The 56,189-nt window shown below is 34.9% G+C and overlaps 4 protein-coding genes and 1 long non-coding RNA gene across 9 annotated transcripts; 2 read left to right on the top strand and 3 right to left on the bottom strand.

Annotated features, from left to right (window-relative positions):
• The first annotated feature begins 13,863 nt into the window (after nucleotides 1–13,863).
• Nucleotides 13,864–18,638, top strand: LOC140879236 (beta-amylase 8). Of its 2 annotated transcripts, XM_073282914.1 has the most exons (9): nucleotides 13,864–14,381; nucleotides 14,878–15,099; nucleotides 15,762–15,842; nucleotides 15,963–16,166; nucleotides 16,441–16,629; nucleotides 16,935–17,099; nucleotides 17,449–17,709; nucleotides 17,813–18,025; nucleotides 18,153–18,638. In XM_073282914.1, the coding sequence occupies exons 1-9, from the start codon at nucleotides 13,911–13,913 to the stop codon at nucleotides 18,384–18,386; spliced, it is 2,040 nt and encodes a 679-aa protein (XP_073139015.1). In that variant the 5' UTR covers nucleotides 13,864–13,910; the 3' UTR covers nucleotides 18,387–18,638. The 2 variants fall into 2 exon arrangements, with proteins under 2 accessions (XP_073139015.1, XP_073139020.1); XM_073282919.1 differs by lacking the exon at nucleotides 14,878–15,099 and having other exon boundaries at nucleotides 18,153–18,637.
• Nucleotides 18,639–22,468: 3,830 nt separating this feature from the next.
• LOC140875221 (uncharacterized) lies at nucleotides 22,469–26,730 on the top strand. 2 transcript variants are annotated; one of them, XM_073278845.1, is made up of 9 exons: nucleotides 22,469–22,868; nucleotides 22,970–23,173; nucleotides 23,447–23,504; nucleotides 23,607–23,669; nucleotides 24,452–24,527; nucleotides 25,482–25,597; nucleotides 25,816–25,905; nucleotides 25,986–26,128; nucleotides 26,351–26,730. In XM_073278845.1, exons 1-9 carry the CDS (start codon nucleotides 22,549–22,551, stop codon nucleotides 26,367–26,369), a joined length of 1,089 nt encoding a protein of 362 aa, XP_073134946.1. In that variant the 5' UTR covers nucleotides 22,469–22,548; the 3' UTR covers nucleotides 26,370–26,730. The 2 variants fall into 2 exon arrangements, with proteins under 2 accessions (XP_073134946.1, XP_073134945.1); XM_073278844.1 differs by having other exon boundaries at nucleotides 25,986–26,117; nucleotides 26,351–26,727.
• Nucleotides 26,731–27,923: 1,193 nt separating this feature from the next.
• On the bottom strand, nucleotides 27,924–33,516 carry LOC140874745 (rop guanine nucleotide exchange factor 14-like). Its single transcript, XM_073278116.1, has 8 exons — nucleotides 33,199–33,516; nucleotides 31,638–31,767; nucleotides 29,782–30,177; nucleotides 29,519–29,673; nucleotides 29,212–29,286; nucleotides 28,860–29,129; nucleotides 28,419–28,766; nucleotides 27,924–28,332 (listed from the first exon to the last, which is right to left on the bottom strand). The coding sequence occupies exons 2-8, from the start codon at nucleotides 31,711–31,713 to the stop codon at nucleotides 28,054–28,056; spliced, it is 1,599 nt and encodes a 532-aa protein (XP_073134217.1). The 5' UTR covers nucleotides 31,714–31,767; nucleotides 33,199–33,516; the 3' UTR covers nucleotides 27,924–28,053.
• Nucleotides 33,517–35,407: 1,891 nt separating this feature from the next.
• On the bottom strand, nucleotides 35,408–37,136 carry LOC140876157 (uncharacterized). Its single transcript, XR_012148688.1, has 2 exons — nucleotides 36,845–37,136; nucleotides 35,408–36,088 (listed from the first exon to the last, which is right to left on the bottom strand). It is a non-coding gene; the product is annotated as an uncharacterized lncRNA (long non-coding RNA).
• Nucleotides 37,137–39,382: 2,246 nt separating this feature from the next.
• On the bottom strand, nucleotides 39,383–45,162 carry LOC140880875 (uncharacterized). Of its 3 annotated transcripts, none has more exons than XR_012149730.1 (3): nucleotides 44,554–45,162; nucleotides 40,092–43,857; nucleotides 39,383–40,014 (listed from the first exon to the last, which is right to left on the bottom strand). XR_012149730.1 is itself a non-coding variant. In XM_073285728.1 (2 exons), exons 1-2 carry the CDS (start codon nucleotides 45,006–45,008, stop codon nucleotides 42,888–42,890), a joined length of 1,425 nt encoding a protein of 474 aa, XP_073141829.1. In that variant the 5' UTR covers nucleotides 45,009–45,162; the 3' UTR covers nucleotides 39,383–42,887. The 3 variants fall into 3 exon arrangements, 1 of the variants encoding a protein (XP_073141829.1); XR_012149731.1 differs by having other exon boundaries at nucleotides 39,383–40,173; nucleotides 41,594–43,857; XM_073285728.1 differs by having other exon boundaries at nucleotides 39,383–43,857.
• Between the last annotated feature and the right edge of the window lie 11,027 nt (nucleotides 45,163–56,189).

The following is a 56,189-nucleotide window of genomic DNA, read 5'->3' as shown; positions in this document are numbered from 1 at the left end:
GCAGCTGGGCCGCATCCGGCGGCCCAGCGAGGGGGCTAGGCCCCCGGCCCGAATGTCGGGGACTGCCCGGGATCGTCCCGGGCAGCCCAGAAAAAAAAATTAAAATTAAAATTTTATTTTTTGAAATTTTGAATTTCAGCCCGTTAATTGTTATCGGGCCCAGTTTTTGGCCCGATTGAAAATTGTTTCAGTTGGTCCACGAGGCAATGGGTCAAAATTGTTTGAGCCCAAAATTTTTAAGAAAATTAATTTTTGGATAAATTTTGAATTTTGGAAATTTATAAATTTAATCCAATAAATTAAAATTTTAAATTAATAATTTTGGTACAATTGATAATAAAATATGATTTTATGTATAAAATTGGATTTTATATGTAAAATATGATTTTATGGATAAACTAGATAAAATATGATTTTATATATAAAATAAGATTTTGTGTATGAAATATGATTTTATCTATTTAAATTTATTGTCATTGCATGTTATCCAATGAATTAATTTTGAATTAAATATTGGATAAGGATGATCGATTGCCATGACCAATGTTATAGGTGCATGTTAGGTTATTTACATTTGGCTTTATTATTTATTGTTGGGTTTTTATTAATGGGTCTGGTTTATGGCCCAATTTGATTTTATCATTTGTAATAAAAGTGTGTCTGGTTTATGGCCCGTTCCCACCCCTATAATGTATCCCTTTATTTGTCATAGTAATTTATTGTAAATTCACTAGAAATAGTGGGAGATTTTGAAGATGGAGGTGGGCCCAGCAAGCAATTATAAAGACTGAAGAAATGTAAATTGGAAGCACAATGTAATAGGATTGCATTGCATACTTGAATATCACCTAGGATTGGACTTAGACTCGTGATTGGCAACCACGGGTCGATTAGTAATGGAATCGATCATCCTAAAATATAATATATGATATTATTGTTGTATGCATGTTTAGACTAAATTGTATGAATCCCGCAAGCATACAAAATTTTGAATGATGAGACAAACCTTTTCAAAATTAAAATCCCTCATTTTAAATTTTATTTAAAATTGATATCAAGATTAACAAAAGGGAATTTAAATATTGTTTAAATGTTCCTACCTTTCATCAACGATCAATGTATGAGATGCTACCCGCGGGCATGGTCCGGCTCATATTATTGGGAGGCTTGTTCGTCGAAAAGCTGTACATTGGATCGACACATGTTATAAGTTGGGTGAAACTCCCATGGGATTGGCTCATATTATTGGGGATCCACATGGCGACCGTCCATCACAACTTAATATTGATGGGTTATCTTGACATGTCACAATAAACAGCGTCATATTATTGGGCCCTTACTGGACATGAGGTAAATAACATGGGGATTGTTTTGGAAACAATTGGGCTCTACCTTTTGAAGAGCATGGTTGGCTGATATTATTCAGGACCATATTTTGTCAATTGGGCTGCATGTTCCCACTAAAGAAAATAATTCTCTCGTTTTCACTAGAGGGTGGTGGAATCGTTAAAATAGTGGGAGTGTAATTCATAAAATTAAACTCGCCTTATTTTATGTCTTAGTAAATTAATTAAACAATCACTGATTATTGTCTGTTTCTTTTCAGTATTTCATTAAGATGAATTCGCGCAATCCACTATTCTCTATTCTCGAACAAAACAAACTGACTGGCGCAAAATATATGGAATGATTCCGTAAGTTGAAGATTGTCTTGACCTCGGAGAAGATGTTCTACGTGTTAGAAAAATCTCCTCCGAAGGAAGCACCAGCTGATATAAGTCCGGAAGAGTTGGCCAAACTTGATAAATGGTGGGACCATGATATCAAGGCCAAATGCTATATGCAAGCTTCGATGTCTGATGAACTCCAGAGGCGATTTGAGGATACCGTGAATGCTGCTGACATTCACGCACAACTCAAGGAACTTTTTGGGGCTCAATCGAGAGCTGAAAGGTTCTCTACTGTAAAAGAGTTAATGAAGTGTCGCATGCGTGAAGGGACTTCGGTCTGTGATCATGGGGTACGCGTGATTTGGCTCATTCAAAAGTTGGTAATGCTTGAATTGGTATTGGAGCATGAACTCAATGTGGACTTATTACTTCTCTCTCTTCCTTCATCGTTTGACGGTTTTGTGGTGAATTTCAATATGAACAAGATAGAGGCCTCCCTTGAAGAGATGGTCAATATGCTTGTAACTTATGAAGCCACTTTAAAGAAGGATAAACCGGTTCTCTTGGTGGGCTCCTCTTCTTCTGCTAAGAAGGGGCCAAGTACAAAGGGTAAGAAACGTTTTGTCCCATCCAAGAAAACCGGACCCGAGAAGAAAAACAAGACAAAGGCTTCAAACGTGGAAAAATCCAAGGATGTTTGCCATCACTGCAAGAAACCCGGTCATTGGAAACGTAACTGCAAGGAATATCTCGAGCAGTTGCGAACTGCGAAGGGTATGTTTTATATTGAAATAAATGTTTAACTTAATACTACTTCTTGGGTATTGGATACCGGATGTGGATCTCACATTTGCAATGATTTACAGGTGATGACAAGAAGCCGCAAGCATAGGATGGGTGAGACCCAGCTGAGGCTCGAAAATGGTTCTCGAGTTGAAGCCAAAGCTGTGGGAGACATTTGTTTAATTTTGCAGAATGATTTTAAGTTATTTTTGAGAGATGTTTTATATGTGCCAGATTTGGTTAAAAACATTATTTCTATTTTTATGCTTGATAGAGATGGTTTTTCTTGCAATTTTGTGAATGGGATTTGCAATATTTACAAGAATGAATGTTTAATTGGATGTGGACAACTTGAAAACGATCTATATAACTTAAAATTAAAAGACATTCCAATTAATTATGTTGATAAACCGGTAACAACAAATAAAAGGAAAATTGATAATCAAAACCCGGCAAACCTTTGGCATGCTAGGCTAGGTCATGTTTCCTCAAGGAGGATGAACAAGCTAGTGGGAGAGGGCATGTTTAATATGTCTGATATTAACTCTCTACCTACTTGTGAGTCCTGCCTGAAAGGAAAAATGACTAAATCTCCTTTCAAAGGAAAACCTGAGCGTAGTCAAAATCTATTGGATTTGATCCATACAGATGTTTGCGGACCATTTAGTATTGGTACAAAATTTGGTCACACCTACTTCATTACCTTTACTGATGATTATTCTAGGTATGGGTACTTATATTTGATGAAATATAACTCTGAATCATTTGAAAAGTTCAAAGAATTCAAGGCTAAAGTAGAAAACAAACTAGGTAAGAGTATTAAAGCACTTCGATCAGATCGAGGTGGAGAATACTTAAGTACCGAGTTCTTGGATTATCTAAAAGAGAATGGGATTCTCTCTCAGTGGACTCCTCCTATGACACCTCAGCTGAATGGTGTTTCGGAGCGTCGCAATCGAACCTTGTTGGACATGGTTCGATCTATGATGAGCTTCACTGAGCTCCCACCTTCGTTTTGGGGCTATGCTCTTGAAACGGCGGTATTGTTGTTGAACAACGTCCACACTAAAGCAGTGGACAAAATACCATACGAGTTATGGAATGGCAAAGCTCCTAAGTATTCATACTTGAGGATTTGGGGATGTCTTGCTTACGTGAAGCAGACAGTGGAAGATAAGTTGGATAGTCGATCCACCTTATGTTATTTTGTAGGGTATTCGAAGAATTCAATCGGATATTATTTCTATCATCCTACTGAAACAAAAGTGTTTGTTTCAAGGAATGCCACCTTCTTGGAGAAGGAGTTCTTATTGGATAAGAAAGGCAAGATGATGGAACTCGAAGAAATTCGAGAAGAACCCGAGATACAAAATAACGATCCTATACCTCAAGAATCATCATAAGACACACCTATTACTAGAAGATCCGAGAGGACTTCTAGGCCTCCTATTAGATATGGTCTTCTTCTTGAAGGGGATCAAAGTGAACCCGACATTGGATGTGATCCGAGAAACTTCAAGGAAGCAATTTCTGATGCTGATTCGAACTTATGGCTTGAAGCTATGCAGTCGGAAATAGACTCGATGCATGCAATCCAAGTTTGGTCTTTAGTAGATCCTCCCGATGGAATAGTTCCAATAGGGTGTAAATGGATCTACAAGAGAAAGCTTGGGCCTGATGGTAAGGTACTGACCTACAAGGCACGATTGGTTGCAAAAGGTTACACTCAAAGACAAGGTGTTGACTATGATGAAACTTTTTCACCAGTCGCAATGTTCAAGTCCATAAGAATCCTTATTGTCATTGCTGCATGGTATGACTATGAGATATGGCAAATGGATGTGAAGACTGCATTTCTTAATGGAAACATTAAGGAAGAGATCTATATGATGCAGCCCGAGGGATTCACATCCATGGGAAGCGAGCATAAGGTATGTAAGCTTCAGAGATCGATCTATGGTCTCAAAAAGACATCAAAAAGTTGGAACCAGAAATTTGATGAAACAATAAAGGACTTTGATTTCATCAAGAACCCGGAGGAACCATGCGTGTACAAGAAAGTAGTTAAGGATGCTGTGACATTATTAGTACTTTATGTTGATAACATCTTACTCATTCGGAATGATTTAGGGATATTGCAGTCAACAAAGATATGGTTGTCAGGTAGATTCTCGATGAAGGATTTGGGTGAGGCATCCTATATTCTAGGGATACAGATCTATAGAGATAGATCTAAGAGAATGATAGGACTTACTCAAGCTACCTACATCGACACTATATTGAAAAGGTTTTCAATGGATGAATCCAAGAGAGGACATCTACCTATGTTTCATGGAGTCTCTCTATCCAAGTCTATGTGTCCCAAGACTGACGAAGAGAAAGAGAAAATGACACACATACCATATGCGTCAGCCATAGGGAGTATCATGTATGGGATGATATCTACCAGACCGGATATGGCATTTGCTCTGAGTGTCACGAGCAGATATCAAGCCAATCCCGGTCAAATGCATTGGAAAGCCGTGAAGGATATTCTTAAGTACTTGAGAAGAACTAAGAATGTATTCATGGTTTATGGAGAAAGAGATCTGAAATTGGAAGGCTATACCGACTCTAGCTTCCAAAGTGACGTGGATGACTCGAAGTCAACCTCTGGATTTGTGTTCATGCTCAATGGCGGTGCTGTCTCTTGGAAGAGTTCCAAGCAGGAAACCACAGCGGATTCTACCACTGAGGCAGAATACATTGCGGCATCAGCTGCTGCTAAAGAGGCTGTTTGGATGAGGAATTTCGTCCAAGAGTTGGGCGTTATTCCTGAAGCTGTTGGTCCAGTCTCGGTGTACTGTGACAACACGAGTGTCGTTGCTCAGGCAAAGGAACCAAGGTCTCATCAAAGATCCAAACACGTACTGAGAAAATACCACGTCATCCGGGAGATCGTGAAAAGAGGAGACATCACTGTCGAGAGAGTGGCCTCTACAGACAATATCGCTGATCCACTTACTAATCCCTTGCCAGGACCATTATTTGACAAACATCGCGAAGCAATGGGACTACGTAGTATGACTAGTTGGCTTTAAGGTAAGTGGGAGATTGAAAGAGTTGATGCCCCGTTAGCCAACTTGTGGCTAAGGGCTTTGAGAGTCTCTTATTGTAAACAATCTTTGTTTAATATAATATACGTTCTTTAAATGACGTTCACTTTATCTTATTATTATATAATGATATACTATTGCTATTTTGATAAAGACCTTGAATATACTAAAGTAAGATGAGATAGTGAATATAGAGAGATCACTGTCATGAAATACATCTTATGTTCATTGTATATTCTAAACAGTTCCTAGTCAATTGAGCCGTCCACAAATAAGGATAAGGATCGCTCGAGATTGAGACTATCATTTGCGATGCCGAGTACCATGTTTCATTGGTATGGAACATTGAGATGTTCGAAGCATGCAAATAGATATTCATATGATGAATGATCGAACTACCCTATCCGAACTTTCCAAGTGGTTATCACTTATCGAGTGGATATAGTCCGCGATTTTGGTTGTACACCATTAGTCCTTATTACTTGAAACATCATTGAGACTTTATATGCTAGTACTGTGCTTTGACTCGTTTACCGACTCTATTAGGGTCATCAGGTGTCGGGATTGGGTACAGTTACGACACATATAGGAGTCGATGCTTTGTTGTCAAGGATTCACCGCACACTTGCGAGTGTGGATATCCTATGCAATCTGAGGAGATATTAGTGTGAGGAATCTCTGGCCAGAGTACATGATGTGTTTTAGGTTACTTGGTTTCCTATTAGCACATGCGATGTCACTATTTGATCTTCAAGATGCATTGCATAGTTATCGAATCTCGAACGATTCTCGATGTACCAATGGTTGTTGATTCGATCGGGATTATATGGATGAAGGGACCGTACTGTATGCTAACCAAAATCTACTGGTTCTTGCAGGCACTATCAGTGATACCTAGGGAATCATGGGGCGATGTTTCTAGACGCTCTTACCATGATTCGATGGGCAAGTCGGAAATTGTTGTTCCGAGTCACAAGGAGTTGTGAGCCCACGGCTAGCTGTATCCCTGAACCATTGAGGATCACACAAGTAATGGATTTCTAATCCCCGTTGAGATAATTAAATTTAAAGAGTTAAATTTAGTGGATAAAGAAGTAGGACTTCTTATTTAAAAGTAGAGGGAGTAAGATTTTCTAAAAATGACATATTGATGGATATTTTTGGAAACCACTGAATTCGGATTCAGAAAATTTGTCTAGACTTTAAAAGATGCAGAAATGGTTTCTGTGCACATTGGTGAAATTGGTTTATCAATCTGAGTCACGATGAATTTTATATTAATTTCTGAACATGCGGGCTTTGCTTGTCAGGCATGAACTTATGACTAATGGGCCCTAAGCTGTTAGCAGCCCACATTATAAATAAGTTATTGTAGTACAGAAATTGACACAACACAGGTCAAAAATTTCAAAACCCTAGAGAGCATTCTCTCAAGGGATTCGGCCGACCCCTCCCCCTCTCTCACAGTGTTTGAAAATTCAGTCTATGAATTTTTGAATTTGCAGACTGATTTAACAGATCATATCTGTTCTATCTCATCGTAGAAACTTCTGATAGACTTTCTAGTGCAGTCTGTCAGAGGGATTAAATTTTTGTTTGTGGACCTGATTGAAGAATTGTTCTTTCATCAGTTTCTGGGATATACAACAAGAGCAGATTAATCTGTTGGTGTCCATAATCTCGATTCGAGATTTTAAGGTAAAATTTACATTGTTTAAATTTTATGTTATCAATTTTAATCGTAGGAATTTGATACCCATAATATGGAATTGTTCCATATAAAATTTTAAAACTTTCGCTGCAACGGGTATCACTTTTTTTTTCGATCCGAAGAACGACCATGTTCCATCAAATATAACAAGCACTAGTAGCTCTTCGACATGAAGCTGCAGGATGCTTCCCTCCACAGTGACTACAAAACTTCTCATTCTTCTTCTTCTTCCCAAAACGGAACATACCTCGTGAACCACGAGATCCAGATGAAGTAGTAGGAGTAGAAGAAGACGTAGGTCCAGATTGCACAACAGATTGAGCTCTAGGCTCAAATGATCCACTAAGCTATGCTGGCATCAACAACTGTGCACGCCTGTTGCTAGTCTCCACAAGATGGCAACGGTTCACCAAAGTCTCATAAGATACTGGGTCATCACAGACAACAACCTGTGAGTATATATCTTGGTTCAAACCTTGTAGAAAGAGATCATACTTCGATGCATCACTCTCATTAATATGAGGACTGAAATGTAGCAGATCAAGAAATCGTTGCTGATATTGATCAATAGTCATTGATCCTTGCCTCAGAGTAAGCAACTCCATCGATCATGCTTGGCGAACAGCTGGAGGAAAATACAGTTTCTGGAACTGCTGACAGAAATCTCCCCAAGTCACCTGTCCTCTCTCAGTACGTGCCTGAGCAGCTTTGGCATCCCACCAAAAACGTGCTCGATCCTCTAGAACAAATTCTAGAACTTCCAATTTCTGATCCTCAGTACAATCGAAAGCACGAAAAGTACTCTCGAATTTAGACATCCAACTTCTTGCTTGTTCAGGATTCTCGCCTCCCACCAAAGGTTTCGGTCTTACTTGCATGAATTTATTGATAGATTAGCACGTCTACCCTCATGATGACGATGTTGATCATCATGATGGCAGTGATGACGATGATGATGACCACCTCCCTGGCCAACACTACCGTGACTCTCGTCAGCCATATCCTGAAAATAATTGCACATTAAAATCCCAAATGCGCAAGAATTACTAATTCTAAATCCCAAGTACTGATCCCAAAATCTAAGCATGCTCTGATACCAAAAATGTAGTGACCCTGCATGGTATCACCTACTAACTGGCAACTAATAGCATGCATTAAACTTAATACAGCAAAATAACTTAAAAGATTAAAACGTGCGGAAACATAACCATAAATTACATATCAGCTTAGTATAAAAGTGTCAAGCTTATTCATCAGTAGTGATACAACCATATCGAAATACTTAAAAGTAAACATTATACAGCTATAACGAATCATGCTGTATAATTAACTCCTCAAGGCCTGCTCCCTAATCCCGCCTTGAACCACTAGCTCCGTCCATCCTGCGACCTGCCCCATGGAATAGGGTGTCTAAGATAACAACTAGGACGTGAGCGTTAACGCCCAGTACATAAACATGAGTAAACATATGTATATAATGCATGCAACATGATGACTGGTAAAGGGTCATCTGAAAAGTCATGCTCAGAACCGGTGCCACATGAGTGCTGCCACCGCACGGATCAACCTCTGGGTGCAACCACACTCGTCTAGTACATCAGAGTATACAGACATAAATGCCCCCGCCGTCGCAGTACTCTTAGTGACAGATTATCGAGTATAGAGCTGAGCGGCTCTATAGTCAGGTATAACAAGGTATAGGCTCAACATGTATATGCACATGACATATGAATATAGAAAGCGGTAAATCATATATCATGCCATATAATAATGCCAAATAAATGCAACATATAAACATGTATACTCGCTGGCAATCTCAGTCAATGTGTACGTACCTCTAGGCTAGTTCAAGTATAGTAGGATCCTAGGTTCCAAGCCTATATTCAAAAGTTCACCGTATCACTACATAAATTCTATAAGTCTTAACTAAGCTAATAAGTACTCCCAAAACTTAAATAGATTCCCGGACCATACCTTCATCCGTAGATAGCCCTTTGGAGTCGCTAGTCCCGGATGACTATAACCACTCATTGGTTATTCCAGAACCTCTATTATAACCGATAGGGCCCTCAAGTGCATAACTCATAATATATAACTGAACACTCGGAATACTTGATTTATATCTAATTTCTCGTCCGAATGGCCCTATTTATAGGCAAAATATGCCGGAGTTCGGAGCCTCCGAACCTGCATGCCCGACACTTGTCGAAAATCGCGGATTAGTCATCTAGCATTGTTGTCTGGGGGAGTTCGGAGCCTCCTAAGTGCTGGGTTCGGATCCTCCGAACCCAGGTTCGGATGGTCCGAACTTGGTCTTTGAGTTCGGATGGTCCGAACTCATTTCGGTGCCTCCGAACTGTCCGAGACCCCCAGGACCCTTCCTACCATTTTCGGACGTTTCGGATCTGATTTTCCAATTATTTTTATCAAATAAGGACTCCTTAATCATGTTTTGCCACATTTAAAATTATATGCCATATCATAACATGGAAAGTGGAACTTGGCTATCACCCTTATATGAAGCGATCCCTCTGGTAATTCTGAAATCCAATTATGCCCTGGAATTGGTTAATTATTAACACTTAATCATGTTTAACATATCATTATCTTAAAATAGAATCTGGGTTACTACAGATCATCTCATAGAGACCGAATATGATTACCAAAATATAGTAATTTTACTTAACATATGCTAAATAATTAAAAGAGATAGATTTTAATCAACTAAAATCGAATTAATAGTTAAACTGGCAGCAAATAGATGGAAAAACAACTTGTAACTAGAACTCAGAGAATGAATTCAATTTAAATAAAACGACCAAGGCACACGAAGATACCGAGATAACTCATGCATACACGTGTCGTAATCTAAAACTCAAGAGTATTCCAAATCACGGTGAATTTTTATATTCTATTCAACAAGCTATTTCTAGACTTTTCCAAATCTATTCAAGATGAACGGATTAATTATTTCTAATAAATTCAGATGCATTAAACAATCATGAAAATATAGCTTTTCACCTAGAACTGCACTATGAAATCGAATACTATTTCTAGTCAATTTAACCTTGTGTTAATTGTTGGAGTGAAACAAAAATCAATTTCTAATCTTTCAACTTAAAATCAATTAACAAATCAAGTAAACAATTGACCAAATTATTCACAAGAACAACATGAAAAATCCAACAACTAATAATTGAAATAAATCAAAAATCCTAAACAATAATCCACTTGTCTAACATTAATCAGTCTCGACCCAATCTCGCAGCTTTAATAGAAAATAAAACTACTCTATAACCAAAAACATAATTCAAAAAGTAGTTCTAATCATCAATAAGAAAAGAATTGAGAAGAAAAAGATGGAGCGTTCTTCAATATCCTTCAATCTTCCAAGCCCTAATCGTCGCCTTCAAGTCTAGATCTGAATCCCCCCTCGGAATCTGATAAATCTCATATATACAGGCCCCTAGATCCATGGATCCTCTGTTTCCTTTTCAAAATCCACCAATTATATCTTTTCCTTATCTCGATCGTGCTCGAGCGGATAAAAGTGCCCGCTCGAGCGCATAACTCTCTGCCTGCTGCTCCACTTTTCATCGGCCGCGCTCGAGCAGATAAAAACACCCCGCTCGAGCGCATAAGTTTCTGCCTCAATCTTAAATTGTCGCCTTCACGCGCTCGAGCGAATAAAAAACACGCGCTCGAGCGCACAAATTTCTGCCCAAAATTCTCGATTTCTTCATTGTACCTACAATTCAACCAGGAGAAACGAGAAGTAGACCGCATGCATAAATACTAAATAAATAAAACATAAATGACCCTAAAGACGTAACAAATGCATGCAAAATAGACTCAAAATTAACAAAAAATAATAAATAAATACAAAAATTATCAATTTCTCATACTTAACTCTTGCTCGCCCTCGAGCAAAAAAAGTGACATAAACACAAGACAGAAAATGATGCAACATCAAGTTACAGACGATTCCATGGATAGTAATCGAGCCTCAGTCAAACCCAACTCAACCGCTAGAAACATCCTTAATCTTTTCACAATATACCTCTAATAATGACCGTGAACGTGTGTGTGTGTATGTGATGTGATGTTATTCAAGTGTTATGTACTTCAAGTAGAATCAATTACCACGACTGCCAACTAACCCAAATAACACATTGATACAAACATCTCTCGCATGTATACATTCATTTAGTCACACCTAGTATCCACACATCCTTCATATTTAACATTAGAAGTACAACTTATTATGTATAAAAATAAAAAATGGCATGAACAAAAAGTAAGGATGATCCATATTTTTAACGCACCACCGGATTTTTTCACCCGGTTTACTTCAACTCCATACATTCTCCCCATACTTAGCTCATGGATTTGGTTGGATTCGGATTTCAATCCTCATTTCTAAGGCCTCTCCTCACCTTACAATCTTTTTTTTTCAGGAATTTTTTTTTGTTGCAATAAATCACTTTTCACTGGTGCGCATATGTATCACTTTTTATTCTTGGGTTTCAAAGGAATACGAATCATGCATAGACAAAAAAGTGACCTCAAAATTTATCTCAATGAGATGAAACAAGTATAAAATAAACAAAGGTGACGCCGAGATCATACATGCATTACTAGAGCGTAGCCAAAATTTACAAGATTGCATTTTAAGTTCTCTAAATACCTAGTATCGTGCAATGGTCAAACAATCATAACTTCATCACTCTCGATACACTTCACCAATTTAACAGTTGTGCATATAAGTTGTTTATAGTACAATCAGAGGTATATATTTTTTTAAATTCAACGCAAGGGCAAACTTATGCGACAAAAATCAAATTTCATTCTTCATATCATCATTGGCTCCCCATTTCATCAATCCGAACTTGACACAAGACCCACATTGACGCAAGACTAAAGACAAAAATGATACCTATTCAAAAACATGCAAAACTAAATGCGAAATAAACTAGCCAACCATCCATACTTATATAAACAATTGCCACCAATGCTTTAAACACTAAACATATGACAAGAATGCAAAGAAAAACTAAACAAAAGACAACAAAAAGACACGTGAATGTTAAAGTAGCAAAGAAGGAAAATAACTAAAACAATAAAAATAAAAATACACATAGAAGAAAAGAAAAGAAAAACTTACACGACCTAACGCAAACATCACCAAGTTACACTACACACAAACATCTTACACATACTACATATATCCATATAAAACAAACACATCATCATAAATTAACTAAGTGTTAGCGTTTCCAAAGAAAATGCATCTGAATGACTTATTCACGTCATCTCTTTTTTAAAAAAACAAACAAACATTTTATTTTTTAAGTACTTATTTTTATCAACAAAGTACCTCATTTGAGTTTTTAAATACTTGTTTTGATATTTTAGATACTCAAAATATGTAATAAAATATTGAATTTTCGAGTGAGCACCATGAATTTATCAAGTATTGGCGTTTCCAAAGAGTATGCATTTGGATGACTTATTCACCTCATCTTTTTTTTTTAAACAAACATGTTTGTTTTTTAAGTACTTATTTTTACCAACAAAGTATCTCGTTTGAGTTTTTAAATTCTTGTTTTGGTATTTTAGATACTCAAAATATATAATAAAATACTGAATCTTCCAGTGACCACCATAAATTTATCAAATATTGGTGATTTCAAAGAAGATGCATTTGGATGACTTATTCACGCCAGTGTTTTCATAATCGGACCGGTGATTGAACCGATTTATTTTAAAAAATGGTCGAACCGATCGGACCGTTTTAACCATACGGTCGAACCGAAAAACCGTTTATATAATTTAATATAATAAATAATATATTTTAGAATTTTAAAAACTCAAAAATTATATAAATAGACATAAATATATATTTAACATAATTGATAGCTAAATAAATATGTAAATATATTTAAAATATCAATTATAGTTATAAATTATTTAAATAATAAATTATTTTTTTAAAAAAAACCAATAATTATTAAAATATTTTTTTAAATGAAGTAGAAATTTCAAATAATAATGTATTTATATATATAAATATTAAATCTAAGGTTTAAAAATAAAAAAATTTAAATTTTCAAAAAAAAAATAAAAAAATTCGGAAAACCGGTCGGTTTTTCGGTTCTTGGCCGGTCCAACCGGTTCTGACCGGTTGGACCGGTTTTTCGATTTTTGGGGCCGAACCGGTCCGGTGATAGGTTTCCGATCGAACCGATCGGTCCGGTCCAGTTCCAAAAACACTGATTCACACCATCTTTTTTTTTATTTTTATTTTTAAAGTACCTATTTTTACCAACAACATACCTCATTTGAGTTTCTAAATATCTGTTTTGATCTTTTAGATATTCAAAATATGCAATAAAATACATGATTTTCGTGTGAGCATTATAAATTTATTAAGTGTTGGCGTTTTCAAAGAAGATGCATTTGTATGACTTATCCATGTCATTGAAAAAATATATCTAAAACTTTTGAATAATATATAATTTTGGGGAAATAGAAAAAAAAAAAATAGGAGGAGCCGGGTCAGGAAGCCCCGGTTTTTTTTAAAAAAAATAAAAAAAAAACCAAATAAATTAGTGAGATGAGCCCGGAGTGGGTGAAAAAAATGCGGCAAAAATGAACTCCAACTCCAACCCTGTGAATCACCGCTTTGCCGCGGCGGCGACGGCGGATCTAGATCCCCAACAGCCATCGCCTACAGCAACAACCACACATCCCCAAGCTCAACGTCGTCCACGTGGCTTCGCAGCCACGTTCTCCAATGATTCTACTACAAACAATATTCAAGCGAAGAGCAGAAAGGAGAGAGAGAAAGAAAAAGAGCGCACCAAACTCCGAGAACGCCACCGTAGAGCTATCACCAGCCGTATGCTAGCCGGCCTCCGCCAGTATGGAAACTTCCCCTTGCCTGCAAGGGCGGATATGAATGACGTCATCGCCGCGCTCGCTAGGGAAGCTGGCTGGGCGGTTGAGGCGGATGGCACAACTTACAAACAATCATCCCCGGCGCCTCCTCCTCCAACTCCTCACTCTTTTTCTCATCTCGATTCCGTTCAACAAAATGATCATAATAATGCGGCGACTTTGGTAATTATATACCTGCTATTGAGTGGAGAACAAACATTTATTTAAACTATTGTTATCTATTTTTTGGTTTATGTAGTGTTTGTATTTGGCGTTGATTGATTTTGAAGTGAAAATTGCTTTATGTCGAAGTAATTGTGCCTTCCGGTTAGTTCATGCTTCCTGTTTTGGGTAATGTAAGCCTCTGGCGAGGGTTTTAAATCGCATTGCATACTGCATCTCGATGTGCTGTTTCTATTTGACTAGAAAAGAAAAAAAAGTTGTTTTTTCGAGTTGTGGTTGGCCTTAACAAAGTTGCATAAATATATGGGAATGCTGAGCAAAACGTCTGAATCTGAATATTTATGATATAAACCTTCTGCCTATGATGATGTGATAGAGCAACGAAACTCTTAGAATATATTCGATATGTCCGTGTTTGTGAATAGCTTATTTCAGAGGCGTGAATTCTTAACAACAGCATGCATCGATCTTCATAAATTGCTCTTAATTTGAACAGGAGGCGTATCCACTTCGGTCAGTTGAAAGCCCATTATCTTCTAGCTCTTTCAAAAATTGCTCCATGATATCGTCAGTGGAGTGTCAGCCTTCTGGTCTGAGAATTGACGAGAGTTTATCATCTGCATCTCTTGATTCTGCTGTTGCAGAGAGGGATGTGAACCTTGGTAATTGTGCATTTGCAAGTGCCATACCTTCTTCTGAATCTTTGGAGTCCAGAAAGGTTAATTATAAGTTATTTTCCTCCTGCGTGGATATAGTGAATGTTCGTGGCACTTGAGCTCTGTACATAGGAAACATGTTGACTTGTTATGCCTCCTTATACTTCTAAGGAATAATTGATGATTGAATCACTTGGTTGTTGATGCAAGTACTGGTAATATTGAATGTCCTGAATGAGGACATCATACCCGTGGGTCGTGGATCGATTTCAACTCAATATGACACATCGCTGAGTACTGAATAGCAAATAAATTATCATGTATTCTGCACGGGTGACAACTCACAACTGCTACCGTGCCTCTTAATTGCGTCAATCATTTTAAGGACTGAGGGTTGAATTTTATAACTCTTCTTCCGTCCAATGTTATTTTGGTATTGTTTGGTGCGAATTGCATCTTCTTGGATAGAGAGATGCAAATAAATTCTGATTCCCTGGCACTCTGTAGAATTTATTTATCAACTCAGATTAACTGCCCTACTGTTTACACTTCTAGATTCTAATGCTCCAAACACATGATGACGGGTCACATATATATTATTTTGTATGGATGCCTAAAACACTTGATGTTTGAACTTCATTCTCAATGCATTTCTTGGAGGAGAAATATACATCACTTCTATACATAATATATAATCCACTGCATCACGGTGTTATTCATGCAGCTTGTGCAAGAGATAGTCTATAAGGAGCATGGGAATGGTCTTTCTGGAAACTCCTTTATCCCTGTGTATGTGAAGCTTTCTGTAAGTGCTTGGTTTACTCCATTTTTTGCAGCATTTATGTAACTGCCTTGTATTGCTGTGATCCCTTCCCTTTGTCCACCCAATGAAAAACCATCTATCCAGTGTTGTTTATTCTGGCAGACCGGGTTGATCAATAATTATTGCCAGCTGATGGATCCTGAAGGTATTAAGGAGGAGATACATTATTTGAAGTCTTTGTGTGTTGATGGTGTTGTTGTAGATTGCTGGTGGGGTATCGTGGAAGGTTGGACACCGCAAAAATATGAATGGGCAGGATACAGGGAACTTTTTAACATTATCCAGGAATTTGGGATGAAATTGCAGGTGATAAGAATCTGAGTCTTGATAGTTATCATAATTCTAAGTTGTATATTTGTTACAAACTAAGAGTCTCAGAATCCTTGAAGCTGTCGTGGACTTGAGTAACTTAATTCTTCCTGATGAATCAAAACATTTTTTAACGTGCCAGACAATCATGATTGACTTTTTGACCTGTGGATCTGACAATGGTTTTCCAAGGAGTTTCTGAAAAAACTTTTCCCCAACTTTTATCTTGATTCTTGCTAGAACTTTTTGTTGAGTCTACTTTTTTCTGAAGGTGGTAATGGCATTTCATGAACATGGGGGATATGGTTCTGGCTTCATATCCCTGCCCCAATGGATTTTGGAGATTGGAAAAATCAATCAAGATATATTCTTCACAGATCGTGAAGGCAGGAGAAATACGGAGTGCCTTTCATGGGGAATTGACAAGAAACGAGTATTGAGGGGAAGAACTGGCATAGAGGTATTCAGATATTAAAATTCTCATGTTTCACCTAGTCAAATTGGTCTCATTCTGTGTACATCTGAAGTCATTCCTTAGAAAGCTTTGTGCATTTGTAATTTATCATTCACATTGCCCCTTTGTCTTTGTTGGGTACAATCTGGCAGTTTTGCATTCAAATTGTTCTGGGTATGTAGTGCATAATTTTGTCTGGATAATAGTGCAGTTGTCCACCAGCTCTATTGTTTTATGTGGCTTGAGGTTTAACACAGTTATTTTTTTGTGGCTGCCTGATACCGAAGGTTTTAGTATTGCTATGATTGCAGGTGTATTATGATTTCATGAGAAGCTTTCGAACAGAATTTGATGATTTATTCATTAAAGGCCTCATATCTGCCGTTGAAATTGGGCTAGGACCCTCGGGGGAGCTGAAGTACCCTTCGTTTTCGGAGAGGATGGGTTGGAGATATCCTGGTATTGGTGAGTTTCAGGTATCTCGTATATCTCAGTGTCTTATTTTTATTTCCATATATTGTTTTGTTGGATACATTGACAAGATCAGGGACAATTTGGGCAAAATTGTTCTGTATGAGTACCACGAAAATATACATTCTTTTTAGTTTTGGGAAAAAAACCGAGATGCGTTCAGAATGTTTTAAAATTCAGTTACATCTCACGGTTGATGAAAATTTAAATGTTTTCAATTTGATTGGCTGGATAATTTGTTTGTATCAATATGATCAACATGGATTCATGGGTTGCTCTCTGTATGTACCGCAAGCATTACATGTGTTATTGTGAAATTGACCAGATTTTTACAGTTGTATTTTTACATTTCAGTGTTATGATAAATATTCTCTGCAAGACCTTGGAAAAGCTGCAAAACTCCGGGGACACGCAGTTTGGGCAAGGGGGCCAGAAGATGCTGGTTATTATAATTCTAAGCCACAGGAAACAGGGTTCTTTGGTGAAAATGGTGATTATGATAGCTACTATGGACGCTTCTTCCTCCAATGGTATTCTCTGGTTTTATTAGATCATGCTGATAATGTTCTATCCCTTGCGCGCCTTGCATTTGAAGAAATACAAATTGTTGTCAAGGTGACTATCCTGCCGCTGGCTCTTTTTTTCTTTTTTTTTTTCCGTCTCGTCTCTGTGTATTTTTTTTTTTGGTTGTAGTAAATAAACCATTTTTATCATCTAGATTCCAGCTGTTTTCTGGTGGTACAAGACAACAAGCCATGCTGCAGAGCTCACTGCTGGGTACTATAACTGTGCTAACCGGGATGGGTATTCTCGGGTGTTTGACATGCTGAAAAAGCATGCGGTGACAATGAATTTTGTAGTCTCAGGAGCACTGGCTTCCTGTAATGAAATAGACGAGGCATCGTCAGATCATGAAGGTTTGAGTTGGCAGGTTGGTCGCATTCATGGTACCAATATATTAATTCTGAGGAAAATTCCCAATTTATGGAATTGGGCCGTAGCACCATTGCTCAAACTTTTTATCTGTAACGTATTTTTATGCCTATCGTAATCTACAGATTCTTAACTCAGCTTGGGACCAAGGGCTCAGTGTCGCTGGTCAGAATGCGCAACCATGTTACGATAAAGAAGGATTCACGAGACTGCTTGAGACTGCGAAACCAAGAAACCATCCTGACGGCCGACACTTTTCATTCTTTGCATTTCAGCAACATTCGCCTCTGTTTCAAAGAACTACGTGCTTCACACAAATTGAAAGCTTCATTGAAGGGATGCACGGTGAGCTTTCCTGAACTATATGCGATGAGAGTATACTTAAGTATTGGTATTTTTTTTTTGAGATAAAAGTATTGGTATTTAATGCGTCCCCCGTTGCTGAAATCTGATTTGTAATTTACCTGATTCATAATTTGAAGCCTATGTTTTCTACCAAAATGGTTGCAAGAAATACTAACGCTTGTATGCTTATTAAAGAATTCTTTTCAAGGGGACAAGGGGTTGTATAAATTAGCATATCAAGGGGAATATTTGGTTTCTTTGTTGTAATTTTTTCCCAGAACGAATATACACATCGTGGCTCGAATCCAAAACCTTAGGTCTCGCCGCTTGACAAACTTAATGCTCCAACTACCTATCTGTAGACTGTAGTTGGTTCGATCGTCGCTCGACTATTAAGTCTTGAATTTTGTCGCTGGTAGTGTAGCACTTGAAACTGGTCGTGAAAAAGGTTCAACACTGGTATTTGTGCACCCAATGTGAAAATAGGGAAACCCAGCCCATATTAAAAGTTAAAACCGCCTCGTTCGGATGAGTTATTCCCGGTTAAGCAGAGGTCGACTAGCGGGCCTGAAACGAGTCTTGAAATTTAGTGAATCTGCCATGCAATAACACACACGTATATATTCTTAATTTATTTATAATGAATATTGATTTATAATTTTAATTAATAAAGCTTCGTTTGAACAATAACTTAAAATGTTTTAAAATTTGTTTTAAAATAAATGTGTTTGGAGCTATCCTTATGTAAAAAAATAATAAAATAAAATTGAATCTTATAAAAACAATATATATATATATATATATATATATATATATATATATATATATATATATATATAATTTAGGGTGAGTTAATATACAATGGTTTTAGCTTAAATATATTTAAATAAGTCCAATTTTTAAGTATTTTTATTTTATACAAAAGAAACGATTTTGATATTTAGATAAATATTGAAAAATAATTTTGTTTTATTTATAAATAAAAATAGAAGCAGAAACATAAAAATAAGAAATTTTAGTTTTCATTTAGAAAATAAGCATTTTTTAATTTTTTTTTAAAACTAGTTTTTTTAAAAGAAAAACTAGTATTTGAGACAAACCATTGTACTTAATAAAAAAAATTAAAAAAATGTAGTCCACGAACTTCTCTAACCAAACAGATTTGTAATAATTACAATTATTTTGTTCATGATCATCTAACTAAGGTAGTGTTTGCAACCTCTAAAAATAAGCGATTATGGAGATTCTCTTCACAAATTTGTGAAAAAAATCTTCATAATCACTTATTTTTAGAGGTTACAAACAGTACCTTAAGTTCCACTGCGGTTCGATTAATTAGAAATCAAAAATGAAATTGTCTTCATAAATTGAAACTAGAGATTGGTTTTAAAAGTGAAGCCAGAATCAAAGAACTATGGTTTGATTTCTGTTGAACGAATAGAAAATTAGAACTAGAAACATGTGCAACTGAGACCAAAATCATTCAATTAATTTAATTTATATAAATTAAACCTATTCAATTTCATAAATTTAATCTATATTCTAATTTTATTTTTATTAATCCACCGCAAAAGCTACCCACATAAAATTTAAAGTCATGATATTAGATAATACTTCAAGTTTTTAAAGCTAACTTCATATAGATTATTAAATACTTTACAACTAAAAATATATTGCAGATTTATATAAAATAATATATATTATGAGCTCCAATCAAGGGGTTTTTTTATATTTAATTTATAAAAAAATTTAAATTGCAAAAATAATTTGAAACAGGGGGTTTTGCACAAGTAGTGCAAAACGCCCCTGCTAATAGCGGACCCTGCAATTTTTATTGCAGGGTCCGCTCTTATGTAAAGCGGACGCTGCACTTGCAACTTGCAAGTCCCCATGTGATACCTTTGTTTTTTTATTTATTTATTTTTTAATTAATTAATTATATAATTAATAATGTTTAAAAAAATTATATTTAGTAGTATGATCTTTTTTTTTTAAATTCTAAATTTCGAATTTGATAATCGGACTGAAAAATTATTAAAAAAACAAAACATAAAATTTACGGTTAAAAAAATTATATTGATTAAATAAATTTACGATTTAACTTTAATTTTGATCAGTGGAGTTATATATTTATTTTAATCGTTTGTATTTGTGGAGATCCCTCGGTTACGTGGATAAATCTGGAGTAGTTAATTCAAATCTATTTAAACTGAACTGATGCAAAAATGCTATTACAAAATTTCTCAATCTGAATTCAAGTCGAAACAAAATCATCTCGAAAATTAGAATTAAAATTTATGGTTAAAAAATTGAATTGATTAAATAAATTTTTTGTGATCAGTTATCAACATATTTTGATAAATTTATTTTAATATAAATTTTTTTTTGATAAATTTATTTTATATCATATTTTTTAATATAAATTTTATTTTTTTATTAAAAATTGGTTAGAGGAGTTATTGGCTTATTTTAATTCGTTTGGATCTCTGCAAGTTCTTATGAATAGACATAGAGAATTAATTCGGATATATTCCGATCGGTTTGAGTTCACAATTTTCGAGATGATTTGTTTCGGCTTGAATTCGGATTGAGAAATTTTGTAATAGCATTTTTGCATCAGTTCAGTTTGAATAGATTTGAATTAATTACTCTAGATTTATCCACGTAACCGAGGGATCTCCACAAATTCAAACGATTAAAATAAATATATAACTCCACTGACCAAAATTAAAGTTAAATCGTAAATTTATTTAATTAATATAATTTTTTTAACCGTAAATTTTATGTTTTGTTTTTTTAATAATTTTTTAGTTCGATTATCAAATTCAAAATTTAGAATTTTAAAAAAAATAATCATACTACTAAATATAATTTTATTAAACATTATTAATTATATAATTAATTAATTAATAACACAAATAAAAAAAACAAAGGTATCACATGGGGACTTGCAAGTTGCAAGTCCCCATGAGACATGCTGGCAGCGGACGCTGCCAGCATGAGCGGACGCTGCAAAATGCAGCGTCCGCTCTGAACAATAGCGGACCCTGCAATAAAAATTGCAGGGTCCGCTGTTAGCAGGGGCGTTTTGCAGTACTTGTGCAAAACTCCCTGTTTCAAATTATTTTTGCAATTTAAATTTTTTTATAAATTAAATATAAAAAAAACCCCAATCAAGTCACTCATGCACAATTCAAAACGCATTTCGTTAAAAGCTCGTTAAAATAAATGAACCAAGTTCAACATTTACATTGTTCAGCTCATTAGGTTCATTAGTATACTAAGTCAAACTCTTAGATAAAATAATAATAATATTTTTTATATTTGATTTATAAATTTTACATTTTAATTATTAAAAATATATAAAATCTATTAAATTTATTTACTAGAACAAAATTACAAATTTAATAAAAATATTATATTTTTTCTTTAAATATAAAATTTAGTTTTTCATAAATATTTAAATTTATAATTATTAAACTCTCGATAAAAACTCGTGAATCATGAATATATTCTCGCTAAATAAAATTGAAGCTCGATTCGACTTAACTCGGTTACATTCCTGTACTTAGATCACTAAGGCACCGTTTGGTTCGAGGATAGGATAAATAATACTTGGATAAGTAATATAATGTAATATAAAATAAATAAAAAATGATAGTGAATATAATATTTTATTTGATTGATAGATTATAGTTTATTTGATTTGATTGATTGAATTTTATATTAAAAATATAAATTACCATTTTGCCCTTTTAAGAATAAATAAAATATGAATAATATTATTTATAAGAATAATATAGTAATTTAAATTTAATGATTTGAATGATGTAAGATAAATGATTAATGATTTGATTGATGTAAAATAAATAATTAATAGATAAATAAATAATATGACAAAAAGAACATGAGATTGGATAAGATAAGTTATACAAGTACTAATTGTATTCGTATCAAATGGTACCTAAGAGTATGATTAACGAGTATTGTTATCTTTTGAATATTAAATTAGAAATCGGACACCAGCTCGCAAATCACCATATATTACTTACTTAATCAAAGAAGCGCATTTATCTTCCACGTTTCCTCAGTTTTCTCCACGTTTTTGTGGACTGCTAAATACAAAACTGACCCTTCCTCTTGTTCTTCGCAGACAGCGACTGAAGCAAAGCTTCCATGGCCACAGCTGCCGTAGTATCTTGGAACACTCCCCCGAAGTTCCAATTCAACCTCAGATTACCATGTTTCAGCTCTCAATCACAGATTTTCACTTGTACTACTATCAAAAACCACGTGAAATCCTCGCGCTCAACCATTAATGCGCAATTTGGTGGAACATCCGAGAATCCCAGGATTAATTCCTTCAGCAATCGCATGACGTATCGAAGGCTTGACTCTTGTCTCGTAATACCTCCATCTAGAGGGAAAAAGCCCAAGGCATTAATCAAATTCTTGGGCGGCGCTTTTATTGGAGCCGTGCCTGAAGTTACGTACAGGTAGTGCGTCAGTTTCTATTTATACGATTTTTCTTGTTTTGTTGTGTGTTTGGTGAAGTTGAGTTACGTTGTTCATTGATTCTATTGTTCGTTTTCTACAGTTATTTTCTCGAAAATTTGGCGAAGGCAGGGTACTTGATTATATCTGTGCCATACAATGTGACTTTCGATCATGAACGTGTTACACGGGAGATTTATGAGCGATTTCATTCGTGCTTGGATTCTATCTTGTTGTCTGGATTACCAGAGTATGGGATTTCTGGAGCTGAGATAGCTGGACTTCCATTTTATTCAGTTGGACACAGGTGGTTATAATTTTTACATCAATGGAATCTGTGTTTGAACAATAGTTGATTAGTGTTAACGGAGTTATGCTTCTTCCTGTGTGTTTTCTGCCTTTCTAGGCCTTGTTCAAGAGTAGTGTTCAGTAGGATTAGTTTGATCGGTACATGTGCTACTAAAAATCAATCATTGTGAACTTCTGTATGAATTTTGGTGTGTGTCTCTGATTGACCATAGCACTGCATATATCGCGTGTGTTTATTTTTGTGACTCTCACTTGTGAATTTAATTTTCAGCAATGGGGCACTTCTTCAAGTGCTCACGGGCAGTTATTTCTGTGAAAAGATACCAAAGGTTCAATGTGCATCTTTGTTGTTCCGGATGGCCATGTGTATGTAGTTACATGAAATGAGAAATGCCGTATTTGACCAAGAATAAATCTATTTGTTGTTGAAGGCTAATGCAATTATATCATACAACAACAGGCCAGCATCTGAAGCAGTACCATACTTTGAACAGGTGTTATTCCTTGTACTTAGTTTGCTTGTGTTGGAATGATCATCTTGAACACTATATTCGTCAATGCAAAACTAAAGGGAAAAAATTGGAATCTGACCTGAAAAATTGCGGTTCCTAATAAAATACAGCATGAAAATTATTCCTGTCCTTTCATAAGGATTCTTCTCTGTTGGACACTTCTGTTATGGTCAATTTTTCGCCATAATATTTTTATTTTTTTTGTATTATTGATGATGCGTAATTAAAGAGCTTAGAATTGTGTTTCTACTTTCTACTATTAGTTTGGTAGCTTAGAAATGAAAGCAACAAACATTAGACACAAAAGTTACGAAGGTTGATAAATAACAACACTGATTGACAAAGTTGAACAAGACGAAGATTTTTTCAGAATCAAGTTTGCTGCTTTGTAATTCCCAGATTTATACTCACGTAGTCACGTGTTTAATTTCTGACTCAAGTTGTGGTATCTGAACAACTGATAGATATGTGAAACATGAAACTCTGATTCAGTTGGTCTTGGGTGGGATATTACCTGGTATATGATTATGTTAATACAAAATACATGAGGTCTTGTGCTTTCCATTTGTTGAACACAGTAAATTCAAATCTATTATAAGTGGTTAACCAATGTTCCGCTTTTTTTTTTTTTGGGTGAAATCCTTTAAACTAATTAAAGGCTTTTAGGATAAATATATGATATAAAAACTAGGCAAAAAAATATTATTGCTTTAATATTCTCCACTGTGAATACATGAATAAGTGTCCGCTATCCTGTACTGCAGTTAGGTCCTCTAGTCAAGCAAATGATGCCTATGATGGAAGCATCCCCTATTTATTCAATGTCCCCGAGTTTCTCAGGTACAATAATCCAAATGTTGACTCTTATTTGATTTATTATGAAACTTTCTACTATAAATTTCTCTGGCATTTTTTTGGTCGCGAGTTGCTATGGACGAAAACACTTGTCATACATTTTGACTATTATGTATAATGTACAAAGTATTTCCACTTAAAATTATGTGAAGTGATGACTTATCATGGAGGTACTGGGGACCTTTAAAGATCAAGAAGCTTTTGGCTTGTGAAAAATTTCTTTATGGCCAGTAACATTTTATTTTACTCCACAAATTACCACACGACTGCTGCAGCTTGCAAAGTTATATGAGCTCGAAATGGTTCAATTTGCTTGCTAGAAGCTCAGTGTGCACTGTGCACTGTGCAGGGAAAGTACTGATGATTATTATTTAATATTTTCTGGTTGAATGGAATGATAACTTTCATGTACGAGTTGATCTTTATTTTCTCTATATTAAAAGTAACTTTGTGGTTACTCACTGGAAGTATGATTTGCATTGCAAGAAATGAATTGATTTCATGTAAACCTTTAACGAGTTAATACTGTACCTTGCAACTCCGCTTATTTGGGCTCGATCTTTTCTTTCTAGTGTTTCGGTCATGGCCTTCTGTGCTAATGTAGCCTGTAGGCTGGGGGGCAAGGATTTCTGGGAAGGGGCCAAGATGCAGAAAGAGGAGATAAAACCCTCCTGCCATCTCCTTGTAGGGACTGCCCCTGGTGTTTGTAGAAAAGCTAGTTGCACCAAAAAAGGATAAATTTAGCTGATATATTATTTGGGATCGTATATAGTTGAATTAAATCTTATTAGTAAGAACACTCGTGCTGTTTGAAGCAATTGTCATAACTTTGAAATACTAATGTTTAGGCAGTCATGTATCTTGTACAAATGAGGCGATTGTAGTCTCGTTTTGTTATTTGATATTATTCTTCAATAATTGAAGATGTACAAAATATAGGAGATGGATTGAAGGCATTAATTGATGTGGCCGAAAGATTTGTACCAGATTATGACCCAGAAGCTGCTGTATCTTTAACAAAATTTGTTGATCAATTGCCCTCAGTATTTGATCAGGTATATGCCGCCCATTTATTTTATTAATCTTAATCATTGACCCATAGGTATAAGCATTGCTTTTCCTTTGGGTATATTCAAACTTTCCATTTTACTTTGTGTTTTTCCTTTAGGTTTGAAATGAACTGCTCATACTTCTAACCAAATGCGACTAATTTTTTCTATCGTCACTTTCTGGACATATTTTGATCAAGTATCCGATTTGGTGTTCTATTTAGGTTGCACAAGGAATTTCCGAGTTCAAGCCGACACCTGCAGAGAATCTCGACTGTTTTAAGAAGCTGTATAGTGTTCAACACACATTATTGGTACTCGTTTACTTAGTATCACCAAGAAGTAAATTTGTTTGCTCAAAGAAAAATATTTTACCATGCGAGTGTCATTTCAGGTTAAATTTGGTTTTGATGCAATTGATGAGACTGATCTCCTCGAAGAGACGCTAAAGCCTCGCATTGAATCTTATGGTGGAAAACTTGAGAAAGTCGTCTTGAGTGGTAATCACATCACACCTTGTGTGCAGGTACAATTCATGTAAGAAGATTTTGAATTCTTAAGTTTTGAAGTTGTATCACCTCTACCACATGTTAAGGATATATATATCTATGGTCGGTTAATTTTTTTTTTTTTTTTCACTGCTGAAAGAATGTCTAGATTAGATTATGGCTCTGTCGATAAATTTATTTTTCTGCATCCAAAATTCTAGTAAAATGGATTAGGAAATGAAAATGTGTGAAGTTTTGTTTGCATAATCAGGAACCAAGGTGGCGAGTAGGACCAATATACACCCCAGCAGATGCCATTGCTCAAGGGATTAAGTCCATTTCATTAAATGATACCACAGTTCTGTCTACAACTATCACCAATTGGTTTAGCACCATTCAACCATAAATGATTGTGGTTTCGGGTTCGAGATCGAATTGTAGCAATCACACTTCTTGAATCATAAAGACTAAAGATTGTGATCTCGGTTTCATGACTCAATTGTAAGTTGTAACAATCCCATTCCCAAGTAAAAAAAATATCATTGTGGTACTTGTCAACTTTTTTACCTTTTCTTTCTAATCAAGTCAAATTCATTGAAAATAGAATATTGTTTCATTTTCATGTAGTAGTGAAAAAAATAGATAAAAAGATTTGGAATTTCATCCTCTATTTTTTAATCTCATGCGAATGGATAAATTGCGTCGTGCGATTGAGTGGGTTTCATGTAGTCTTTTTTTTAATCACGTATTATTTTTTTTAACCTTTTCATGTTCTCTTCCTAGAATTTTATGACGCATCAACGTTTACCAATGAGTCCATTGTACAGTGCTGAATACAGGTATGGTGCATACACGTGTCTATTGTTAAAGTGACGTAACATACAAATGATAAATACCCAAATATCCCTTGTATCACGATTACTCATTACAATGAAAAAATATTGCAGTTTGTAAATCGGATAATTTTATCCCATTATTACAGATACTACCACAATGTTGTTTAAGGGTCGGGATTTATCAATATTTATAAGATTTATTGAAAAAAGAGTAGGAATCACATATATTAATAAATCTTAATTTTTAAATCTGCATTGAGGTAGTACATGTAAATCACACCTAATGATTTTATGCATATATGGCCTGCGTTTTGGTGATTGTGGTCGGTTGTAATCAAATTTTATTTTTAGTTTGCAAAAAAACAATTTTAACGTTTTTCTAACCTAACAATAATATAGTGTTGACTGTTGACCAAAAACAACTAGCGATATAATTTTGAATCTTTGATCAAATATCTTTTTTAAAAAATGACATGCGACATGTGCATTTAAATACGCTCAAGCTTTGTAAAGGAAAAAGAATTACACTCAAATACACTTATTTTTCAAAAATGAAGTTTTAGCAAGGTTATTTCTTGTTATTTTCCAGTGCTGACGAGGAAATATAGAAAAATAAACTTGGTCAACCTTCATCTTAAAAAAATAACACTCAAATGTATTTGAGTCTATTTAAATGCACATGAGAGGATCATTTTCTAAAAAAAAAAAAATACTTGGCCAAGATTATTTTGATAGTTGCCCCAATGACGACGGGATAAATATAAATACTAGCATGTACAATGTCACACCAATAATACCATAGAAATAAGGATTTTGTCTATGCTATCTCATTCGGGCAGTGCCCGAATGGCGATCCAATGACTCAATATTTTTTGTATTTGAGATGTTTACGCGAACATCTCAAATGCAAAAAATTTGGACCGTTGGATGCAACACATGGACAGTGCCTATGTGCTAGCATAGACAGACGGGGAAAGAAGACCAAATATTAGGGAGCTAGCCAGCAACGAGAGGTTGAAATTGAGATGAGTCATCCAAAAGAGGATACTACTCTTCAAAAAAGTGTGCAAGATATGTAGTAATTTATACAAATATAACCCACTATGGATAAACTATGAGCAGCAACACTAACTCTGCTTCAGCTTGGTGATGCATTCACTGCACCAACTATGGCAATATCCGCACAATGACCAGAAGAATGATCAATTTTATTCAACAGACAATCCCTCACACGATCAAGCATCGGGCTATCTAATACTCCCGGGATTCTATCTCCGACAAGACGCGACATTGCAATAGGTGAGTCTGGATTGCTTGTCACATCTTCTTGCAGAACATCGCCTATTCGCGTGACAACGTTGAATGCCAAGTTAGCTAGTACACGAGAGTACGCTTCCAAAATAGCACATCCCACATCCTGGAAAGATTTTAGTTCATAGAGTCTAGAACTTAACCATGAGCCAAGAATCATAATATTTGATTGTTTCATAAATCATTAGTTACCTTGCCGTATTGGATTTTTGTGACATTAAGGAACGAGTGAGGAAGATTGGGATATCTCATCTTTATGTGATGCAGAAGCACCTCCGCCTTGTACAAGAGCGACTCCATTTTATCAAGCTCCGACAATGGATCTTTCACGAAAGACCACGACGTTCGAATGGGAGACTTGGCACTGGATTGTTCAAAGATCTTCTCTTTCCATGCAAAGATGGCTGCTTCCAATCTGTTCACGGCCTCCAGAACAAGATGTTCTGATTTCAGGTTCAGCCGACCGATCGTTTCCTCCATCGAGATTGAGTCCATGCTGAATATTTTATACATTTCATCCCCAAGACTTGCCTTCCCAGACTGCGACAAGAGACACACCAGGGGCAGAAACGTCATCGAAAAATGGGATAAAGTTGGCATCTTAAGAGTTACGATTTGAAGAAAGCAAACTACCTTATGAAGTGCTTCTTTAATGACAGCAGAAATTGGCATTTCCGCCAACACATTCTCATTTATTGATTTTGCAGCTTTGAATACTTGATAGACCAATCTTCCCTGATGTAACAATCTCTTTCTTTCCATATCAGAGAGTCCAGAGTTAGGCACCTTCGGAGAAGAAAGCCACCATCCTTTGCTCTGTTCGGAACTCTTGCTTCTTTCTTCTGCTCGACTACCAAGTTCCGAGTACCAAAACTCAGTGTTAACCATTGAATCAAGTGTTTCCTATCAGTTTGAGAAGCCAAGTTAGGTGAATTTAAACAGTTAAAATACTGCAGTTTGCTTTTTTTGTGAAGAGACCACCTACAATAAGCATGGAATCCAATTTCTGCAATGCTGGAAGATTCATACGCACGTCTCCTCGAGCCTTTGGGGTCATGACCTGCACCAAATATGGGGTTACATTTCGCACTTGGATTATATGTGTCACTCAGAATTTTGATGAGGAACTGGTGACAAACAAAAAGGCTCGACCCCTCCATTGAAGAAAGCCTTATATCTTGAAGAAATGCTAACATCATAGAATCAGTTGACGGTGAAACTGAAACATTGTTAAAACTATTAAACATTAGTATAAAATTTTAAAAGAAAGTCCTTTCAAAGTTAAAAAGTACCTCTAATGTTCCACCATCAATGCCAGTTTGCTTAGCAGGAACCAACTCAACCATGTAATCGATAGGGGACAGCAGCCAATCCATTTCTCTCCGCCACACACTCTTTCTTTCTTCCGCCAACGGCTCTAACTTCCAAAGCTCGCCAAAAACAGAAGCTGAAAATTCCCACAAAAACTTCCAAAAACATTGAGACGATTGAACATTCCACAATGTTCAGAAGAAACAAGAGTTTTCAAATTGTGATGTTAGGAATTTGCCTGTACCTGCGAGACTCGTAATAGCATGTGATAAAGCTAATGCAGTGGAAACACCCTTAGTGCCACCTGTAGCATCTTCCCCGAGCAGTAGTTTAGCAAACTTCTCTTTCATTATTTCGACGTCAGAAAACCGTTTGGTGCAAACTGGTCTTTCTTTTCCAAAACTGTGTCGAGGGCTTGTATAGATGTTCCATGTTTCTTGATACCGATCATTTTTGTCTTTCTTCACGATCGTCGATAGAGAAGAGAATGATCCAGAAGCATTGTTGCTGGATGAGCAGCTGGTATCATCTCCTTCTAAGGAATCTGTGATGCAGTCGTCTCCGTTGCTGGTGCCACTTTCATCGTTGTATGAGTTAGTGTTGAGCATGCAGCTCTCTAAACCATCATATGTCATTACTCCTGAAAGAATTGAGGTCAGATGAATTCCAATGCTGATAACTTCTTATCATTTTCATAGAGCGAAAGCAGAAGTTATCTATGAATTACGAAAATTATACGCCAATTTCAGTCTATGTTGAAATGAAGCCAACATGATAAATGATCATAATTCACTGTCACAGACGAAGAAAGCAATTTTTTCAAAGCTTTAGCTTAACTTGGATCGACTAATGCATACAGTAAGATAGTCATTGGAGAAGGAATTACGCGTACAAACATCTCATTTTGTACAGAATCATCTCAATATCGATGGTACATCGAGGGTCATTATTTAATCTAGCTTAAGACAGAGAAGGTAAATCTTGAAATAAATAAATAAAATAGCCAGGCAAGATGGAGTCTTGTGAAGACACATTCTTACAAGAAATATAGAAGCAAACGCAAAAATATGTTTTCAAAAAATAGTGAGAGAGGAGCAATAACTACATTTGTCGCATGAAATTGGAGTGTGGCAAATATTACTTGGACTAAGGTCCACCATTTTCATCGATAATTTACTAAGCAGGTCCAAACATATTCCAGATGGTCTCCCCTATCATTTACTGCTATTGATAAATCATAATCATTTTGCAATTATGATGCTTATGCATACTAAAAGCAGAGGCCCCATTTGTCTGGATTGGAAACAAATTAAAGAAATTTCTCCTCAAACAAAAATCTTCACTGTCAAACTTTTTTTAAAGCAGTTCAAATAATAAATCGTTTGTTTCAAAAAATTTCTACATCGTTTCGCTTTCAAAATTATATTGAAATTACTAATAAATCGCTCCTAATTTCAAACAACAAAGAAAAAACTAGCATGAAAATATGAAATATTACACATGGATTTTCACTCAAGTTTATGCCATTCAATCTATTCAAAAGTCATGATCCACCCTTAGTTATAACTAATCTTGTGTGATAATCGATGGACATCAAAATGATATGACCATAACCAAATAAATATAGTTACCCCACAGAGGTCAAAATGCAATTTATTCTATCTAGTATGCACATCTTCAACCATAAATGAAGAGCATTTTTCTTCATGCCATTAGAGGACTATGCACATGTCTCTCGATAATGATAGTTAAGGTTGGGGGGGACCTAGACATTCTCATAAATTTCGTACCAAGATATTTCTACAACTTTTCAGCTAGATTCCAAGAATTCAGAGTACAATTTGAGCATGCGACCGACGTTCAAATGCTGTCTTCTCAATGTCACACTTCAATATCCATTTTTTTAAAAAAAAAACATTTTTCGAGTGTTTGTATTAATTTTTTAATGAAAGAAATAATAATGTTAACAAGCACAAATCTCCAAAAATAAAAGATCCAAATGCCATGTATAAAGATTATCAAAAGCTCAAGGTAATGAAGAAAGAAAGAAAGAAAAGAAAGAAAGAAAGAAAGAAAGAAAGAGAGAAAGAAAGGACTTACTGCCTTGTTCATTCACATTACTGCTCATTTCTCTATCTCTTGTCCAGCAGGCTAATCTTTTCCTCAAGATGATCATTTTTAGATTACTTCGGTGAACGATTTCTTGATTCAAAATCTACAACCCAACCAACTGAACAAGAAACCAAGCAGAAGCCAGATTAATCAGTAAAATCATACAGCATTAGAGGGATGCAATCTACATGTCTGATTTGACTACTACTAATTTCATGTGGCACCTCACCAGAGATGTGCAAGGGTTAAAACAGGGAGGGCCCCATGATTATTAGTGAGGAGGAGGGAGACAATTAGAAGGTCTCACCACTAAATTTGACTTTTTAGGTAAGTTTATAAAAAAATTTAAAAAAATTTTAGGTAGTGAGTGGCAAACAACTCCAGCCCATATAGAGTCCTCAACTTGGTTAGAACAGAAGATGTAAACCGAATTGAAAAAGAGACTGAAACTCATCAGATTCAAGAAAATGTACTCATACTAAAAATTTGAATCTTTGCTTCAGGATCAACTCTTCATGGCATGAGATAGCTTATCAAAAATCCGAATCAAATGTTGATAAAAATGCATGTCCCTCTCAGTCCAACCCAGCTAAATTTATTCCAAACGGGATGAGCCCAAAAGGGAACACAAAATCCGTCACATTTATGTCACAAAAGAGGTTATCTAATCATGGATTTAACAATATACTTAAACTGCATATCGAATTTATTAACTTTCCATAGCTTTAACAAAGGGAACACGAATGCAAGAAACTAAATAAATAAGATGGACTGCTCAATCATTTTCAGGGAAACGCGGGAAAAAGTATTATTATATGTGCTTGTTTGTCTCCCTTTGGACCCGGCTTAACGTCTCTCAAGGGGTCCAAGTTTCGAAGCAAATGCTCCACACAAGCATTAAATAGAAAATAACCCAGATTGTGTATTAAAAAATTGAAGTCCCAATCCCGAAGCCACTTTCTAGCAGAACGAAGCGGAGGGAATTTTCGGTGCATTGAGGGGGGAAAAAAAAAAGAAAAAGAAGAAATCCACAGTATGAAAAAAAAGGTCCTTTTTTTCCCCTTTTCTTTTCAGGCAAACGGGTATGGTGTAAGCTAAAAGAAGGCCATAAACGAAGCCTTTAACGGAAACGAGACATCCTTTTTCAAGGCAAGAGTGAGTCAAAATGGGCTTTGTTTTGCGTCAGCTATACAAAGAAACGATCTTTGACTGTTTTTTAGAGAAAATAAGGTAAATAAACTTTTAAAAAAAAAACAAACAAAAAAAATTACACACACAGAGAAGACACTTTGATGCATCTTTGCGCGTAAAAAACGTTGCATGGTGGAAAATTTCGTGGGATCATAAAAGAAACTTATAAAAACAGATACGGAGTAACGGAGAGAGAGCTAATTATACGCGAGCAAATTTCTTGAAAATAGGAAGCAAATATGGAAGCATCGTCAAAAAAATTTGGGCTTTAACAGGAATCCCATAGAAAGAACGATGGCTCCCAAGTAAATGGACAAATGCCAAGAGAAGAAAGGAGAACAAAATCAATGGCTTTTACCTGTGGTCTGATCACAAAACACAGCAACAAAAAATCCTTCATAAAGTGCTCAAGAAAAGTCTGTTTCTGCAGGTAATTAGATCATAAATATTGAGAATCGAGGCAGAGGTAACAAGAATAAAATAGTGAAAAAGGGGTGTGGAGACGTGAAGAAACGAGTGTGGTGAGGTGAAAGGTCAAAGCAGACGGCCATCAATGGTGAAAATATATACGAAATATTAATGGAGATGTCAGAAATGGCAGTACTAGCTAGCTACTGCGTAGCAAAGGGGAGAGAATAGAATCAGAAGGGAGTGTGTGTTTGTGTGTGTGTGTGTGTGTGATCCTATTTAATAATGTTTTAGTGTCAAAGGCACAAAAAATGGATGCAATATAATGTACAACTACCATTAAGTTTTTTTTTTTTTTTTTTTTTTAAAAAGGTTTTATTTGAATAATAAATATCATCATCGTCGGCAAAAGCTATTAATGGAAATGAAGGCGACCGGAGCGAAGGGTTAAAGACTTAAAGCAATAAAATCTTGAAATGTTGGTTGTCAAGTGAGGGGTTTGTCCATTATTTAGTACATCTCTTGCTTAGATTTACTTACACTTCTCCAAAGTTTTGTTTTCCCGAGTTTCTTGATCTACGTCAATAATACCATCTCCGGAATTAACTAAACGTATGCTTGCCCGTTGTTTTATAATCAACGGTTAGAATTTTGAAATCCATAGTTCAACCGTTTGGACATATATCTGATTGAATGCAACGTGGAATCGAAATTCGGCTGTTTATATACACGTATCTGATTTAGGGTAGATAAGATCTTAGCATACCCATATACCCAAATCATGCATTTAACGGTTCGTATTTTTACACATAGGCGTAATTAATTATATATTGTTGACGTGACAAATCATGAGACATTAGATCTATCATTGAGGTATTACCCATATGGTAGGTTGAAATCTACCCTGTCCCTGATTTAGCTATGAATTCAAACTATTTTGAACTAATCCCAACTATCAAAGAGAAGTATCAACATAACTTGTGATAACCGAACCAAAATATTTTCAATTTATTTAAAATTTTATGAATATTTATATTATGAAGATCTTGATCTAGTTCATGAAAAATTATATGAAATATCCAATTGTTATATTTAAAAAAATATGGTTGAATTTAATTTATACAAATCAAGTTGGTTTAATTATATACATTAGGCACCGCTTGACTCATGGATAGTATGATGCATAATATAAAGATGATAACTTTGCATAATTGGATGGAATGATGCATGATATAAAGGTGACAACTTTGCATATTAGATAAGATAATTGTTCATGACATTAATCTTTTAGAACTTGAGTCGAACATTTGACAAAATAACTCGAGTTAAGATTTGATAGAATAAGGATGATTACTTATTCAACGTCTTGACAAAAAAAAATTTGAGCCAATTTTGACAAAATAAAAATGATTAATGTCTTAACGTCATGTTGTCTGCACTAAAAGGTGCTTGATTTTTCTGCATATACTGGTCTTAAAACTCAAGATTTATTTACAATTTAGTCAATAGTCATATTTTAATGCAGTTTTGAATTTAAATTCTTAAAGAACCGGTTTGAAGGAAACACGTTGTGAATCAATCTAACAGTGCTGTTTGCATGCATACTATTTCTCTGAATATGTTATACATCAATCATTTACCCAAGTCTAGTTAAATAAAAAAAAATTTAAAAAAACATTTTTTACCAAAGTTAGTAGCCCTCAAGTTAGTAGTCCTTTTTTAACCTTTTGCGGGCTGATTGCACTTATTCTGCACGTAAAAAAATTTAAAACACATATAACTTATAAGAAATATTTCATTTTTAAAAAACTCTTAACACATTTTCATCTCTAAATTTTTATATTCGAAATTTGAAAACACAAGACCTAACATGCTATGAATTTTAGCTATGCTTTTTTAAGAGAAAAAAAAAATTCACAAAGGATGCTTATCTAATTATCCCTACCTTTTGCTAGACCAATTCAACTACACCTTTAGTTGTAGAGAGAGACATCAAACGCAATGCAACCGACAAAATTAATTAATTCAGTTTCGAACTTTAAATAATCATCATTTAGTCAAATGAAACGAATCTAACTTGGCTGGCTAATAAGATCAAGCTACACAAACTGAATAGATAGTCCATCTGGAAAAACTTAAAAGAAATCAGAAGCGTGGTTAAAGTTGGCGATAAAAAGGCCCAATTAAGATGATTTACTTATTTAAGTGAATGATAATCATCGTTTGACACCCTAAGACACAAATAACAAAGAAAACAATAACACCATGTCATCACAGAGTGAACAAATATCCTTTAGTCATCAATTCCAAGGACATGTCAACAAGGAGGCTTAGAACTCCAAATGTCACCACATGAATATCTCGTGAACCAAACGTAGGAGGCAACCATGAGCGGAGAGTTCGACCCTAACCTCGCTATAGGATCAATAGCCCAGATTGAGCCAAACATGTGGAGTTCATGATTTCCAATTGTGAAACTGGTCAACCGCAAGAACATTTGGAGTTTGGAGGCTAAACTAGAATAATCAGACAACTCTTTCTAGAAGATTTAAATGAGCATCTTCATTTATTTCTTCCCTGTTGCTCATTGATAAGGTCATTCGAAGATCACAAGGAAACTATATGAAGGGGGATGTCTCCGAAGAAAGGAATCAGTGTTCCCATCTCCCAAAATTGGGATGCTTTAGTCTTTCACGAAGTTCTGAGATGTCGCAACTGGAAGAGCATCAATTGCTCATCATCACTGAGAAACTGTCCCAACTTTCCAAGGAGGTGGCAAATGCAATTGGAGGATACTTCGGAAAGCTTCTACCAGATCCTCTGGAAGGTAACAGTCAGTCCTGAATGCCTCAAGAGATGAGACTTTAGTTCAGTTACAGTCTAGTTTGTTTCACCGCAAATTTATAATGTCCATGGTAATCAAATAAAAGGAGATGACATCGTGTTTCCAACATTGCAAGCCATTTTATCATCTTCGGTAACAAACAGAAAATAATAATAATAATTGCTCTGGCACAACTTATATACGGTCCAAATCTTTTTGCAACTTGGTTACATTTCCTATCAACATGTGTTGCAACGAGGGAACAAGGCAAAACATAACCAATGTAGGAAATCAATCACTTGCACCAATTGCCCTAAGAGATTTGCATTTGACAGAACAGAAACCATGGATGCTTCAACTTCCATTACTTGCTGACAGTGACAAATGTGAAAACTTGCACATAACGATAAATGAAATTAGTAAGATATGTAAAAAAACATGAACTCCCTACTCATTTCAATACTAATTTTAGAAAAGACAAAGGAAAAATTGAAGCTTGCCATATATAGATAACAAGTTCTCAATCATCTGGCTAAACTTCAATCACATAAGGTAAATGGACCACGTAATCAATCAAATAGCAGAAAAAGTAACTTTCCCCGGAAATCCAAAAGGCGCGATTCTCCTTCATCCGCAGACTCAATTCTCTGCTCTCAGACGTTTGCACTTGAAACATAAAATTACAGTTGAAAAACAAGATCTACGACCAGAATCAGATCCAACATCATTCCGTCGAATCAGAACAAATAAAAAAAGGCAAAATAATCAAAACCTGAAGCAGATCAACATCGGATCCGTCTGAGAAACAACAGAAAACACCGTCGCACGTCTAATTCACCGCGGTCTCCGATTCAGTTGATGCAAGGCAGGAACCTGATTCTCTCGAAATGCAACAACATGAATTCATAACACTCATAAGGTGGAATCCAATCGCAGCACACGTCGCCGCACGCGAAGAGAGTTCCCGACCTGCACCAAGCGAACCAGAGGCCGCCGCAAGAATCGAAGTTGTTCGCAGATACAGAAACAAGAGTAGTGAATCTGTAGGCATAGATCTGGAGTGAGGCGTGATGACGCTTATATAGCTGAAACGGACGCATGAGATTGAGCCACGTTAACAAAGATGAGTGGTTGGGATTTTTTTTTTTTTAAAAATTTTTTGGTCGCGAACTTGGGTTGAATTACGCAGGCGAGGACTCGATTATATTCTTTCTTTTAGCATCAGCCATGTGGCCAAAATTTACTTCAGTATAATTATACATTTCGAATTTTTGGCTTTCAATTTCTCGTACAAACCTATTACAATACAACATGTTCCGCATAAAATATCCAAAATTTTGATGTTTTATCTTCTTACTGTTTTTTTCAGATACTTTATCTTAAAACATCGCTTTTATATTTTCTCCACTAAAATATTATTGTTTTTTATGATCACAATTTTGTTACAATATATTCGTGTTAATAATAATAATAATAATAATAATAATAATAATAATATCTTTTCTTTTTCTTTTTTGAGGAAATGCTTGTAATTTATTATAAATAAAAGAGTCATAGAATTAAAGGATTCATCTACGAAGAAAAAAATTCTCCATTCACGCAACTAAATGGTATAGGAGAGAAAAATGCAGAAGAAGCAATAATCACCATCATCTTTTCTTCTTCGTATATTATATCTATATTTTTATTTTTAATATTAATTATATAATACTATTTATTTTTCACCTTCTTTAATTAGATTTTCTTGGTTAAGTTTTTGCCAATGACACAGAAACTCAATTAGATCATCTTATATGTCAATTTTGTGAGACGAATATTTAACCTGACCCAGATAATGAAAAAATACAACTTTTTATGTAAAAATTATCACAAAACTTAAACGAGACGATCTCATGGATTAATTATGTAAGATAAATATCTTATTTGATCCGACCATAAAAATACTTGTTATACAAAAGAATATCACTTTTTATTGTATGTATGAATCGAGTTAACTTGTATCACATATATAGATACATGAAACTATCTCACAACAAAACCTACAACTAAAGTTACTTTTCATTTCAGATATGGATGAGATCAATCTATACCTCAAATATAAATTCGCGACACCATTTCACAAAACATGTGCCCTAATAATGAGTATCCTGATTAATATTACTTTTACCTTCGTCAAAAATATATGTTTAAAAAAAATCTAAAAAATAGTTTAGTAAATGTTTTTCACATAATGTTATCTTGGAATTTTAATTAAATTGACATGGTCGACAACCAAAAGTTTGATTAAATCAAATTGATGTCAGATAATGTCATTCAAATTACTGTTATTATTATTGGCTTATTCTATGATGCACCGGGCATCCACCGTCCAAGCAGCCCAGACCCAACATAATTATGTGGGGCCCTGACTCCTTCTCATGGGACCCGAGCCCATGAACGGCCCAAATCCGCCGGATGAAATATAAAACTTCCCATTATTATTGGATTTAAAGTGCGTACAAATGAACACTCGACCATTTCAACTTTTTGATGATTTATATATGTTCACAAACACGGGTTAACATTTGACAGAGACTAGTTGTACGTAATTTCATGCATGAATAGCACAATTCTTATAGGTTGATATAACATACACGTAGGTTCAACTACCTTACAATTTTCATATGTTAAATGTGAACATAAAATTTGTAATAAAAATAAAAATATACTTGAGATTTAATTTTATTTTAAGAATAAAATTTTCATTAAAAATTATATATTATTTACTCCAGTCCAATATTAAATGAAATTAATCGAAAAATAATAGGCACAAGCATAATAAACCAAGAAAATGGTAGCAACTTACCATAATATTTCAAAAATCTGCACAGGCGAGACAATCGAAGGAAATGAAGCTAAAAAATACAAGGTCCTAAAAACGTAAAATCAAGGTTGAAAACAACAAAAGATTAATCAAAGGGCGGGAAAAATACTGAAATTACAATACTGAAACTTCTACGTATATAAAAAAACTTTACGATATGGTAACACTACCAAAATTTATTTTTGGGTAACAAAAATATAAATAAGATAATTATTAAGATCAAAGACCCAAAGCGATCGATTTTTAAACCTAAGTGGCTTTCGAAAAATTAAAATCATTCCAACCATCATTTTCATTGTATAAACTAAAGGGTTTTTTTCTTTCGGTATAACCGGTATGAAATCGATATTGTGATATATCAGCATACGACAAATATTTGGTCTAAAAAGTATACCTCTTGAACCATACTGAGATTTTGATACAACCAAATTTTGATACAATATCATATATTATTTTGATACAATATCATATATTGTCCTATAACGAGATTTTTGATACAATACAGGATATGAGCGAAATTTTTTGATATATCGTACTGAACCACCACTAGACAACAAGGCTAAGATGCTAAATACCATAAAAAAGGGAACGACTAGGTATATAAACGAACCAAACTGCCCGCCAACTATTCGGAGCTCGGCTCGATAAAAGGTTTGTTTAACACCGTTCGACAATACATCGATCCGAGCTTGAGCTCAACAATTTTATTGAGTCAAGTTTGAGCTTATGAATATTCGACTCATGAGCTTGGAGCTCAACTCGTTTATGTAGCTTGCCAGCTCGAACTCGTTTATTTTATCATTAGTTTATAGAGATACATTCTATTGTATGCTCAAGTTAATGAGCTCGAGCTCTATTGTATTGTATGACTAACGAGCCGAACTCGAGTCAATCTCGTTAAACACAATCTATTAACGAACCGAGCTCGAGCTATTCGCGAGTTGTAGTAATTTTAAAACAGGCCGAGCTTGAACCTCATGATAAAAGCTCGAATCGAGCTCGATCTGACCTCAAGCGTGCATAAATCTTAAGCGAGCTCGAGTCTCATACTATTCAGCTCGCTTTGTTCATTTACATCCCTGGACACACAAAATTACACATGAAAATCCGGAGACAGAAATTTCAGGCATGGAATGAGGCAGGTAATGCAATTTACCTTAACCTGTTCATACCAAGCATGTCAAAAACTCCAGCATTCGAACGACAGTAAATCCAGGAAGTGTCGCACCAAGAAATATCTAAGAGGTGAGAATTTTGAAATTCAAGTCAATGAACAAACAAAATATCGAACAGAACAATCAAGCCTATAAACAAACAAAGACCAAACCGAACAAATCTAGAATTTCTGAAATCTATAAAAATCGATATGAGAAAAAGGATAGAGGCATGAGCAACCCCGACTATGACTGGCATAGCACATATAACACAGCAGAACCCTTAACTGCAATTGAACAACACTTTTTTACACTTTAGCAGGCAAATAAAAAACAAATAATAACAGGCCTTAGCTATTGAGCAGGGGTTAAAAATGAAAAGTCTCCAACGTAAAACGTGCACAACAAATAGAGAATAAGACAAATTCCCCTCCTACTAGTTACCACCTGCAGGAGCAGATGCACCTCAGATTTCAAGATGACTTGACTATTGCAACATAAATAAAAAGGAAAAGGAACTATCATTTTATGTCTTGAATTTTTCAACATCAAAGAAGGAATCTATCCTCTTGTGTTTTATGAAGGAAAGGACTCGCAAAGAAGTGATTCTACACTCGATATCAGCAAAGACTGCATCCATAATGCAACTTGTTCTAACGAGCAAACTCTCGACATGTAACCTCAATTTCAATCCGCATACACAACTCATCTCCTTCCAATCTTGGAAGCAAACTCAATAACATTTCAAGTGCGCAACGGATACTACAACTACAACAAAACATAAAAGCTGAAAGTAGTTCCACAACATGATTTTTCAACCGTAAACTACTGTATCGATAGGCCAAGGCATCGGTTGGTATGGAGGTACTCATCTTTGTTTTGCCCAATGCTTGGCTCAAGTTCCACAAAAGATTAGTGTCATGCATCATTATCTTATCAAAATATATTGATTTATCATCCTTGCATTATGCATAACTCATCATCTAATCCAGTAGCCAAGCGATGCCTAGGTACATAATTTTCGCCCAGGTAATGTTTCTGAAGTAAACTGGTATTGCCCATATGACATTCACACTACCTTTTTCCACTTGCTTTATAGCAATGGACTTGACTAGTTTTCATCCTTGCTTGATGGGAAGTATCAATAATGAGTTGCAGAAGTATCAGGCCAAACTGTCCCTCAAAGTGTTTGAACACAAACATTAACGCGTTGCAGAAGTGACAATTTTTTTCATTTTGGCAAAATGCAACCTTTAGGAATCAATTGTTTCAAGATAAATTTATGTCTTTACCTATAATTTATTTTCAAAAGACAATCCTAAATCCTAAAGCAAAACTATAGAAACTCCGTAATAACAAATGCATAATTTCATAAAGGGGTCAGAAGATATAACAGATTCAAAGAGAACGTGACACAAAATTCAACTCCCAAAATTCAAAAGAGATGGAAATATGACGACAAAGCACAAAGCACAAAGCTGAAGGTGAATGTCATATCACATACCTGTGTCGAAAACAATGAGTGAATTACGGAAAAATCGACATTGTCAAGGGAAAACCTCAACACATGAAACTTTATTACCATGATAATATTTGGATCTCTGAAGGTTGAGATTTCCCAGCAAGCTCACGTGCTTGGGTTACAAGCTCGTCCAACAGCTTGGACATATATTTTTACCCCACATGATGGGAGTAATTCAATAAGCTCCAAATCTACTCCTTCGATATTTCAGAATTGATGGCAGATGTTAAAAGGAGTAAATGCAAGAATAGAGTGTTTCATTCGCCACTCATCGAGACTGGCATGATGAGAGTAAATTCCAAAACTAGTAGGAGACACATCAATCAATCTTATTATTCAAAACCCAAACTCCACAGCAAACGGCTATCCCGACTTGAAGAATTGCTGTGAAGGAAGGAAGTAACATATCTTGGCATAACCTGCCTTGAACGAGCAAGGTTAGCACTGCCAATGGTTTTGCAGATAATGAGCCCACCAATCTGCAAAATGACTTCATTGAATTGCCATCACAGAAGTGTGATACTTTGTGTTTCTTGGCAATTACAATCTAATAATGAACAACATTGCATTGACAGATGAGCAACATGAGTCCATGACTCATTGTTTGCTAATGTCATCGCAATACAACATAAAAAATCAGATGATCAAGCCAAATATTGCTGACTGGTGATGTCAACTTGGTAATTTGACATCTCCTAACGATTGCTAATCGCGCATCTAAACAGTCAGGGTGGAGAAGTGATACAGTACTAGTGTCACTAGCCACTCTGGCCATAAGCAATATGCATATGCAATGAAAGGCATGAACATTACCATGCACCCTGACTACCTGGATAAAAAATTATGTCTTGCCGTCTTCACTTAGAAATTTGGACATAGATCATAGTAAAAATAGTCTCTGGGACTGGTTATCTAGTATATGACAGATTTATAAAGAGACGGACAGAAAGGGCGACAGAAAGAGAAGTAAATTATAAAAAAATTCAGAACACGATAATACAAGTGGACCACCATTGAAAACCAAAATTGTGGTCGTGTAAAGATGAACAAGAATAAAACAGAAGAACATCAAACCACACGATGCAGGACACAACAAGAAACAATCCCAGAGGCAGAACCAATCGCAGAAGGCAACAAGAAACAAAAAAGGCCGCGAAAAAACATGAAAAGGGCAACGATTCCATTAAATATCAAAAACCTTGCGCGTAGAGGTTTCTCATTGATCAGCCACATCAAGGAACATGAAATGCACAGAAAATTGCCTACAGTTCAAAGATTAGGTATAGGAAGATTTCCACTTCCTTAAAATGTGGTCATACAATTCACGAGAACTTTTTCCCTCCTTATAAAAAGCATTTTTTGCTTTTGTCATTGTAGATTCGTATATTATGATTCTTTCATCAATCATCTTCTCTGCAAACCTCCTTAAATCTGCAAGCCTTCCCATATTACATAAACCAAGAAGCACGGCGTTGGCACTATCATCACGTGGGGAAATGTTATTCTTAACCATATACTTCCACATCTCAATTGCCATCTCTGGATCATCACCATCAAATAATATTTTGATGCCAGCAGTAAAATTTTCACAGGTAGGTGGCCACTCATTCTTGACCATCTCAGTAAAGAACTTAGCCACTTCAGGCATCCTCTTATTCTTGATCAAACACTCAAAAATCATATTATACGTCAAAGAGTCAGGAAAAGCACCATAGAACACCATCGAATCAAGAAGCCGAAAGGCGTTATCAATGTAATTATTTCTGCTAAGCAAATTGATCATGGTATTGTATATTCGCAAATTTGGAACGAGCCCACTATCCACCATGTAATCCCACATGGTAATGGCATGAGCAGGGTCATTCTGCTTCACGAAAATGTCAAGTGCATTGGAAAAGAATCTCAAACCCGGCAGGCAGTTCTTTCCTTTCATCAAATGCAAGAACTTGATTGCCTCATCAGCTTGAGATCCACGCACAAGAGTGTTCAAAAAAGCATCATAAGCAAACATATTCTGGGAGCTCCAACCTACTCGAATCACCATCTCCCCAAACGTGTTTTTTGCCTTGGCGATATTCCCTTCCTTCTCCCATCCCTCCAATAGAATGGCAAATGAATCTGCATCTGGTGCTATTCTAGTTTTTATTTTCTCAAAGAACTCGAGAGCTTTCACAGTTTGATTGTCTTCTCTACATATTGCACTCAGTAATGAATTTACCGCGATAATATCAGGTTGGATCCCATACCTGTAAACTTAAACCACTTGAAAGCTTAATTTATATACTGAAGATTGTAATTAGATGAAAAACAAATAAAAAGGAATATGTGGTCAAAACTATTCTCCTTCCCAGTTGCTGCAAGCGCAGTGCAGGATACGTCTATGAAGAAAAAGAATCTTCATCCACTTTCAACAAGTCATGTAGAATTGTCTGGTCTGAATTACCGTTGTTCATGTCACCAATCCAACAAAACTTACAGATAAATCTAAAGTCGACACCATCTAAACAACTTTAACAAGAAAAAGTAAGGTGATTTGGTATATTATATTAAATAATGTTGCACCAAAGAGACAAACAATGAGTCTTGAGGGATTGTTACTATTAGATATGCTAAATAATATTACGAAACCACAGTTCCAAATTCCAATTAGACAAGTATGACGGTCAACTTTAGTTGCTGTATATATTTCTTTCACCAAAGCCTTCGGTTATCTTTCTAAGTGATACAAACCACATCATAAGTTCCACTATAAACCTTAGGTCTCCATTTTCTTATCCATCTTTAAATCGCATCAACAGGCAAGACCAATAAATGCAATGCCTAGAAACCCAGAATAATGCACTCAATAAAATCAATGACTAGAAACATAAAAGCTCATATAGGAAAACAACTAACTACAAAACTATTAACTACCCGCAAAATAACTCATAGTATTACCTTACCTTTCCATGACGTCAAAAGTCATAACAGCTTCATCAAACCTCCTTGCAACAGCGTAATTCTCAAAGACAGAAACAAAGGTGGTCAAAGAGAGCAAACCCTCCTGCTTCATAGACCGTATGGCATCCCACATGGGCTCAAACAGGTTATTCTTGCCAAGCAAGTCCACCATCAGATTCCAGGAATACCCCGTATGCTTGCGGGACATGCCGGCCCACCTGAAGAACTTAGCAGCAGCAGATGGGGAGTTGTAGGACAATTTGAGGACTTGCTGAACAGTTTCAGGTTCAGGCTGGATTTCGGTGGCGGCCAAACGAGCCTCCATTTCGTGGGGTGGAGTAGTGGAGAGGACTTCACAGAGAATGTGGACATGTTGGGGCAGGTCTACGACGGTTCGGTGGGTGGGGAAGCGAGGTGGTGTGGTCGGCTTGGGAGGAATCGAGTTTGCCGCCGCCATGTTAGGATATTTTGTCAATTAAGCTTGAATTCTCGAAATTTCATAAATTAGTTGCGTGAATTCCACAGGTTGGAAGGAAATTCATCAGATTTCCGGTGATCGGTTGCTGTTAGGGTTTTCTGATCGACACGGCAACGAAGAAGGCAAATTTAGGGACAAGGTAGTCGTTTATAATTTATTTTTAAAAAAAGTTCACGATATATTTACTTATTTGTTCTTATCTTTATCTTTAAATATAAAAAAATATTATTAAGTTAATTACTTTTTTTTTTCTTTTCTCAATCAAGTAGAATTTTTGCTAGACTCAAATTTGGGTCAACCAAGATTCGATAGACTCGAAAAAAAATATATTAGTAGACGTAAAATTATTTTTTGGGTCGATCGAAATTATGGATCGACAAAAAAAAATTTGCTTGGTCGACCCAAAACAAAAGTCTTGGTAGGCCATAAAGTTGGTAGACCCAAATATAGCTTGGTCGACCCAACCAAGTTTTCTGGGTCGACCCAAGCTCTCGGTCAACCCAAGTGGGGTGTACACGGTTCAGATAACCGCCCGATCCGAATCGAAATAGAAAATTCGGTATTATCGGTTCGGTTTTCAAATTTTTGGATTTTCGGTTTTTCGGTTCGGTTCGGTTCGGTTTGGTTTTTTTCTGCGGTTAATCAAACCGAACCGAAAACCATTTTTTTTTTTGGTATTGGTATTTGAATTTGAATTTATTTACTAATCAATTACTATGTACATCAATTGTCTGCTCAAAATATTAATTTCTTGGAAAAACTGAAAGAATAAAAGCCATAATTCGTTTTTTTTTAAAAAATATAATTGGTTTAATTACTTATCTAATTAGTCAAACATACATAACTTGAATTGTGGATTCAACTTGAAAAATGTATTGATTTAGTGATTTTAAAGAATATTAATTTTTCAAATAGAAATAATAAAAAATTTATGAAGTTATTTTATTATATTATATATACACATATTTGCATTATATATTACATTATTTTTATAAATTCATAAATTATTGTTATTGAAATTAAAAACGTTAGCAATTTATTTGTTTTCAGTGCAGTTATTTTCAAATATATTTTTCGAAGCATTAAATCACAAATATTTGATCTAACCATTAATTTTTTCCAAAAAATTATTTGAATAACTAAAAAATTTTGGTTTTTTTTAAAAAAAATTAGTTTTAAATTTTATTTTTTTTCAAAAAAACGATTAACCGAAAAATCGAATCGAAAAAAAGAAATAATTTCGGTTAAAACCCGAACCAAACCGCTCAATTCGGTTTGGCTTTTCGGAGAACCGAAATTTCAGTTTGGTTCAGGCTAAACCGCCCAAATGAACACCCCTAAACCCAAGCCCAATCTTGGTTTAGCCTGGGTCGACCACCCAGGCTTGGGTCGACCCACTCGACAATTCCAAGCTTGGGTCTAGGATGGAAGAAAATATCAAATTTTCGGTGTACCAAAGTTATTGTATAAAAAAAAATACCAATAACAGTATGAAATTTGAAAAAAATTTGGTACATACTGATATGCCAATTTACCAAAATATTATATAAAAATTTAAAAATATATAATATTTTTAAACAATAAATTTATAAATTATTAAAAATATGAGATTTTTTCGGTATTTTACTGTATATATCGATACCGTACAGAAATCTCGATATACCGTAAAATTTCGGTATAATCGGTATGCTAGTTATACGTACTAAAATTTTTTATATACCGAAATATTCGATACGGTATCAGTATAAAAAAGTTTTATACCGTAATTTTCAGTACGGTAAACGATATGTATTTTTCGATACGATACGATACGGTACGATATGATATGTCATCTCTACTTGGGTCGACCCAATGACGTTGGTCTATTTGCTCTTTGTGATTTTTCTAATGCATTTATTTGACCCGTAATTACATAATTTTGCCCCGTAATTACATCATTTTGACCAATATTGACCGATAATCCTACATGTTTTAACATATAAATTCATTAATTTAATAATTATGTTATATAATTGTACAAGTTTTAGCATATGAATCCGATAATTTTACAAGTTTGACCCATAATTACATAATTTTGATCGTAATTACACAATATTGATTAATGTTGCGCTAATCGTACATGTTTTACATATGAATACATTAATTTCACAAGTATGTTATATAATGATACATGTTTTAACGATTATGTTATATGATTATACATATTTTAATATACGAATTCACTAATTTAACGATTATGTTATATGATTATACATGTTTTAAATGAGAATCCATTGATTTCACAATTATATTATATGATTATGCATATTTTAAGATATGAATCTACTGATTTAACGATTATGTTATATGATAATAAATGATGATTTGATGTTGCCCATAATGTTTTAGTGGGTGCCTAACATGTGGCCCACAAATTGCGCCCCATACGTTGTTGATGTTATATGAATCAACTAATTTTAAGATTATATTATATGATTATATATATTTTAACATATGAATCAACTGATTTCACGATTATGTTATATGATGATACATATTTTAACATACTAATCCACTAATTTAACGATTATATTATATAGTGAAACATGTTTTGATATAAGAATACATTGATTTTATGATTAAGTTTATTATGTTATATGATGATACATATTTTAACATATGAATTTATTTATTATAAGAATAAGATAATTTAATCAGCAAAAAATAACAAGAGCTCTTCATGATATTCCATGGTCTACCGTGTTCTACCCATGGAGATTTCTTGGTCGACCATGGTAGACCATAGAAAATCTCCATCTTTGTCTACCAAGAAATCTCCATGGTCTACTTGGTGGACCAAGAGAAATCATTGAGTTTTTTTTTTGGTCGACCCATAGTAAGGAAAAAATGAGTGCAGCTACGTAAATTCCTCCTCATGTTAACATGAGTGATTCTTCACATATTTCGTAGATTGCGCATCTCAATGTTGTATATATGCTTTCTGAATATCGTCGTGGGAAGTGCCTTTGTGAAGAGATCTGATGAGTTCTCACTTGATTGAATGTAACAGATATCAATATCTTTATTCTTCTCAAGCTCTTGAGTGTAGGCAAAGAATTTTGGGGGGATGTGTTTGGTTCTGTCACTTTTGATGTATCCTTCTTTCATTTGAGCAATACATGCAGCATTATCTTCATATAGTGTCACAGGCTTCTTGTCTACTATCAATCCACACGATATTTGAATATGTTTGGTCATTGACTTTAACCATACACATTCACGACTTGCTTCATGTAATGCAATAATCTCGGCGTGATTTGATGAAGTTGTTGCGAGTGTTTGTTTCCGTGAACGCCAAGAAATTGCGGTGCCTCCACGAGTAAATACATATCCGGTTTGAGAACGTGCCTTATGTGGATCAGATAAATATCCAGCATCAGCATAACCAATGATACTTTGATTGGTGTCTTTTGAGTACAAAAGTCCCAAATCTGTTGTTCCTCGTAGATAACGGAATATATGTTTAATTCCGTTCCAGTGCTTCTTTGTTGGATATGAACTAAATCTTGCCAATAAATTTACAGCAAAAGATATATCAGGTCTAGTGCAATTTGCAAGATACATAAGGGCACCAATGACACTTAGATATGGTACTTCTGGACCAAGAATAACTTCATCATCTTCACATGGATGGAATGGATCCTTTTCTATGTTTAATGATCTTACAACCATTGGAGTACTTAATGGATTTGATTTATCCATATTAAAACGTTTAAGGATCTTTTCTGTATAATTTGCCTAGTGAACAAAAATTTCACATTCTTTTTGTTCGATTTGCAAACCCAGACAATACAGTTTTTCCAAGATCCTTCATTTCGAATTCTTCCTTCAAGTACATCATAACTTCTTGAATTTCTTTATTCGTTCCAATGATGTTTAAATCATCAACATATACAACAATAATTACACATCCGGATGTTGTTTTCTTGATGAAAACACAAGGGCATATTGGATCATTTACATATCCCTTTTTTCATCAAGTGCTCACTTAGCCGATTATACCACATTCGGCCGGATTGCTTTAACCCATATAATGATCTTTGCAATTTTACAGAATAAAATTCTCTGAGTTTTGAACTTTGTGCTTCAGGCATCTTAAATCCTTCAGGGATTTTCATGTATATATCACTATCAAGTGATCCGTATAAGTAAGCTGTAACAACATCCATAAGACACATTTTCAAATTTTCAGACACTGCCAAACTAATTAAATATTGAAACGTAATTGCAACCATAACAGGAGAATACGTTTCTTCATAATCAATTCCAGGCCTTTGAGAAAAACCTTGTGCAACAAGTCTAGCTTTATATCTGACTATTTCATTTTTTTCATTTCGCTTTCGAATATAAACCCATTTGTATCCAACAGGTTTTACACCTTCAGGTGTGAGGACTATAGGTCCAAAAACATTACATTTATTCAGCGAATCCAATTCAACCTGGATGACATCTTTCCATTTGGCCCAATCATGACGAGTTTTACATTCACCAAAAGATTTTGGTTCATGATCCTCATTTTCATTTATGATGTCACAAGCCACATTATAAGAAAATATCTCATTAATATCTTCTATGTCTTTTCGGTTCCATATTTTTCCAGTATTAATATAATTGATAGAGATTTCACGATTCTCGTCAGTTTGTGGTTCTGACAGAACATTTTCATCATCAGGTGTTTCTTCTGGAACACCATTTTATTTTTTATGATCATCGTGCTTCTCTATGCCTTTTCTTTTTCAAGGATTTTTATCCTTGAAACCGACTGGCCTTCCATGCTTTAAGCGTTTTATGATATCATGAGTGTCTTCAATTTGTTTCTTTGGAATTTCAATTCGAGCAGGGGCATTTACAGCATGTATATATGATTTTGTTACCCCTTTTGTGTCTGCAAATGCATCTGGCATTTGATTTGCAATTCTTTGCAAGTGCACAATTTGTTGTACATCTTTCTCACATTGTTTGGTCCTTGGATCAAAATGTAACAATGATGGTACATACCATGTGATTTCTTTTTCGATGTGTTTCTTTTCTCCCCCTAACACTGAGAAGATTTCTTCATTAAAATGACAATCAGCAAAGCGTGCTGTAAACACATCGCCTATCTGAGGTTCAAGATATCGAATGATTGATGGACTATCATAACCGATATAAATACCGATTTTTCTTTGAGGACCCATTTTTGATCGTTGAGGTGGTGCAATAGGCACATACACCATACATCCAAAAATTCTCAGATGAGAAATATTTGGTTCTTTACCAAATGCAAGCTGCAATGGGGAGAATTATGATATGCACTTGGTCTGATGCAAATTAATGCCGCAACATGTAAAATTGCATGTCCCCATATAGAAATAGGGAGTTTTGTTCTCATAATCATTGGTCTAGCAATCAGTTGTAGACGTTTAATCAATGATTCAGCTAATCCATTCTGTGTATGAACATGAGCAACAGGATGTTCAACAGTAATTCCCATTGACATACAATAGTCATTGAAAGTTTGGGAAGTAAATTCTCCAGCATTATCAAGTCTTATTTTCTTGATTATATAATCGGGAAATTGATTCCGCAATTTTATTATTTGAGCCATTAATCTTGCAAATGACACATTCCGAGTTGACAATAAGCATACATTTGACCATTTGCTAGAGGCATCGATCAATACCATAAAATATCGAAATGGTCCACATGGTGGATGAATTGGCCCACAAATATCACCCTGAATGCGTTCAAGAAATATGGGTGATTCTGTTTGGATTTTAGCTGGCGATGGTTTTATAATAAGTTTTTCAAGAGAACATGCTTTACATTGAAACTTATTATTCTGAAAGATCTTTTGGTCTTTCAATGTATGACCATGCATATTTTCAATAATTATTCGCATCATTATTGAACCAGGATGTCCCAATCGATCATGCCAATTTGTTAATATTGAAGAACTATTAACCACCATATTTGATTCGATTGGACTTATATGTGTATAATGCAATCCAGTAGGAAGCATTGATAATTTTTCAACCACATATTTCTTTCCTGATTTATATGTGGTAAGACACATATATTTATGATTTTCATCAGTTATCGTCTCAGTATCATATCCATGAGAATATATGTCATTAAAACTCAACAAATTTCTTTTCGATTGTGGTGAATATAAAACATCATTTATCAGAAATTTTGTACCATTTGGTAACAAAAATTGTGCTTTACCACAACCTTCAATCAAGTCTACAGGACCTGATATTGTATTCACCATTGTTTTTGTTGGTTTTATTTTCAAGAAATATCTTTCATCTCGCAGAATAGTGTGCGTTGTACCACTATCCGGTATGCAAATTTCCATGATATTATTTCCATGTTTGCTCATAGCATTTTACATATCAAACTTCACAAAAATGCAATAAAGAAAAATTAAGTACAATACAAATGCAAAATATAACATGCTTTATAATACAAGAATGCATGAAAAATACAAATTTGTTACAATCTAGTCTCACCAATCTTTTAATCAATGTCTTCGAAATCATTCAAAAAATCTGCAGCATTGAAACTAGTTGAACCAATTAAATGGTCACTATCTTCAACAAAATTGGTCTCTTTTCCTTTCCCCTTTGTCGATTCTTTATAGAGCTTACATAGGTGCTCAGAGGTTCGATAAATATGTGACCAATGCCCTGGAGTGCCACATCTATAACAAATACTCTCAGATCGTTTTGAGTGATTTTCATTTTCACTCGTATTTTCATGCTGCATTTTTGGTGGGTGGTTCGTGACGTTCTTTTGAGATAAGTTATTGAAATAACTATCTCGATTATTTTCATATCCACGGCCACGACCACGACCACGACCGCGATAATTTTTACGTCTACGCCCACTTCCTCGACCTCGTCCACGACCAAAATCTGGTCTATGCCTTTGATTTTGTTTTTTATTTTTCATTACGACATTTTCTTCAGGAAATGTCGTTGATCCAGTGGGTCGGGATTGATGATTTTTTATTAACAATTTGTTGTTCTTTTCCACCACAAGAAGACATGCAATGAGTTCAGAATATTTCGTAAAACCACGCACTCTATACTGTTGCTGTAGAGTTATATTTGATGCGTGAAAAGTGGAAAATGTTTTCTCAAGCATTTCCATCTCCGTGAATTCAAGTCCACAGAATTTTAATTGCGAGACTATTCGATACATCGCAGAATTATAATCACTGAATTTTTTTAAGTCTTGGAATCTCATTGTATTCCATTCATCACGGGCGGTCGGAAGTATCACTTCCCTTATATGCTCAAATCTTTCTTTCAACCCTTTTCATAAAATCATTGGGTCTTTTTCTGTGAGATACTCACATTTCAACCCTTCATCAAGATGTCGGCGTAAGAAAATAATTGCCTTTGCTTTATCTTGTGAGGTTGATATATTAATTTTTTTGATGGTATCACTTAGACCCAATGACTCAAGATGCATCTCTACATCGAGAGTCCATGGCATATAATTCTTTTCAATGATATCGAGCGCAACGAATTCAATCTTTGCCAAATTTGACGTGGTGGTACTAAAAAAATAACAATGCATTTTATTAGTTAATTTCCATTAATATGACAATACAAAATAATGGAAGAACGAAGATTACAAGTGCGTGTATAAATAGAGAAAATGTATGTGGTGGAAAATCGCTGGAGAGTACAAAACTCGTGAGCATGATGATCATAATCGTTATGAAAAATAGCCTAAGAAATGCCATCATCTTCATCTTCGAAAAATCGAGGAGAAATTATAATGAGAGAAAGAGTGAATTTGGTGTGATTGAAAATGAGTTTGAGTGAACATATTTATAGGGCAAAAACTAGCCGTTTGTTACCGTTGGGGTAAGAAAAAATCGAGTATGTGTTGAATAAAAATTCGTGATAATCATGTGATGCATATAATGATAATCATAATTAAATATACGCAATAAAATATATATCATATCACGTTATTATAAGGTCAGTGTCCTAGACAACCTCTTATATAATAACATGAAATTATATATTGATATAGTTAGTATATATACATAATAAATATATATCATATCACGTTATTGTTTAAAAACCTTAGAGGCTTTTATACTTGTCGTATCCCTTACTGGGAGTGTGGGATGTCGTCTTAACATCCTCCCAGGATTTATAACAAGTTTTTAAAAAACTAATTTTTTTTTTCATTTCTGATAATAACATGATATTATATATTAATATATACACAATAAAAATATATAAACAGTAAAATAAAATTCTTACTTGTTGAATATTTTTGACTTCTTCTTGTATTTTGGAGCGTCGAAAATTATAGAGAACCTTCGAGCGATCGTGCTGATAACGTGTTGTGAAAAAGTAAAAATTTATGGTAAAAAGTAAAAACTTCAAAACTCAAAATATATCAAACTCTACACTTTATAATATTTTTCTCTTAACTCAATTGTATTTTTCATCACAGATGAAGACCTATTTATAGATCCACATTTGTGATTAGTCCAAAAATTAAAACATCATCATCTACATCATCACACACTAATTTTCCACATTTTACAACTCAATATTCAACATTCAACATTCAATATTCAATATTCAACATAATAATAATAATATATTTTTCAACAAGGACAAATAAGTAAATATACACGTGAATATTTTTTTTTATATAAATAAGTTATAAACCACTCCCTTGTCCTAAATTTCACGCCCTAGAGGATATTAAAACCGATCGTTGCTTCACGACAATAAAGACAATTTTGGTTCCTCTTGCTTCTCGTTTTTCCAAAAATGGTCCCTCACTTTTTCGAACAGCCAATTTTGTCCCTGATAGTTTACAATGTTTACTGAAATCATCTATCCATCAGTGGTTCGTTAAAAAATAACGGAGTAAAAGCCCACATCTCTCTTAAATTCATAAGTGACCCGTTAAAAATTAATTATATTAGTAAAAGCTCACATCTCCCTTGAATGATTGAATCACATTGATAATCGATGCCTTCACGTTTCTCCCAAATTTAAACCCTATAAACAAGCACTCAAAATTGAGGCGTGCCAAATCAGAGGATATCAACTTGAAGACCCTCAACATCTCTCTGGAATAGGATGGTTATGAGGTTTTGACCAAAATGCTTCAGTAATCGTAGCGTCAAGCTCAACTTCGAGCACGAAGGGTAATTTTTTACTGTCAATAACTGCACTTGACTCATCTCTTTAAAGTACCTTTTCTCGAGCCCCAAGTCTTTCGATATTAGCTCGATAATTTTTAGGCTCAATTTCCCTTATATATGTTGAAAAAAGGTGCTTTTTTTGTGTGTGTGGTGACTACTATTGTATGTTGGCTCAATTTCCTTCTCTCCATTATGTATGTTGAAAAAAAAAGTGATATTTTTTTGGTCTGTGCGGTGGCTACTGGGTGTTGTCGACAAGTCGTGGGAAGGTGTGGTGGTGAAATGAAGTTAATTCCACGATTTACAAACTTCCTTCGCTTCAACCTATTGTTTCAATTTGGGAGAAATGATCATGAGATTGCATTTCTGAAACGTTTAAAGTGGATGGACTTTTTTCAATTAAATTTTAACCGACCATTGATGGGAGGGACGATTTTGGAAAAAATTAGGGACCAAATTGACAGCCCGACCGAAAAGATGAGATACAATTTTGAGAAAGGTGGGAAACAAGAGGGACAATTTTTGGAAAGCATTGTATATCATTAGGGACCAAATTGGCGGCCCGAAAAGACGAGGGATCATTTTGAAAAAAAGCGAAAAACAACAAGATTAAAAATGGGCTTTATCCCAAATGAAGTTTGTTGAAATTCATGTGCTTTATTTAAAAAAAATTTTAATAAATAATAAAAAGAAAAAACTATATGTTTAGTCACGTGTCTTCTAATTGATCGCTTATGTTGTAAAATTTAGTTGAGTCATGCATGTATCTTCTAATTTTTCAAATTTAGGATTTTTTTTTCAATCGAAATTGTTAATATGACATTATAAACGTCAACGTCGTATATATTGATCGCATAGAAAAAAATAAATAAAAATAGCGGAGCATGACTAAAATTTGATAACATATACCACAAAAATCATAAATAGATAAACATATATATACAAGACCCAAAATGAAATTTCCACTAATAAAATAAAATCGTTCCATTACATATACATGGGCTTTTTATTATTTTTAAGGTAAAAATTAAATGTAATTTCAAAAATAATGTAAAATTAAAAAAATTGCATTAATAAGGTAAAACGCCACTTCGACTGGCGGACGCTCGATTATTTTAATCGAGCGTCCGCCACGAGGTGTGGCGGACGCTGCCTTGTACGCCCTTCCAACCACTACCCACCCCACTTCAACCACCCCACCCCACTTCAACCACCGTTTCTGCGAATGCCCCCACCCACCCCTATCCACTTTTTTAAAATAAATGATGGAAACACGGACTTTTTTAACGCGTAAAAAAATTGAATATCATATCTGACGATTTGACGCGGAAAACACGCGTACAAATCTATTATATATATACGTATAGATCTCATTCGAAATATATCATTCAATAAACTTTATTCTTCTCTTATTCTTTCTCTCTTTTTCATTTTCTCTCGTTTTCTTTGTTTGTTTTTCATTTCTATATTCAAAAATTTATATCGAAAATGGCAAACATTGATATATTTTTTATATTTTGGTGGTCATGTTATTGTGGATAATGGATCGGTTATGTATAGTATTCCTTATACTAGACCGATGCGAGTATTACGATCTATTACTCTGTTCGAGTTGGTTGAAGTTGTGCATCAAACATTGATGATTGATCCAATGCATTTTACTCTCAAATTGTCAACGAAATATTCCTTCATGGAAAATTCATCTTGGCATGAAATTGAAGTGAATCTTGTCGATGATAATGCGCTGAAGTTTATGATGCAATCTTCCAATATACGTATACTGCATTTGTACGTCGAAGGAAACCAAATTGTCCATCACGTTGGTCATGTCGACCAAGAATCAAATATTTTACATGTTACTGAAGGAATGAACAACATGTATTTGCATCCTGAAAGTGGATCGTGGGAACAATATATCGCTGGCACATCCGAACCTGATCCTGCAAATT

This window comes from Henckelia pumila, chromosome 1, assembly GCF_033568475.1.
Source record: "Henckelia pumila isolate YLH828 chromosome 1, ASM3356847v2, whole genome shotgun sequence".
Lineage (NCBI taxonomy): Eukaryota > Viridiplantae > Streptophyta > Magnoliopsida > Lamiales > Gesneriaceae > Henckelia > Henckelia pumila.
Note: the sequence above shows the minus strand (reverse complement) of the source record. Positions and strands in the feature narration are given on the sequence as shown.

Coding starts and splice junctions, on each gene's coding strand:
- LOC140879236 (XM_073282914.1), top strand. CDS start 13,911: ATGAACTCCAACTCCAACCCTGTGAATCACCGCTTTGCCGCGGCGGCG. Junction 15,100..15,761: donor AATCTTTGGAGTCCAGAAAG/GTTAATTATAAG, acceptor TTATTCATGCAG/CTTGTGCAAGAGATAGTCTA. Junction 16,630..16,934: donor GGGGAAGAACTGGCATAGAG/GTATTCAGATAT, acceptor CTATGATTGCAG/GTGTATTATGATTTCATGAG.
- LOC140875221 (XM_073278844.1), top strand. CDS start 22,549: ATGGCCACAGCTGCCGTAGTATCTTGGAACACTCCCCCGAAGTTCCAA. Junction 23,174..23,446: donor TTTTATTCAGTTGGACACAG/GTGGTTATAATT, acceptor TTTAATTTTCAG/CAATGGGGCACTTCTTCAAG. Junction 24,528..25,481: donor AATGTCCCCGAGTTTCTCAG/GTACAATAATCC, acceptor TACAAAATATAG/GAGATGGATTGAAGGCATTA.
- LOC140874745 (XM_073278116.1), bottom strand. CDS start 31,713: ATGATCATCTTGAGGAAAAGATTAGCCTGCTGGACAAGAGATAGAGAA. Junction 30,178..31,637: donor TAATGTGAATGAACAAGGCA/GTAAGTCCTTTC, acceptor CAATTCTTTCAG/GAGTAATGACATATGATGGT. Junction 28,767..28,859: donor TTAAAGAAGCACTTCATAAG/GTAGTTTGCTTT, acceptor CTCTTGTCGCAG/TCTGGGAAGGCAAGTCTTGG.
- LOC140880875 (XM_073285728.1), bottom strand. CDS start 45,008: ATGGCGGCGGCAAACTCGATTCCTCCCAAGCCGACCACACCACCTCGC. Junction 43,858..44,553: donor ACTTTTGACGTCATGGAAAG/GTAAGGTAATAC, acceptor TTAAGTTTACAG/GTATGGGATCCAACCTGATA.